At 45.9% G+C, this 71,332-nt stretch overlaps 2 protein-coding genes across 4 annotated transcripts in view; both read right to left on the reverse strand.

Annotated features, from left to right (window-relative positions):
• Positions 1 to 932: 932 nt before the first annotated feature.
• RYK (receptor like tyrosine kinase) lies at positions 933 to 51,664 on the reverse strand. The gene is made up of 15 exons (XM_042820521.1): positions 51,385 to 51,664; positions 36,717 to 36,838; positions 34,812 to 34,911; positions 33,727 to 33,861; positions 31,981 to 32,037; positions 31,025 to 31,169; positions 27,875 to 27,975; positions 25,182 to 25,316; positions 21,924 to 22,010; positions 11,675 to 11,744; positions 10,335 to 10,467; positions 8,528 to 8,637; positions 6,182 to 6,341; positions 2,815 to 2,951; positions 933 to 2,021 (listed from the first exon to the last, which is right to left on the reverse strand). Exons 1-15 carry the CDS (start codon positions 51,662 to 51,664, stop codon positions 1,910 to 1,912), a joined length of 1,884 nt encoding a protein of 627 aa, XP_042676455.1. The 3' UTR covers positions 933 to 1,909.
• A 12,989-nt stretch (positions 51,665 to 64,653) lies between these two features.
• Positions 64,654 to 71,332, reverse strand: part of AMOTL2 (angiomotin like 2) — a 6,726-nt gene continuing 47 nt past the window's right edge. The window contains exons 1-9 of one of the 3 annotated variants that reach the window (XM_042821165.1): positions 70,677 to 71,332; positions 69,299 to 69,527; positions 68,276 to 68,420; positions 67,915 to 68,007; positions 66,903 to 67,198; positions 66,513 to 66,808; positions 66,185 to 66,357; positions 65,877 to 66,029; positions 64,654 to 65,709 (exon numbers count right to left, since the gene is read on the reverse strand). The exon at positions 70,677 to 71,332 is cut by the window's right edge and continues 47 nt beyond it. In XM_042821165.1, the coding sequence (XP_042677099.1) occupies positions 65,651 to 65,709; positions 65,877 to 66,029; positions 66,185 to 66,357; positions 66,513 to 66,808; positions 66,903 to 67,198; positions 67,915 to 68,007; positions 68,276 to 68,420; positions 69,299 to 69,527; positions 70,677 to 71,332 (2,100 nt within the window). In that variant the 3' untranslated portion in view covers positions 64,654 to 65,650. Of the gene's footprint in view, positions 65,710 to 65,876; positions 66,030 to 66,184; positions 66,358 to 66,512; positions 66,809 to 66,902; positions 67,199 to 67,914; positions 68,008 to 68,275; positions 68,421 to 69,298; positions 69,531 to 70,676 lie in introns of all 3 variants that reach the window. The other 2 variants (XM_042821166.1, XM_042821164.1) reach the window with 2 other exon arrangements.

The raw sequence follows: 71,332 nt of genomic DNA on the forward strand, positions 1-71,332 counted from the left end.
TCAGAAAGGAGAAAGACCACAGAAGTCCACAAAAACAAACCCTTACTGCTACCCTCAAAGGCAATGATTCCAAAGCCAACCAAACAAAAGCAGTTACAGTTCACTCCAGTAAACACAGCCACTCACAACATGCCCAAACTTGAGGTATATTGGAGCCAGCAGGATAATTTCCTTCCAGGATAAAGCAAGACTTGGATCAGTAGTCACAGACAAGTAGCACCAGATAGGAAAGCTCCTGCATTTTGAAGGACACCCCGTTTTACTTCAACAAGGCAAAGCCTGTCAGAATGAGAACAGTGTGCTGTACTAATTAGAAAGGATTAATTGCCTTCAACTAGGTTCAGCTTTCAGAAACCCTGGAAAGAAGAAAAGCTGCACACATGCACGACTCAACCAAATCCAGCTGCTTGTACTTGCAGGCTAGAGTCTCCTAAAATGCCACAGTCACTATGGAGCCTGTCAGGGCAGCACTCCCAAAACAGGCAGTTCCACAAACACACCAGGGTATGGGTGCTTTACTCAGAAGATGGCACAAAAGGCAATTTTTCACATTTCGTATTGCACTAAGGTGCAACTTGTCTCCTGGCACAGCCTACAATAGATGTGGAGAATGGTGGAGAACTGAAGGTTATCCCATATGTAATTTTGTGTTATGGAATTTGAAAGTCATTGACGCTCAGTCAGTGCATCACTACACATTTTCCTGGAGCATCTTGTTTAGTCCTCTTTATATTCAATCAAAATAACCTGGGATAGAATGGATATTTGAGTTAATGAAGGCAGCAGGATGATATATAAAGTCTCAGGAAGTGGTTCTGCAGAGAGACAGGCAACCCACCTTGCCTTCATACCAACTTCACCCCAGCACCAACCACCAACCTGCAAGCTTAACACACAGGGCAATGCGAGGGACCAAGCTTTCACATTAGATGTAATAGAAAAACATTCTTTACTCTGCAAGTGTCTTTACAAATATATATTTATATATTTAAGCCCGTTTCAGGCCATAAAAGCCCATAAAAAACAACCAGTACCTTTTCAACAAGAGAAACTGTGATCCAGAAGTCTGAGGTGAAAGACTCCCAACACAAGGGCTGCTTTGGCACTTCTCTGAAGGCCTCTATTTAGCACATAAAACCATCTTAAAAATGACATCAGCCTTTTATCTGCAAGGGAGGGGCACCATTTTTAACCCCTATCCCCTCCCATTTACTACTCTCCGAATGAGGTAAACTGGAATCACTTTTACATCATCACTTACTGCTTTAAAAAGGGAATATTGCATCCTGAAGACCAGCTTTTGCAAAACACATTCATGAATGGGTTTAAAACAAAAAACAAAAAGAAGATGCCGCTTGTGGATCCAACCACAGTGTGCTGTTGTCTCAAAATAGAAGTAGTTGATACTAAAAAGCTATTCCAGATACATACAAAGTACAAACACTAGAGCTGGTCAGAAAGATTCAGTTTCAATGTTTTTTAGAAGCAGGGAATTTTTTTCTGTAGTGTTTCTTTTTTGTTTTTTTTGCATTAATTCCCCCACCCTCACTTCTCTACCAGTTCCATATACCCTTCCAAAAAATCACGTGTCTGTTGTAAGAGTGCAAAGTTCATCCAAACCTTGTGTTCAAGTTCACTATCACTACACTTTAAAAATCCTGCTGGCAAATAAAAAGGTCTCAATTTAACTTAGCAAAAGTGATATCTAGAAAATATTCAACATCAAGAGGTCTTATAAAAAAACTTCAGACTACTAAAGCATTCTAAGGCACGGTGTTTTGGAAGAAGTGCTTTCTCCCTTTAGTGTTGCTTTATACACATCACGTGTGCGAGTCCGAGTGATGCATGGAGCTGCAAATGTATGCCATGCCTTCTTCCCAATTGGTGAACTGAATCTTTTCCTGCAGTTTCAGACATAGGCTCCCAATGCTGCATGAAATTCAGTTAGACATTGCACCAGCTGCTGAAACTTGGGTCTTTCTTCAGGATCTAGGGCCCAACAGCAGGCCATCACAGCAAATCTGAAAGACAAAGACAAATGGAAGACATGAGAGCGCACTCCTGACAAACAATCCCAAGCCTGAAAACAAGAAATGATGTTTGGCACTAGAAAGCAAAAAAGAATTCTGCCTCTTCTGATAGGTTATGCTGACTCACTCCTGCAGAAGACCGACACCCTGAATGGCCAATAAATGTACCATGACTGGAGGTGTAGGTTTGATTTAGGATACGTCAGAGGCAATTCAGGAGGAACCAATACATAATTCACTGGAAATTGCTAAAGCATTTCTGTGACGGGTTTGCAGGAAGGGCATTTGGAAGAAAATGAGAGGCAAGAGGTGATGCCTGTGTTGCCTTCTTCCATTCCATTAAGATCACAATTAAACATTGCAAGTGCTGCTGTTTGAGCTCCACTACACAGAGCATTTCTATCTTCAGCCTTGCCAAGAGAACTGAAACTTCCTCTGCCTATAAAACCAGTGGCTTCTTACTGCAGCCCCCCAAAAAACTAAGCAGAAAGCCTCTAGCCTCTTGACCTCCCTCCTCTCATCTTGCTGATTAACACCATCTCATCAGCGTGTCAGAATAAGGAAGAGAGCTGGGTGGGAATTAAGGGAAACTCAACAACAAAAAATTTTAGTTTGCATTCCTCAAGGCAGGTCATTGTAAAGCTACACAAATACACAACTATCAGCATACAGGCAGATAAACAGGCAAGGAGGAGGAAGTCCTGGTCGCTTCATTGATAGGGTTGGCTTAAAATGCTGGTTCCAACAGAGACATTTTACCCTGTCTCCAAAGACGTGCACTTACAGTTCATCAGGACAGTTGATTGGCTGAGCTATTCTATAGCCATCCTTTAAATATGCAGCCATCTCAAAGGGGTCGATATCGACGTAGGGAGTCTGTCCCAAAGTCATCAGTTCCCACAGTGTTACTCCAAAGGCCCACTGAAAAGGGAGCACGCAGAACACTTAACAAACCTAAGGAACATTATCAGTAGATTTTGAGCATAGGCTCAGAAGTACAGCTCCTGGGAAAACAAGGAGCTTAAATAAAGCTTGCTTTATCTAAGCAAGCCTGGCACCTGGATCAGCATTCAACACAGCATTCAGCCTCTCCTACTAAGAGGAGCTTATGAGATAACTAAATATGACAAATAAAAATAATTGAACAATCAAACATAAGCATAGTACAAATAAAACTGTTTACAACTTGGTATCAAGAGACCAAAGAAAAACAGAATATTCTGATAGTGCACACTGAAGATTCGTAGCTGAGGTTACAAGTGCCAAGAGCATAACGACTGCTTTTGAAAGAGGCAGAACTGCCTTTTCTTCCAGCCTTAACATCTTCTTTGCTTTAATGAAAAGAAGGCTTTGGTCAGAGGATTTCTAAATTGAAGGATGATGCCAGTGGTCACTGATGAGAAGCCCTGAGCTAGACAATGGCAAGCACACAGATCTGGCCTGGCTCTGAACTATTAGCAGTGGAGGAAGGCATGGGAGGATGCCTTTATTTGCAGTTAAGAAGGCTGAAAAGCAGAATGCTGCAACTACAATAAAAAGCAATTCAAGCAAAACTATTTTGAGAATATAGCTACTTCTAAATGTATAAAGGAAGCACATGTGAATGACAAAAAAAATGGAGTCTCACGCTCACTACAGAGAGGAAATTAAAGTTCAACAGGAATTATATTTTGATTTCATATGCTTTGGCTGACAAGTACAACTGCTGGCAGAGGAAGAATGCATCAGAAAAGTTTCAAGCCAGGAAAGCTATTTTAAAGAAACGCTTCCAAAAAAGCAAGCCCAGAACACACACTAACTGCATCTTAACAGACAACACCTAAAACTGTTTGCAACAGATTTCATCACCAATAAAGCTGCATGAAGTTGATATTTAGGACTGTTCCAAGTGAGAGGACAACAGCATGCTGGTTTGGAATTTACCTGGATACTTCTCAGAGTACCTGGGACACATTTTCTACACTCAAAAAAAAAAAAAATCTAACTTCACATGCTGTAAAATTCACTAGTCATGCATGTAAAGTACAGAACCACATATTAGAAGCCAATTGTATTACGCAGAGATAAAGGCAAATGGGAGTTTCGTGTTAAAATACTGCAGAATACAAGCTGAATTGCACTAATTTTTTCTGAAACAGTTATGAGACTGAGATGCCTTCTTCCTAGCAAAATTGTACTGGCAGTGCTATATAAGCTTCTTTCCAAGCCCATTTTTCACGAACAGCAAATGCTTTCACATTCCAGATTTCAAGAAGTGAGTAAGAAGAAATCAATGTTTCTACTGATCTCATTTGGTATTATAAAAACATGCACTTATGGGCAATTTCCATTTCCTGATTTGTTTGGTGTAACAGAACTCCACACGAGTACAATGAGTACACAAGTATTTCTGGAGCACAGCCGACTCCTTTTTCTTTCAGTTTTTTTTTTTGTTTATAAGGCTTGAGGACAGAGAGAATGGCAAAGAGGAGGAACACAACAGAGCTTTTCACAAGTTTTCTAACATAGCCACTTCTAAGTAGATGACAATGTCTGGATGCAGCCTCTCTAAGGAAAGCATCCTTATCAAAGGAAACATCCCCTTAGAAGCAGTTCAGATAATTACTACTCAAATCAAAGGCTGATAATCTTCAAGGACAGCAGAACTGTCTGTTCTGTTGTGCAGAATGCTGAGCAAGTACAGTAGAAGGCCCCCATGGATGCAGTGGCAAAGTTCAGGCACTAAGGAAGAAAAGAGAAGGTGGATGTAAGACAAAGCTGCCTGAGAAATACAGTGACAATGCCTGGGTATGCAGCAATGGAGTCTGGAAAACCAAAGCTCAAAGTGCATCAACACAAGGCCACTGATCCAGATAGTCTCAATGTTGCTCAAAGACCACAGGAGCTGGGGAAGGCAGCTGATCACTGGACAAAAGGCATCTTCTTCAGGAGGTAAGGCACAGGGAACTACAGGCCAAGCTGTCAAACATCTGCACCTGTGACGGGCAGAGAGCACAACATGCAGGACACCACTGCACATGAAGCTTGAAAGTGACTGGGAACAGTCAGCGTGGATTTACCAAGGGTAAACTGCAAGGTTAAGCTGACTGCTACTCAGCTAAGAGCACAGTGAACAGAGGGAGTCAGATGCAGGCTCACCTTCAGCAAGGCCTCTGAAACCATCTTCCATAGCATCTTAAAGATTAATTAAGGAGATGTTCTCATAAATGCAACTGGACTTCTGGACACATTTTGCTGTGATTAGCAGTACTAGTCTAACTAGCAGCTGGTTATAAGCATCACTGCTCAGGAATCAATTTGGTTTCATCTCCATTAACAAGTTGTACCCTCAGGATGTTTGTAGATGATATCAAACTGGGCAGAGTCGCTGGGAGGCTGGAGGTCAAACCTTCTGCAAAGGAACCTCAAGGAACTGGAGAAATTGACCGAATCACAAAGTTCAAGAAAAGCAAATGCAAAATCCAACTTCTGAGATGGAAAAACACACGCACCAGGACAGGCTGAGGCTGACTACATGGAAAGTAGCTTTGTAGAAGAGGACCAGGTGGTCTAAGTAGATAAGTTGAATGTATCAGCAGTGTGTTCCTGAAGCAAAAAGACAACTGCATTCTACATTTCTATCGTGAGAGTAGCCAGTGGCTCAAGGGAAGTTATTTTCCCCATCTTTTCCCTGCCTGCCAAGTTCTTTGTTCACCTTGGCGCTTCCCAGTACAAGAGAAAACGCTGACAATTTCATTTGGTGATCAGAATTTCAAAGCCAATCTCTCCCAGAGTTGAAAGCTTTCAAGAAACAGCTCCCATCAATCTTTTGTGAACCACAGCAGACATCAACCAATACAGGTTTCTCATTGAATTTAATTCTCTCTTCTGTTGATACTTCCAAATAGGACAGGGTGCAACAGACAATGGTGCCATGCAAGAAGCATCTGCTCGGCCTTTAAATGATCTATCCTGCACAGGAAATGGAGGAAACAGGAGCAGAGCTGCTGTTCTGGATAAATCACTGCTATCTTTTCTCATCCTCCAACTGCTGAAAAAAGTTTTACAGGGAAAAACTGTCAAAATAAATGCACACACTTAATTTACACATTTTTTTTTTTTTTTTTCTCCCCCCCAAGAAAAAAAGAACAAAACCAACTAACCAAACTTACCACATCACTAGCACTGGAAAATTCATTGTTAACCAGGCTTTCCAGAGCCATCCATCGAACAGGTCTGTTCTCATTATCTCCCAGGCAATGGTAGTCCATAGGAAATAAATCTCGAGATAGCGCGTTGTCCGTGATCTTCACCTGAAGTGCATCATCAATGCTAATTTAAAAGAACAGAAGTATTTAAGCAAACTTGGCACTACAGTTTCACAGCCCACACTTATGCTCTACCTTAATTCCACCGAGGAATACTGATTGCACTCGTAACATTTCAGGGTTAGCACTGCTCTAGACTCAGACACACTTACTTTGTGGTTATCAAATACTACTTAAGGAAGTGTTTATTCTGTGCCAGCATGTAAGCACTACAAGTCTTAGATTAAATAAAAGCAAACATTTACAAATGCAGAAAAGTACAGCTAAAGCAAACAAACAGCTCCCTTAATTATTATTGCTCCCTTGGAGATCCACAATAGAATTAAGTTATTTTAGCTATGATACCTCTGTACCAATGAAGAACTAAAGACTCAGGCTAAACAAGATCTAGCAGTATCTTGTTAAAGCAACCACAATCATCTGCGGCCTAAAGTCTTGCCCCTAATCAAGTGATTATTTGCTCTAATAAAATATTTATTCCCACAAACACTGCCTCAGCAAAAGATATGACTGTTGTCAGAAGCTGAACACTGACTAAGACTTGTTTGTAATCAACAAGAGATGCCTTAATTAGCACGGAGGAGCCTTTAGCAGATTCTTAATGGCATAAAGTTGCCTACTACCTTTCTGCCCCTCAGGGAGTGTGAATTAAGCTTTTAAAAAAAGAAGTCAAAGCTCAATGTTCTCAAACACTTGACTTCAGAATATAGGCAAGACATTCATTCTGACATCTTGTGACAACAACATGAATATTGCAGGTTTTTTATTTTTAACCTAGCGTTTGCTGTCCTTCCATTTTGGTCTAATATTATTTTCATAAGAAAAAAAATAAAAATAAATGCTCATTTTGTGTCTTTGCTGCTTCAGTGTCCCAGGTACCTTCTTATTTATCCCATATTTACACATTTTCAGGTCTGTTCGTTGGCCTCAAGATTTACAGACCAGGAAATTTCCGTATGTAATCACTCCTAAGTGTGCAGATGAAGTTCAGAGAGATTCCTAGAAGATCTGCCTATAAACAAGTACAGAGGATACCTTTCCAGTGACTCCCGAGCTCTGACTTGTGTAATCTGCACGGCCATTCTAATTGGGCCCAAGACACTTGAGAAGGAAAGTATTTCACCCCTTCACAAACCTGCCAAGAGCACTGCAGTCTTGGCTCCCTTCCCGATATTAGCACAGACACACAGATCTGATACACTTCATACCAACTCCTCCCAGCTTTTCCCCACATGGAGATACTCTCAGGAATAAACCTTGGAAAGAAAGGAGTGGCAGATGACCAAAGCCCTTCATGGAATCCTGGCTACTGGCAATCTCATTTTTTTTTTCTACGTAAGAAGCCAAAGCTAGTTCAAATGTTCTTGTACTGAACAAGAGGTCAGTAGCTCAGCTCCTGCCTGCATTTGCCATGGAGAAGGAGTGCCAGATGTACTGTGAGTTGAGTTATATTGACATCACTCAGGATCATGCATATGGCAACTAAAACAAAGCTGAACTTTGCCCTACAAGGGCAGGTAGTAAAGTTGTCAGAATGCTCAACCTTGCACAGGAAGGACACAAGTAAAATAATTTGCTGCACTGAAATGAGAGGCTGTCACAGAGCAGCTTCCCTGGAGCACTACTTGTGATGATTGCCTTCTGGGCTATCACTTCTTTAATACATTCACCAGAGAGAAAAAGTAGTAAGAACAGATGAAAAGAACCTTTAAGAAACTCTATCAAACTGAGCATCCTCACATACTACAAGAGCCACAAAGGATTTTGCTAAGTGGCATCAGTTCAGAAGCACAAGGGATGGCTACAGGGGTAGAAGCTTCTGCTTTCTCTGTCCAACAACATCTGGTGCAAAATCTGTCTATTAGCAAACTGCCAAAGAAGCTCCAGGTTACTATCAAAGCTTAAAGGAAGTCATTTAGGCTAGGTGAGCATTTGCAAAAAGTAAGGAAAATCAAAATCTAACACAAATCTTCCAGAATAGGATGTTCTGCACTCTTAAAAACCAAGCATTCTGTTCTACCCTATACCAAGAAGAAAGTTACACCAACAGAACTACTTGCACAAAACAGGGGGGAAAAAAAAGTGGTATGTTTTGAAGCAGAGATCAGGTTGGTTAAAGGAAATCCATCTTAGCCCTAGTTATTGACATAACACTGTTTGCACAATGACTCTGTCTTGTTTGGTACTTACACACAGTTTCTAGCAGCCAGGTCTTTGTGAATGACCTCCCGTCTGGCCAAGTAACTCATTCCACAGGCAATCTGGATAGCCATATGTACAAGATCCTGCTGGGAAATTGCCTGCAGGAGCACAGAACAACAATCAATACACAACAGGCTAACTTTTAATTTGTAGTCTAAGGGCCCTTCCCTCTCCTTAACCTTTAGCAGCCGATGGTTTTCTAGAGCTGATTACACACTACCATCTGCTGAACAGACACTACCATCTGCTGAAAACTTATGAAGATTCTTTAACTTTTTAGCTTTTTTTTCCCCCCAGTTGACATGTCAGGGGCAAGCATTCCCAATTTGCAATTTACCTCACTGCTGCATAGCTTTTCCTTGGATTAGCAATGAATACAGGCAGAAAATGTCACTTGTACCTGCTCACCACACTTTCCCTTCCTTTTGTTTGGAAACCAGTGTCACAGTTACATAAAACTCTTAAATTACATCTATATCTTGGTTTCTCTCTTTCATTTCTACAGTATTTCTGAAGCTTCAGTGTGTAGGTAGATACAGCAGTTGCAAGGGGTTAAAATAAAGCAAATACTAAGCTAAAGTAAGAAGCCAGTACATTACTGTTAACAGCTTCTTAATAAGAACTAGAAGAATACATTATTTCGGAGAACTCAAAAGTTTGTTTTTGTTACTTCCACAGATGCTCATTTTCAAATAAGTACAACACCTAACATTCCAGTTTTTGGTACAGTAGGAAGCAAGGCGATACCACTGAGAGGCAACTCCTATTTGATGTAATGCAGATTACAAATGCCATTTCTGAATTCTTGGAAAGGGACATTGCTGTGCTGAATAGAGATTTATAACCCAGATTAAGTAGCAAAGCAGGTAAGTCAGTGTTGGAAGATCCTAGCAGCTTATCACAATTTATTGATCTTGTCTGAGAGTTTCCAATTTGGCACATAACAGGGGCAAATGCTGCCCTCAGCAAATCAGAATTCATTTTGGATTTAATTCGAAGAGGCAAACCAAAGTGAAGTTGAAGAGAAGGAAAGATAAGGCAACCCCAGCAGGAGGGATAGTCTTAAAATACAGACAAATTCATGGCTGAACATTTGTCCAACTTTCTCTTATTCGTCAACACCAACTCCATTTTGGCTGTAAGGACGCTTTTAAAACTTTATGCTCATCTAAGAATTTTTTTCCTTTTCGCTGCTTGTGAAACACACACAGTAAGTTCTATGGAAAACATAGTAAGGAGTTATAAATGCTGAAGAGCACCAACAGCAGGAAAACAAACCAATCCTCACAAACTATTATCAAGGTAAATAAGTACAATTGTTTTACTGTAAAGCAAACCCACAGCGGCACGTCCCACATTTAACAGAACTGCTTTATGCTTATTATGAAACAATGAACGACCATGCATTTAGGCATCAGCTATTCTGCAAAAAACATTTCATTTAATCTGATACTTTTTTATGTACACAACTTTCTCCTGTGTATTGCAACTTGAACCCACTATCATTTATCATTTCCTCTACTTTGTTAGATGTGTTGATATACCAGCTGCTACCCTGACCAAGACTTTAACTCAGCTGTACAGTCTCTCAATAGCTATGATAAAGGCAGCCAAGAACGTTTTCCTTGTATGAATCAAAATTACTACATGCTAAGGACCTGCTTGTCAGTTCTTTCATTGTCACAGGACAGGATGAATACTGCAGCTACTCCTTTTAAGGTACATATACAGACAACAAACCAGGATTTCTGAGTAAAAGCTGAATGGGCAGGAAGTGGCAGATTTCAGAGCTTACCTGAGGATTGTTGGCCTCTACCAGCTTGCACTGTCGCAAGAATAGTTTAAGGTTCCCCCAGTTCATGTATGGCAGCAGCACCATTGGCTTCTCTCCTTCTTCTATACAGACATGAGTGATAGGCAGCAGATTCCTGGAATACAGGGACAGAAATCTCTTGTTTTACCAAGCTGTAACTTGACCTAAATCTTCTCAACACCTAAATATACTAACTGAAAGTAATTCAACATCAAGTAAAACCATTAGCTTTGTGTTACAGATGGCAGAGCACAAAGCCTCCAAGTAACTGAAGACACTGGGGAGGATTTAAAAGGACAAAAAGCAGAAGATGTTATTGTGGGGGCAGTGGCAGGAGATTTAGGGGTGTACCATCAATGCAGAAATAATTTAGGAGTTCTATCAGGGCTGTTTCTCTTCTCCTTCCAGATTGCATAACCTTCCTCCTGCATTGTTTATAAACACCTTTCTGAGGTGTTCAACATAAGAAAAAACACAGAAACTTGAAACAAACTTTATATGGTTTAAAATTTCCATGAAACATTTTTAAGACACTATATTTTCTAGTGAAAACATAGTAGGAAGTTCCCAGTGAGGTTTGTTGTTGTTTGGAACTTGGAAAATTCACATTTTCATAACTCTGACAGTCAGGCATTACATCCATGAACTCTATACACATTTAACTCCATCTTCAGTAAGAGGTGTTAACAGCTTTTCTTCTGCATGATGTTTATCAAGGTGGGACATTTGCAGAGTTGTAAAAGGATAACACTCAATTTTGAATGGTGGGAGAGGAGTTATTTCACCTTGTTTTCATTTTAAAATACGTTTCCTCAAAACACTGCTATTCCTTTTGATACAATTCTGTCTTTTAGGCAAGGTCTTAACTATAATAATTCTCAGAAAGGCAGCTTCGTAATCCAGTGTGGCATTAACAGTTCCCTTTTAACTACTTTTCCACTTCCTTCACATGATCAGTGAAAAGGACAAACTATTACTAGCCATGGGACCTGATGGTGAGTGTTGGTTTCTTCTTTCCTGCATCCTTGCTGGCAATGAAGCTTTTCAAGAACAATTTCAGCCTACTGCATCATGTATAAAATGCAAGAAATACAAGACAGACTGGTAAATTAGCAAAATCAACCTGTGTATATCCTTACTCTCCTCATTATCACAGAAACATCACATTTAACAACCAGCCTGTGCAAAAAGAGCAGCGTAAGCCACTTTGCTTCTGCAGTAACTGAAAATGAAAGGAATGTCACTGCTCAGTCTGGCACACCAAAACCAAGACACAAGTATTGTCAGCTCACACAGGTGCTTCCAAACACAGCCTAGCTTACCTGTGATGAAGTCCTCTGAGTTTGCAACTTTCTGTCAGCATCATTGTCACCTGCACCTCTGAGGCTTGATCTAATGAAAAAAAAAAAAAAAAAAAAAAAAAAGAACCACAGATATAATTTTGGAAACAAACCAATCTATTATCTGAAATTCAGTCCAGATTTATAAGTCAGCTAAGGTCATTTGTGCACAAACAGATTTTGTTTACTTTTTTTTTAGTGCAGTTTAAAAACCCACACAAGCCAGCCAAGTTCTAGGGCATATTTCTGCTTAAACAAATGGGGTGAAGCTGAAAAGGAAAAAAAACACTCCAGGTGCTGACAGAATGTACTCTTGCTGCTTCCTGACAGCTTTTGGGCATGCATGAACCGCATGCATTGGCAGGATAGATGAAATCCTGCACCCAGGGCCTGTACTGCTGAAAGGGGGGAACCCACCAGGTGCTTCACAAAAGCACACAAGACACTGATTTGCTACTGAATCACAATATGGGCTTCTGCAGTTTACTTTCACATCGATGGAGACCATTCATTTCTAGAGTCACTCTCTCAATGCTCTCTACTTGAAACACTTGACTCTTGGAACCCTAGAAACGTTTGCAGTTCTCTTCTTGACCTTTCCAAAGGAAAAAAAAAAATCACTGCTGCCAGTTGGAACCAAAGCATCTCTGATAACTCCAACAACCAGAACATCAACTAGACAGCAGCACTGTCTGCACTCCCTTTCCCCACAAACATTCTAGGGTCTATTTCTCTTTTTTTGCTGGCAAGGAGCAACAGGGAAGCATAAAGTAATGCAATTGAGGGCTCTTGCAAACCCACCTCCCCTATATCTGGGCGCATCCTCAGTCCTTCCTTCATGTTTCAACTAGCATTTGTGTGCCTAGGCAGCAAGCTAGCACAGGAAAGCCAAAGCTTTCGCCCAGTGAAAGCCAATCAGCTCTCTCTGCCACATTAGGATGAATTTACATATCTCAGATGAGTCAAACCAACATCCTACTGCCCTGAGAAAGAGAGTAGAGAGGACGAGAGGACTCATCTACTCTTTATGGTCTTGCTTTCTTCCTCATAGCAGCTATAATGCCTCGCTGGACCCTTTCCTAATTGAACTGTAACCCTGCACAGAACAACATGACTCTTGTCCGAATGACAATGAGTGGTGCAAGCAGGCAGCGTAAATGAGCACAAGGCAGGGAAAGAAAGCACAAGGTCTAAAGGGAGTGTGTGGCCTCCCTGTCAAGAGGATGGCAACCTACTAGATGGGCTCTAACTGTAATTAGAAAACCCAACAACTTCCTAGATCTGCTGGAAGTGCAGGCAGCTTTGGGCACAACAAGCCCTTTTGATGAACCTAAGAAGTGTTGGTTCACCAGAAGAGAAATCACGTAACATGTGAGTTGCAAAATATCAACAGGATTGAGATACGTTGCCTAAGCCAGGGAGAGAAAAGGTATCTTGAGACGAACTACTACAGAGGCTCTTCCACTGTGTTAGGTTGGGAGGAAATAAAAAGAAGGCATGCCTTCCTAGAAGCATCCAGATGCTCAAAAAGGAGGAGATTGGGAAACTGACATTACAAGTTCAGATACAGATCTTGGGCAGAACCACTGAACTCTAGCTATGCTTTGAAACCCCTAAGAAGCATCAGCCTCCAAGGACCAAGACCACAAATTTCTGAAACATAAGGCTATAAGTGTCATTACATCAACAACAATTATGGCTTTGATGTAGTACGAGATGCACAAAAATAGTGATTTCCTTCTATTCGATCATAAATATGTATGAGGGGTAGGGAATTAATAGGTTCTTGTGAGAAAGGAAGCCTCACACGAGCATTCCTTCAATATCTCTCAGCTGAAACCCATCAACTGCATGACAAAGAGAAGCTCCTACCTACTGTGCAGCAACAGAGCTCAACTGAAATCAGGGTTTTATATGTGACAAATTTCACATGAAGGAGACAGACTTCTGAGGGTTGTAAACAATTGAAAAGAAGCAAGAAATGAACATGAAAATGAATTTATATAGCCTTGAATGGCTGAACCATCCAGGCATGATAAAGGGCAGAAACTAAAAAATAAAGGCACAAAAGCACATTATAAGAACCTGGAGGAACTGCCAACAGACTACTTGCATAAAGCTTCCATTTTAAATGCATGAACCACTCACTCAAAAAGAGCATAGCCTCTTCATCCACGTATAGTGAAGGGCTGAAAGAGATTAATAGGTGCGAGGTTAGGTTGATGAACATGCTTGTTATGCTCTGTGCTGGCTTAACTGGTTTGCTTTTAATTGCAAGATCCACCATGTAATAATTTGAAGAGCTAAATTGGAGATTACTTAAAACTGGCTTGGAAAAAAATCTACAGAACAAGTTAATCTGGTTTGGACAACACACCTCTTCACAGTAATGCTGTTACAGGCAATGCTGTCCTGCTGATGCCTTTCCCTTTCCATCACCAGGGTGTTTTTCAGCAGGTCATTGCTAGGCTTCATTGGTATTTTTCAGCTCAGAGGAACTACGCTGGAGCTGCTGAGCACCCAAAGGATGACTGACTCCAGTTCAAGTACATATGGAAATCTAAATCTTATCTCATGGAACAGTCCCAGAATCAGCATTGTGTTTTCTTATCAATACTATTTCCTTGTTTTCTGTATGGAAAAAAACTTCCACAACACCAACCAAACCAACACACAAAGAACAAACAATAGCAGTAGAACACTAATCCTTCTCTAACTTAGATCTATGCCAATATAGGAGAACCACACAGTATTATTATTGTGGCTTCATTAGCTATAATTCAAAACAGAACATAAATCATCACTTTGAACATTTCTTTAAGTGGTTCCAGTCAAAAGGGGTCAAAAATAGAAAAAAAAATTGAAGTAATGCTATTCCAACAGTCCCTATAGAAATGAAAATCAGTTTTACAGCCATTTTCTTTGGTTACACAACACAAAGTGCATTTAAACTCATTTATTAGATTACATCCCTTCTGAACATCCAGCAGACAGGCCTTCAAATGACGAAGGTGAACATGCTAATAAAACATTCAGCTGTGGAGGAACTGATTGTCCGGGGAGTTTGACCATCCCACACCAAAAAGCCACACAAACAATTCAGACAACCCACATAACTTCTGGCTCTGATATGGGAAACACGCAGTGCCAGGGCAGCACCAGTGACAGCCCTGACCAAGCAATTCCAGCTAGGTGAGGTGCAAGAAGGACTTGCTAAGGCAAATTCCACAGGTCTCCTTTTCTTGCCTAGGCCAGACTCTACTGAAAGCATCTCTCAAATATATAAGCATTACATGTAAGCATGCACATTTTAGTATTTTACTGTTTGTGTAGCCACACAAAACAAGACCTGTGGAATGATCTCACAGAAAGCACGAGAATGCCCTCAGGCTTTTGCAGCTTGTTTTCTTTCCACATGGGATCTGCAAAGGTTACTTGATCTAAACATAGTCACACACAGAATCAAACAGGAGAAGAGCTGGAGAAAAGAAAGGGAAACTTCCCACTGGTCCAGAAACCTCCTAAATTAGAGCAGTAACCCAAAGCTGCAACAAGAGGCCATGGTTTCCCACGTACTAAATTCACCATCAGCAAACAGCACTGGGTTTAAGCTGTACAGTGTAAAACAACAAGGCTTGTTGCACAGCTTCTTCAAAGCCTTAAAAAAGCTAAACTACCCTTTGAGATATTGCTGCTACTTGGGATTAGGAATACCTCAGTACTCAGCAATTCATGCAGCTGCAGCCTGATGAACGTAAGCTGAGCTTTAGTCAGGTTGCTCCTGCTCAACCCTGACAAATCATCTATTTTCCTCCAAGCTGTTACGCACCAATAGCTGAGTAATTGAAGAACTGTGAGATAACATGAATTAGGGCAAAGATTTAAGAGCCAGGGGCGATTCAGAACTTCAATTAGAACCAAAAGAGCTCAATTTTTGGAAGGTGCTTAATAACAAGACCGCAAACTTCAAAACAGATGTAGGAAGATGCTTTTACCCACACTGTTACAAGGCAATGACTCTGACAGTCCACCTTGGGGCACAGAGCAAGAACAGACTTGGATTTCTGGAAGCTTTGATACGGCTGCAAGTTTATCTCATTGCATTATGTTATTTGTAGATACCAGGCACAATGGGGCTCTTAGCACAACCAGTGTTATCTATGAGGCTGATCTCTGGCAAGTGTTAGTTGGATCTGCTGAGGCCCTTCCTGGTTCAAAGCCAGAGAGCAGCTATTGGATTTTGACCTGTTTACAGAAGTTCATCTACAAAACTGTGTTTCAATTCCTCATTAACCAGCACTCTTCAGTCACGTGAATCATCAAGATGCTCACAGAACACCTGACATGTTCAAGAGTTCTGAGATGACACTGAATTGCACTAACTTGCTCATTATGAGAGCAGGAGCTCTATCAATTGCTGAGCATCGTACCCTACATTCACTGGGTGGTAGTACATCAGGAAAGAGTCGTTCCACACCTCAAATTACCTACCAGAGATGAAAAAACAGCAATTACTTGAGTACTTCAATGGTTATCTGATCAGCTGGATGACTTAAAGAACAACATTATAGGTCAGATCTTCCAGAATCACAAATTAGCAAACACTGTATTATGACTTCAGGCTTTAAATCGTAGCTTGGTCATTAAAATAGATTACTTTAAAGAGCAAGAAAGTAAAGCAGAATTGTAAAGGCAACACAGCCAAGGGTTTCAAAATTCAAACAAGTTATTCCAGAGCATTTCTACAGCCTGCTATGGGCAGTTTCTGTCAGCACTGCTACAACAAGTAGCTGCACAAATCACTGCAGCCAGGAAATCTAGGCTTCTGATGAACACAGCAACATCATAACAGATGTTTTAAGCCACATAAAAGAGCAGAGAAGCACCATTTAGGGATGATAGTTTTTTCCTATGTAACAAGAGAGGGACCTAGACTTGCAGCAACAAACAGCAAGAAATCAGCAGCTCTTTGCTCAGTGATCTACTCAACTTCAAATAAATGTGAAACAGAACAGGAGAAGGAAGATTTAATGTTTCAGTGTCAATCAGCTGCTAAGGGCAGCTGGTAACAAAACTGAAATATGAGTAGTGATTTTAATTCAGTGTAAAGGAGAGCAAAGCTTATTAAACATACATCTCATCCAACTATACCTTTCATTTTCCCACTTTGCACAATCTAAATAAAGTTCTCAGGAAGTTTTTCAGTCTCCTAAATGTAATGAAGAAGTCCCAAAGACCCAGTTCACAAGTAGGCCAAAACAGACAACAAGTGAATAAGAGCAGAAGGAGATCTATAAGCTATGGACAGTTCAGTCAGAATGACTTGAACATACAGCTTAACATCTAGTGGGTTTCCTCATGCCTACAACACAACACAAGATTGCATTTACATTGTTTTAACTCATATAGAGAAGTCCTGTGCAGTGTAAATGCTCTGCAGCCAGCTGTGGCCCTGAGATGTGCCAGGTGACTTCACTAAGCTCCCCCAAAGCTTCCACCATGATCTGTGCTCAGCACATGGGGTGTTCTTCAAGCAGCCACTCTGAGTTGGACTGACAAGATACAAAAATAAAAGCCAACCAACGGTGTAACGTTGTAATTAGTCAATACTGCTGAAAAAGAGTCCTTTAGCAACCTATGAGGACGTGAACAAAACTAAAAGCTTTGTTACAGTTAGTAAAAAGAGGAGTCCTAAGAGTTAATCTTCACCTACACTGTGTCTTTGTTTCCAGGGCTTTTCATGGGTGGATTGTTTTCAAAAATCCCTTTCTTGTACAGAAGAAAAATGTTAAGTGGTTAGAAAATGAAATAGAAGTAGTCAGGTTATCTCAAACAGCAAGATTGGTTGTTTTTATTAAAAATGTACCTTGGCCAGAATATGAGTCAGGTTCTGTATAGCTCAAATTCACCTCGTGTATTCCTGGAATAATACAATTCCATTTGTTCTCCAAAGATTTTTCTCCTTTGCAGGAAAAGCATCATTAAACAATGTATTCCTTAAGTCAAAATACGTAACAGTGTTCCTTCTTTTCTGAGGTACAAAGCTCTAAAGATTCCCAAAAAAGTCTATTTCACACCACTGTAAAGGCAGGAGAGACCTGACAATTACAGGCAAGAAACGTAATTCCAGCTCTGATAAACAGCCCACCCAAGGCACTTCCTAAAGTTTAGAGTGGTTGGAAAACATCCATCAGAAAAGAAACTGAAGCATTACTACATCAAACAATTATACTGCAGGGCAAGAAACACAGTGAGAAGTCAGGTGGCAGTGATGTCTCTCACGTTCCTCACAAAGAGCCTATTCAAGTCATGTTGATCCATGGGTTCTGACACCCCCAAAATAGTACATACATCATTGTTCTTACTGATAATGACGTACATCCTTAATCTTCATGAAAGTGAATTATAGAAGAACAAAAAAAAGGGAAGCAAATTATCCAAAAATAAGTCTGAATGTGCAAAAAGCTGAAGCTTCCATAATGACGACTAGGAAATTAACACAGTGAAACTTAGAACTGTAACTAGAAAACTGCACAACCTAAGTGAAGGATCTAGAGAAGGTATAAAAAAAGACATCTTTTTCCCTGGGCATGCAGCCTTCATACCCCTAAAGTTATTAAAGCTTCCAGAAAGTCACTTCTAGTTTTGCCAACCGATACCTCTTTTTTTTTGTTGTGCCTTTTCAGCTTTTTTCTTGTTGGCACAGAGCACTCTGCATAAGGAAAGATTCATGCATCCAGACATGCTCTCAAATGATAGATGATATACCATCAGAAAAAAAGACAAATTATTGTATTTCATGAACATGCAGGTAGAAGGTTTGTCGCTATCTGGGGCATGTTACAACTCTTCTTTGGAACACACTACAGTTAGATGAGAGGAAAAACATTTTCTAAGGGAGCTGGAGTGAACTTGTAGCACTGGAGATTAACTTGACCTTCGCACTGTAAACTTACAAGAGATACAACAGAAAAAAGCGTTTCCAAATTGCAGTGCTACCACCTCACAAGCCACATATACAATAAAAAGTCACTGAATTGGTCAAAAAGCACTTTGGTGACTTCATTAATTGCTCAGCTAGAAGTCCCAGGACACTGAAGAGTTCCGTCTCACCAATAAGTTCTGTGATGTCTCTCTAAAGGAAGCAGAAGCAATAGTTCTAACACCAACTTAATGATTTCCTTAGAACAGTAGAGGTCTTCTAGAAGCCAACACATGAGCTGCCCACGGCTCAAAGAGGCCTTCCAAGCACCAGCACACTTTTTGCAGGACATTTTAGGACATATCCAGAGGATAATCACTTATCCACTAGTTTCTCACTTTGCACTGTGCAAAGTTGCTGTGTTTAACATGGCTTCCATTGGAAACACCTGGTCTCAAAGCAACTTGTGCCAGTACACTGGTGTCCATATGGGGCTGACAGGATACATCCAGTGACACAGTTGACAACTACAACAACTACGAATGCATCTAGCCAAAGCTTGAATAAAGTAGAGGTTTTCCTGTAAATTAGACAGTCTCATTGTTTCCAACACTTCTGTACAGACATTCGATGTATCAGGAAGGCAATTTTTAAGCCTTTTCTTGCTGGCAGCATCAATATAAGAATGAGAAGGCAAAATTCCATTAGTCTTAGAAGGAAGTTGTTTCTCATGGTGAATACTGTAAGAATATCATAGACAGCAGTCTAGCCCCATTAATGAAATCTTTCCTACTTTATTACTGGAAGCTTGTTCTCAGAGAAAACAAATGAGAGAAGCTCTAGTTTGGAAAGAAACATATTGATTCCATTTGACCTATCCAGATACTATTCTTCCAAAGGGCTTCTTCTATTAACAATTCTAGATTTAAAGCTGCAGCAACCCTAGCTATCCCAGCTACCCTAACAACAAGGTATCAGTGCCACGTCTTAAGCTCTGATCCTGATAAGAAAGAAGTCTTTTCTCTCAGGAAGGTTACTGGATTATTTACTCTTTCTTCCCCACAACACCTGTTGAAAGAGTTTCAGTTCCCATTTTTCAGAAAGTCTGAATGCCTTCACTTTTTTTTGTTTTGTAATTGAGAGTATCATTGCACCAACATCAGAGCACACTGTGCAGAAAAAAAAATTAGGACACGGCATTTGCTTTTCTGGGGTAACTTAGCTACAAAGACTTTTTTCCCTTGTTTCTTTTCCATGACCCTCAGGCTCCTTTTTTTTTCCTCCAGCAACAGAGATACTTAAGTCAGCATTATAGTTCTTACACTCATTTTCTCTTCTGCAGTTCGACCCTACTCTGTGTTTGTACCAAACAGGACAGTGTGTGTGGTCACAGCACAAAATAGATCAAGGAAAATTCAGGTTAAGAGCATTTTCGCACTCTTTTTTTCCAAGCAGATCAAATTCCTAACTTAGTACATGACCCAGCTGCACACACAGCCATCACAGCCAAGGTACAAAGAGGAAACTGCTTAATATTGGCTCTACAAATACACTGCAGTAAGGAGAAGAGGGGATGTTTATTAGCTATTCTCCTAGCAACGCCCAAGCCCGTATTATTTCACAGACAAACATCAACAGAATCTATTATCTATGCAGACAATGAGTTTACACTTTTTAAAGCTAAGAAATTCTCTAGTAACAACAATTATGCAAATACCATTGCTCTGTTAAGACTATTGTGCAGTACGGAGCTGCAGCTAGCAAACCTTTCACTGCAAAGCAAAACATTAGGAGAAAGGACATGGACTGTATCAAAGACAGACTGTATCTAAGCAATATCAAGGGAGAAATGTTTCTTTAAGAGCAGACTGGAAGGCTCATGCTGCTCAGAAAAGCAGTGCTGGGAAGCAGCTCAACTTAGACATGTTTCTGCAGATGCTGTCTTATTTCCATGCTATCAAGTAAGCATACAGTCAAAGTGTCCACGTTCACAACAATTTTAGATGTTACAGGAGTGTCTGTTGACTGTGCATCAGTGAAGAGAACCAAACAACACAGCAAAGGGGATCACAAGTTAAGGTAACAGTGGTGGATGAAGCAGCAGCTTTGAGAGCTTTGTGGAACACAGAGGAGCAGCAAGCTCACCTAACATGGGATAAAACTTTCACCAGCTACTTGAAATCGAGAAAATGAAACCCCAAACTGTCTGGCAGGGAAGGAAAGAGAAGAACCAAAATTAGGAAAACTTGCCAAGATACTGGAAAGAAGCAGAACTGTCCTTAATTGAGGATGCTTGATTACTTCTTGCTACTAAAAAAAACCCAAAAACCTCCCTACAAGACACTAGCATTCTACAAAGTGAACATTATTTTTTGCTGTGTCAGAAACAAAGCCAAAGACAACTTCAGTATTCAGAGTTCCAGATACCACCACCCTGCCAAGCAGAAAGTTCCACGATCCTCCCAAAGGGTGACAAACCCACTTTTACAGAAGCTCTCTTTGGATTCAACAGGGAAGAGAAATGCTACAGCATGGAAGCGTACCATCACAGAAGCACTCAAAAAAGAAATAAAAAGCAGCACCTTGTTATTATGAGAGTAGCTGGCACCCTGAAAAAAAATAAAAAGGCCTGATATATCTTGGAGCAGCAGGTACAATACCTGGCACTGGCCTATCTTCACTGGCAAAGCACACCACCCTGGCTAGGCCTACATCAAGAATTACACACAGTTAAAGAATGCAACAACATCCATCTCAGACTGCCATAAGACATGCTCAAAATAGGGATGCTTTTTAGCTACTTTTATTCCAAAACAGGTTGATCTTAAATTCCTCCCCTTTAAACAAGTGTTAATATTCTTCCAAGCAGCTTCCAAGCTGAACTCATATGTATATAAATGATATATACTTACATGTGTATATACACATATATACACTATTGGCTGAGAAAAACCAAAAGCTATGGTCATAACTTAAAGTAAGTGACAGAAACCAGTGAGCTGTGCCTTTTCAGTATTTCAGACAGGGGGAAGGCTGTATGTGTTCCATGCCAAGAGGAAAAAGAAAATGAGATTTTTTGAAGTGTCTGACAATGCAGTAACTGCAGGCACTTGTGAACAAGTACCTTCTTCTTCCATACAACATTACTGTTTGCTGGCTGACAGCAGCACCCAAATTGTTTGCAATTTTTAAGTTTTACTATGTTCTATGAGGCTTTTGCTTAACTGTTTTTAAAGATAGATTTGATACACTCAGCATGCAAAACAGGCCAAACAACTGGACAAAACGAAGTCCTTCAGGTAAGCATACCTTTAACAGTTTTCACAAAAACTTGTTTTTCTTTACTGGGATCTTTTTCCTCTATTAGTATTCCATGGAAAATGCGCCCAAATGTGCCTATGAAGAGAACATAAAATTAGTAAGCACTGTATGTTTAAAACACACTGATAATGGTGACAGAATTAAACACCCATTGAAAACCCACTGCCTGCCACAGCAGAAAGTTAGGAGTAATGGAGAGTAAAGCTTAAGCCCTGAATGTCCCAGTGAATCAAGAGTACCGACAACAAATAACCACCTCTCCATCAGCAGGAGTTGGATTCAGAGCTCTACACAGCAAAGACTGAAAGCTTTAGTTAACTTCAGAGAAAAACATAAAAAAGACAAGCAAAAATGAAACAATGACAGCAACAGAATCTGGTTAACTAATTTAAGTATTGACATTGATAGCTGGTTTATTTGTGGCAGTTCACAGCCTGTGCCAAAACTTCTAGCTCCATCTGTTCTGCATACAGTCAAGTCAGGAATTCCCCAGGCAAAACATTGCTCAATTATACTTTTTTTCTTTTTAATGTACACAGAGAAGTAAAGCATTCAACAAAGCAGTACCTACATAGTACAGTTTGTGAATACAGTATTACATTATAAAAATGTGATAGGCTTTCTTCAAAGATTTATTTTGGTTTCACTTTTTCTGGCTTTTTTTCCCCCCAGTCTTCAAAATTTTTCCACTTGTGTATTTTAACAAGGTTATTCCAAGAAAAAGAACCATACTGAACAGCTGTACATTACATATCCCAGCATAAAGTTCAACTCTTACCTGATTCCTCAGTACTCAACAGGATGATTGCCATTTGTTTTTTCCTTATCATCTACCATGAGACTGCATATAAACTTTGTGAGATGTTATGATCCCACTTGGCAGGCATCAGATGGCTCTGAACATTACAGCTACAGGCAAGAGACACTATAAAGAAGCACAGCCTTCAACACCTTTATCAATGACCTGCATAATGGGACTGAATGCACTCTCAGCAAGTTTGCTGATGACACCAAGCAGAGTGGTGCAGTTGATACAACCAAAGGATGGGATGCCATCCAAAGGGATCTGGACAGGCTTGAAAATTTGGCCCGCAAGAACTTAATGAGGTTGAACAAGGCCAAGCACAAGGTGCTGCAATTGGTTTGGGGCAACCCCAGGTACAGGAAAGAAGCAATATAGCACCCATTTTTTAAGAAGGGTAGAAAGGATGACTCAGGGAACTACAGACCCATTAGTCTCACCTCAGTGTCAGAGAAGATCATGAAGCAGACCCTCCTGGAAGCTATGCTAAGACATACGGAAGAGGAGATGAAATGGAACAAGCAGCATGGCTTCACCAAGGATAGGTCCTACCTGACCAACCTTGTTGCTTTTCATGATTGCATAACTGTATCTGTGGACACGTGAAGATCCACTGACATCATCCATCTGGGCTTCTATAAGGCCTTTAACACAGTCCCCATAACAGCCTTCCCTCTGAACTGGAAAGATATGGATTGATGGGTGCACTGTTTGATGTATGAGAGACTGGTTACAAGATCACACCCAGAGAGTGGTGGTCAATGTTTGGATGGAGATCAGGGACAAGAGGTGCCCCTCAGGGGTCAACACTAGGAGTGGTGCTCTTTAACATCTTCATCAGTGACATCAACAGTGGGATCAAGTGCACTCTCAGCAGTATGTGGATGGTGCCAAGCAGAGTGATGTGGTCAGTGTGCCTGAGGGATGAGATGCCATTCAGAGAGACCTAGGCAGGCTGAGCTGCTGGCCCAGGTGAACCTCATTAGTTTCAGCAAATCCAAGCGCAAGATCTGCATCTGCATTGTAGCAATTTCTGCTAGTAGTACAGGTTGGGAGATGTAAGGATGGAGCACAGTCCTTCTGAAAAGCACTTGAGGTTAAAAGAGGGGAGTTTAGATTGGACATAAGAAAGAATTTACTACTATTATTATTTTTATAATAAGGGTGATGAGGCATTGGAGCAGGTTGCTTAGGGAGGTTGTGGATGTCCCATCATTTAAGAATTTGAGGTCAGGCTGAATGGGGCTCTGAGCTACCTGGTATAGCTGTAGGTGCCCCTGTTCACTGAAGGAAAGTTGAGCTAGATGACCTCTAAAGAAAGGATGCAGACCATTGGAGCAGGTCCAAAGGAAAGCCACGAGGATGATCAGAGGGCTGGATGCACCACACCTATGAAGAAAGGTTGAGAAAGCTGGGGGCATTCAGCTTGGAGAAGAGAAGGCTCTGGGAAGATCTCATTGCAGCCACATCTCTGAATAAGTTCAAGGCCAGGTTGGTGGGAGCCCTGGGCAACACAAGCTGGTGGGCAGCACCTCTGCCCATGGCGGGGGGTTGGAACTGGGTGGGTTGTTGAGCTCCTTCCAAACAGATCCATTCTACAGTTCTATGATCCAAAACACATCCTCCACACGTAAGTACATTTTTGCACAACCATTGGACTTGAGAACAAAGCTATCAGCTTGAAGATTAAAGCCATACATCAAATCAGAACGTTTGGCAACCTCACGTTGTTTTCCAGATGGGGATGTAAAGCACTTTGCAGTTTTGCCTCTACAAGACGACTATCCTCAATGTGTAGCTTAGGAAAATTTGGTTTCTTATCAAGCTATGGGGATGCAGACTAAAGTTGCAGTACTAACCATTAGTGACAAAAATCTAAATATTTAAGTCCATTTTCTAAATTCAATATCAAGTAAAAACAATTATTGTTGTAAATGAACACTTCTGAAATGAAAATTAAGCTACAAAAGAAACTGTAGTCTAATTTTTTCCATAGCAGAAATGTTAATTTTGCATTTGACAAGATTTCCCTATTAAATGGAGACTGACTGAATTTAGATGACAGAGAAGCTTTTTCCCCCCTTAAGTTCTCCTGCAATAACTTTGCAGTTGAGTTACTTCACCACTTACAGCCTCAGCTGATTACCTCACTCCCTAGCCATCTCACCCTTTCATTTATTTTTCTTTTTAAATGACCAGATTATTAACACAGACAATTATTTACTCTGCATAATTAGTCGCTCCCATGTTCTAATGCATTTTAGAAGTCGCTTCCCCACACCCCAAATGCAAACATCATCCATCATTCTTTACCTCCACAAGAGTTATAAAGATCAGCAACATCACCAGTGATTAATTTCAGAAAAATCTTGCAAAGAAAATCACATATACATATATACAAACACCACATTGTAACCAACAAGCGTCCCGAGGGCTGTAAATACCTTCCTGGAGCACATCTTTTAGAGTTATCCTCTCCCTGGAGATGGCTATATCCTTCACTTTAGCTTTTGCTTCCATTAGAGTGACACTTTTAAGATCATTCTTCTCTATCCGTAACGTAGGATAACCTGAGGAGCCAGCAGAGCCAAACAAACCAATATAAATACCCTTATTATAAGACCACAAGCACATTGCTTCACCTCAGCACCACCTACAGGTACAAAGACATGCAAGCAGTACTTAGGAAGATTACGTATAGTATTAAATAACAAAGAAATGCACGAGAGAAGCCAAACGTAGCAATCACACAAATCTATATGATGTACAACTGAGACTCATTATTAACACCAAGTCAATAAAGCTCCTTCTTGCATACTGAAGCAGATTAACGTAACACTGCACTTCCCTCTCAGCAGGGAAATAAAGACTGAGGTTAGAAACTGCTGAAGACTTGCTGGAGTCAAGAAAACGCCTTACCCGGTACTGCATCAGGAGCACAACCAGAATCAGCAGTGCCCTCTTCTGGGCATGAGACACATCTAGCTAGATACACCAACATACTCAAAAAGGCCTGAGTGTTTTTGTAGCAAGACCTTGAATTACTAGAGAAAGTTTGAGAGTCACTTATATGATAAATTTTAAGTGTCACTGAGAACAAGGTTAATACAGCAGTGATAGGCCTAATAGCATTCTTCCTGTTTATTTTTTGCATCCAATTTTTTTCTCCTTACGCTCAGTTTCGCTGTTCCCCACGTTACTGCTGGTATCCAACCCTCATCCCCAAAAAAGGCATTCTGAAACAACACATATTGAACACAGCAAGACAGTGAGTGCCACTGAGGTACAGCTGCTTCCACGCTCATCTCGGTGAAGAGCTCAATTATCACTAAGGATGCAGTCACCTTCATGGCAAGTCTTTTGCAAGAGGCTCTTTAACAGGTTTCCAGGGATCACACTAATAGATGACATTGCTTAGAGAGCCAACCTAAAATCCCGAGGTTGACAGCACACCAACACCACGCTGTGCTTTGGGATGAGAAGTGGTGCACAAAAAGGCTAGCGGGTGAAAAGAGGGGCAGGCGGAACAGTAATTAGGAAAACCAGCTTAAGAATTATTTGCATGCTGTGGTCTCTTCCAAACTCTGTGGAAAATAAGTTTTTAATAGATGCATTTGCCTCAATGCTTCTACCATATAACGTTTCCAGGCAGCTTTTTCCAAAACAGATGAACTCAGATGACAAAAATCTCTTCTGTTTAGGGAGATAGTAGTTCAATTTAGAAGAAAGCCAAGACTTTACCAAAGCTGCAGGAGTTCAACTCTTGTTAAACATTTGCTCCCACACCTGGGGAGGAAACTGGGAAAAACACTAGCACTGAATAGTAGTTAAAATACTCATACAGTACTCTACCATTGATTGGGATGGTTAATATCAATACTAAGTGCAGCCAGAAGGAAACAGAAGAGACTTTGGGCTCTTACTGCTTGCTAAAAAAAAAAAAACAAAAAAAAAAATAAAAAGAAAAAAAGCCATTAATCATTATTTAGCTGGCTCTAAAGAATAAATATTGCACTGTACAAAGGATAGATGTCGATATTCCTACTTACTGGATTGCTGAAAGAAAGTCTCTTCAGGTTATTTATACAAAAAACTTTTGTGCGTTACAGAATGAAGAATCATTGGCAGCAGATAACAAAAGAAGACACTTTCTTGAAAAGCTTGGTAATTCCTACTCTATTTAGAAAATTTAGAAAAACAATTAATTGAGATTAACAGAGTGTTCATTCCCCTGCCAGGCTCCCCCTATTTTTCCCTCACTTTATAACATACACCCTTACCTCACTTCAGATCTTTCAGAGCGGATTTTAGCAGTACTTTGAACCAACTCTGTCTGGTCTAAGTCCTGCTTTCTTTCAGTGTCCAGTCACGTAGATCCATACCCCACCTGAAGCACCAAAACTAGGCTGCACACCAATCCAGAGATCCCAGCCAACCAACAAACAAACCACAACAGAAGAAAATCAGCGTTTGGCTGGCTCTGCTCCCTGATTTGGTTAGCAGTCTAGCTGCCTAAGTGCCAGCACAAGGGAAAAGGCAAATCACAGTCAGTCCAGCCTTCAATGAGACTGAATTGCCAGGGAACCACACATCTTCAAACCCTGATTGCAGGAAAGGTCCCTTCAGTAGCGTTATGCTGTACGAGACATCTTTCCACTAAGGCTGATGAATAGTAATTGCAGAAGTAAACACTCTCTGTAGATAACAAATACCTTCAGGAATCACAGAACTGACATAGAATGTAGCTGGTATCAGTTCCCAGATTGATCTATTACAGAGCATAGAAAGCACTGTCACTTCACACTTTTTATTTCACTGCCTCCCATCTCCTTAAAAAAAAAGAAATAAAATCAAGACAAGCTATTTAAAAGAAAGCATGAACATGTCACCCTTGTTACACCATCACACTCATAAGATGACTCCAGCATCCCAGACTATATGTAGATTTCAATCTTGACTGTGAATGCCAAAGGTGGATAAAACCATACATCACGCAAACTCTGAAGAGAAACTGACAGCCAGGAGATTATTCCTGCTTTTCTGCCTTCCTTAATACAGAATCAGTGCAACCCATACTAACATTCCACTGCATCCAAGGCAGTCTGTGGCAGAGGCCTGTGATTGGATTAACACTTACTGGTTACTGGCGTTGCATTGTTGGGTGTGTCAGCTCTCAAGTACTGCGTGGTCTGCGTGGAAGGCTGGGATAAACCTTGGGAGCTGCTGCTGTCACTGATGCTGTTTTATAAAAACAAAATTGGACATGAACGTAACTGTGTGCTACTGCATTAAATTCAAAATTAACGTACCGAAGTTGAACACAGAAAATTTTCCAGATTGAACTTTGAAAATACTGCCTTTTGAAATCTCACACACACTGAACTGTATTATGAGTAACTAAAAGAAACCTTAGCACTTCTGTCCCTCCACAGCTAATGACTTCTTCCTTATTTTCATGTAGACTATTTTTTGGTTTGCTTTCCCCACCTTTGAAAAATGGAGGTACACAAACTGACAAAACATTTATTGCAAAAGACATTCTCCCATGCCAGAAACAACAAAACCATTACATTCCAGAGAAGACTCATATGTCTTTACTTCTTGGTGCCAGCATCTCACTGAAGGCAATGCTAACTTACAAGAGTTTGCAAGGAGAGTAGAGCCAGAAAGGCACAGATCATTCACACGGCAGCAGATAGGCACTAGTGATACCTAACAGGCTGCAAGGAAAAGTTCAGCATAGTGGTGCTTCCTACCTCCTGCATGAGAACAAACATCAAGACACTGTCCTGCAGTTCAGCCTGCACCCATTTATCTGCCTCAGATCTCTTTTGCAGATCAAAACATCAAGCCTGCTTTGCCATTTTTCACTGATTGTCCTTCCTTCCTCTTCCCACAAGCCCTTCAGTGAATTTTCTTGGCAACAGAAGGGCCATACCCACACACAGTGTTCAATTTAAGATGTGTTAAGATGCTTCCTGTCTTATCCACAGCACAAAATACTGTCAAAGAAGTTACTGCAGCTGTAATGGCCTCTCTTGCAGAATAGTAACATTTGCATTTGGGACTGCTACTGAGCACTGAGCTAGCAGTGCTGGCTATTCCTGTAGGATTTTCTGGACATATTTGCTGATGCCCTCAAGGATGTTTGTGAAGCAGGACTTCCTTTTTCTTTCTTCTAAGATAAAATGGGTAAGAAGTGGCTTTTCTTTTTTAAATCATAACCACAGATGTACCTACTAATGTATTTTTGTCCCCATTTCCTAACAGAAGCTAATACTCAATAGAAAATATCAGGCTTACTGTGAACAACAGAGACTTGTACTGACGTGGATTTTTTTTCCCCTTATGCTACTCCAACACCTGCTGTTTTCCAGCTACAGAGTTCCAGCTTTTTTTTTTTCCCCTGCACAAAGTCAAAAGCCAAAGCTCACAGTCTAACTACTCCACTTCAGAGTTTTTGAAACAATATTCTCTGCTGCTAGCAAAAAAACGAGTGATACTAAGTCGCCATTTGAACTGTGTCTTCAAAGCTCCCCATTGTGATTCACTCTTCAGTAAGTCCCCCAGGAAGCAGTGCTCTGACACAGCCACCACAGTCAACACTGATACAGCTTTTTCTCCTATCACTTTTCCTTCCCTGAAAACTCCTTTTGTAACCTGATCATCTACCAGCCAGACAGATCTCTGGCTGGCTTCTTGCTGCTGACAAGTCTGAAAAAAGAGCTGTTTTGAGCCTGTGGCAAGTTTAAGAAACATCTTTTTTTGGTCGGCTTTATTGTATTTTTAGGTTCAACTTGTATTTATTATCTTTGTCTTCTCACTTGCATGCAATCTCAGCTTTTTAAGGACTAATCCTTGCTTTTAACTACGCCCATTATTCTGCTGTTAAGCCATGCCAACTTTCTCTGGCACTTTTTAAAGTGCCTTTGATAGAAGGTATGTAAGCATTTGCTCTGAACTTTTAATACAATGTTCTCAAATAGTCCAATGCAGCCCATAAACTCAGCTGCCCATTTTTAACTTTTATTTAACAACCTCATTTTTATTAGCTCTGCCTTTTGAAATTAAGGGCAATAGCAGCAGGATTTGTTTTAATCTGTTGCTCCTGTGAGGTTACTAACCCTCACAATGAATCATCTTTGATTCAGATCCCCTTTGCAGAAATATTCTGAGCTTCTTATTCAAAACCAAATCAAAAGTTGTTTCTTCTCCCATGCATTCCTGGGCCCTTTGCTCCATCAGGCAGTCACTGATCATATATATGACTAGTGTGTAACACTGAGGTTGAATTAAAACACTGAAGCAGTTTCTCAGCTAAGCATTTGCAGGCTCTTATTCACACTGCAAAAATCAGTGGAAGAAAAGGCAATTTGATCACGCTGCTAGACTGAGGCACAGCCTCTCAAAACCTCTTAGAGGAACATATTTAAATATACTAGATTCAGTGCTTTTCTTTTGTGAAGCAAACAAAGCTGTGTGTCTTCCAATATTCTCTATTATTTAAAAATCTTCAGTAGACAATTTAGGAACAAGTAAATTGAGGAAAGCTGGCAGGTCATTTGGTCAGATGATCTAGGACTGAGAAAAACTCTTCTGGTACCAATTCTATTTAGTACAGCTACTCCTCCAAAATCCAGGTGATCTGGGAAGACAGAAGTAGCAAAGGCTGAATGAAAAGCATCTGCCCAAGGCAGAGGACAGCCGCCCTGAGAGGCTGCATGCAAGAACCAAAACCATTCAAAAACCCTTTTGAAGATGGAAACTACCTACACACCCAACTGCTTTTCCAAAGTATTCAGTTTCAAATTTCCCAGGTCTTGCACAGTTGCATCTGATGCAGCTTGTTCAAATAGCCTCCAAGAGAGCTTCAGTATAATTCTTGGTGTTTATTCCCCACTCAGAAAAATCCCACTCAAAACATTGAAAAAGAGATGTGTGTGTCAACTGCATTGCCCCTGAGTTTGCATTACAAGGTTTTCTCCCCCGTGTGCCAATTTGGTTTAATTGAATTGAAAAATACATCTGGGAAAGAGAGATTTTCAGCTTTGTAACCAAACACTTGTAATTCCCAAACTATATCAAAGTTGAACCACAACCCTCCACATCATCACCTGCAACTGCTGCCTTACTGCAGTACAGCACTTAGCACAACTACATACTAGCTGCTGCTGCAGCTTAGCAGAAACTGCATGTCACTACAGCAAGCTTATATCTGAGGCCAGGAATCCCAAAAGCCTGCATGAATACATCCCCCCAAAAGCCCCTGAAAACTCTGAATACATACCTGTCATCCAATTCTATCCTTTTCATACTGTGGAGATGCAAGACAGCTAGTATTATTGCCACCAGGAATATAACAGCACAGCACACACCTACGCTGATGTAAAACACACGGGTAGAAGTGGTGGGAGCTGCATTTACAGGATCATCTGAAATACAAAGGTGAAAAGCTTCTGAATCGGTCTCAAAAACACACACACAAAAAAAAGCAACCACAGATATTCTGTTAGTTCCCAAAAAGCTGACACAGCAGGATGACAGAACTGCTTTGAGACTCATCCCAAGCATCCCCACCACCAGGGTCCAGCAGGTGAAGGGGCTGGCACAGAGACAGACAAGGGTGTCCCCTCAACTATGGGGCACTGAGGTTCCCTCCCTGCTGAGCAGGGACACGAGCCCAAGGGATGGAAGCAGGAGAAAGCACATTTTATCAGTAGGGCTCCTGAGTAATTCTAGCCACTTCCAGTTTACAATCATGTTTTGTGCATAACAACGACCCTGGAAGAGACCATGAGTAGAGAAAGGGAACCTGAGCAACTATCCACTGCTTTCCAAAGCATTTTGGCAGATGTGTCTGTGTTTCTGCTGCCACAGAATGAGCACAGTCAGTCGATTCCATGCAGAAGGGGCACGAGAGTGAAGGAAACTAATTATCAGAAACGAATAGAAGTCAAAACTGCAAACCACACAGGTCCTGAAGTCAAGAGATTGATTAGAGTAATGTGCAGTAAAACAGATCCCCAAAGATATGATTTACAAAGAAGCTGCTGTGAGAATTTTCTTCCTCTTCACTAAAGCATATTCCCAGATAAACCCATCACCAGAAATCCCACTAAAATACTGGGTTTAGTAGAAGCAACTTGGGGGTTGTTTTCATAGGGAAAGCTATGAAAACAAAGAATATCCCCAGTTTTTATTTTGTTTACACTAGGAGCAGGAGATACAATCAAGATTACTTACAGATAGCCTTGCTGCTGTTTTTGTCAGATGTTGGAGATTTTACCTCTGGTTCAAGCTCTAAACAGATGAGAAAAGCCATTAAGCTTAATAAACATGTATTACTGCAGTCCTTCAAAGGAAATCAATTGCATCATTTCAGGAAAAACAAATCTGCTTTTCCAAACAGACAAGCTGACTTAATGACTACAGTTACCTCCAGATTTCCATTTTAAAATGCCTAACCACTGCACAGTAGTAATTAAAAAAAAATAAATCACACTGCTTCAAGACACACGGGTCAGGTATTTCACCACTAACATGTGTCCACTGAGGTTATGTTTGAACCCACTGGATCTACTTACCCTTCTGCTTGTCCAAGAAAGTGCAAAGCAGCAGAGTAGAAAAGACAGGAACAGAATGACTGTATGTATGTACACTAAACAAAAACCCTACAGAATCAGCTCCTACAGGATACAAGACAACTATCCTACAGGATAACAATTATTTTATTGATTGAATGTTCAGTGAATATTACTCAGATTTTAACACAACTTATCTATGAAGAAATTAAGGGGGGCAGCCCTGGGCACCTTGCCTTCTCAGCTGATGCTGCAATCATGAGTGTTTTAAAACTGAAGAATGGCAAAGGAAACGTCTATTTATTTATTGAAAAAAAGAACAAAAGCCACATGGACACCCTTGGCTACTTGTATGAAAACGGTTCTTTGGGAAGGGGATGAGTCTTCATTAAGCTTATTATTGGTCACTCTAATAATGGCAAGTGCAAATCAAGGGAAAGCAGGCTGCAGAGATCGCTTCAGATGAACTCACTGAGGTTCCACATAGACCTGAGGCAAAGTAATGGATTTCTGTGAGTGCAAAGACCCAGACCCACATCTTCATTCCTGCTCCCAGCTGCAAACAGCCACCTCCTCCCCAGCACAGCCCCTGCCGACTCCTTAGGGAGCTGCTGCAGTTTGATCAACTTCACAAAAAAAGGAAGCCAGAAAAAGAAAGATCTGAGAATTTTGCTTCTTTTTTGAACCTTCCAAGCACTTATTAGGAATGCCTTGAGCAAAACCACTAGCAAGTTCCCACATAGTGCTACCTTACACACTAAATTAAATTAGAAATCCCCAGATGCTCTACACCACTCAACACACAACTGTCAAAAAAAGCTATTGACATGATTAGGAACCCACAGAAACGTGATCTTTGTTAGAATTACTTCTGAGTAATTGAGGAAGTGGCTCTATTTCACACACCCTGATAACAACGTAGTGCTTATGGAAATCCCCTCAGCTCATTCAGCAGCTCAGAAAGGCAGGAATGTATAAAGAGACAAGACTTCCTCCACTTAGAACACCTGAAAAAGCACCTAGGAAATCACAAAGTGAAGAATTCCTATCCTTAAAATAGGATCAGAAAGGCCTCCACTTACTCTATAAAGAAAGATCTGAATTAAGGATAATTTTCTCACAACATGAATGCCAAGGAGCATGAGTGTGACGTGCTAAAAAGCCACATCTTCACACACATTTTGCATATGTGCATCTTTGGACATTTGGTGGACTCAATGCAGCACAATACTTGAGCAATTCATTCCTTCATCACCAATTCTTCCAACAGTCCACTTTTTTTGTCTGGAAGCTGAATTATTACCATTCCCTCTGTAATCCACTCTTGTGGATTGCTACTTGTGTCCTTAATCCTTCCGATTCCCTTTATCTATCTAAAAACTGCTTAGTACTTGAAACAGTGCCTTACTTTTGTAGCACATTTTCCTTCGTTTGAAATTTAAAACTGTGATGTTTTTGGATGAGTTTATTGTCAAGTTGAGCTGCATTAATATTGTGACCTCGGAGTCGAGTCTGCCAGTGCAGGAGAGTTCGACACGAAACACTGCAAACAGACAACAAACAGACAGCACAGTCACATTTGAGCACATCTCAGACATCATGTGACAATCACAAAAGCCTAAAGGGTGTATTTTTCAATACATTTAATTGTGTCATATTACAGTTCACAGTTTTCACTGTGACCACTAGCCATCCACTAACTCCAGAGCTGAAGCCCTCTCACAACAGAAAACTCATCACCCAAGACCAGAAAATTCCATTTTCCTCATTGCTTTTTCAGACAGTACGAAAGTTAGCTTCTTCCACAATAGTTAAGTTTGAATATTTCAGTCTGTGCAAGTCTGACTGCAATCCGAGCTTGAACTAATCTGACAGTATTTATTTTCTAGCTTACATACCAGAATTATTGATGCCAGCAGAGCAGACACAACAAGTCTGATTCCCTGGTGTCTGCCTCCACAAAGAAGTGGTACAAGCCAACATCAAAATAAATACTTTATTCCCACAGAGCACAAGGCAGTGAGGAACTGTCACTGAGTCAGCAAGGCACCGTGATCATCTGCACACCTCCTGAAACACTTTCTATTAAAAACTCTGCACAGAAGACCTACTACGTACTCAGTTTTCTCAGTTTTAAACCTACCATAAAAGCTTTCACATGTTAATAGCTCCCTACATCTTGACATTAGGTAACTGTAGGCTAGCAAAATTCAAAGGCATGGACTTTAAAGTTCATGCAACTGCTAATTACTATTGTTGAAAGGGAATAGGAAGCCTGTGTGTGTCATGTTTCCTTTCGAAGCAGATCTCTATCCTCCCCTAAACAAAGGAAAAGACATTTCTCTCACACCAGCAGTCACAGTGCCTAATACTCTTTCAGCAATGTTGTAACTGTTGCAGAAGACTTGTAAGCATATAATGTTTAACAGAAAAGGGTTAGAAAGCTCATGCTATCAGTACCAGCTCTACAGGAGGTGTGGGGTTAACGTTTACCTGAGAGGGTGCGAGGAACTTCTCCTTGTAAGGAAATGTTAGCCTGGGGCATAGCCATAGCCATGGGATTATCTACCTGAAATCCCAGTTTATACTCAACCTGTAACAACAGTTGGGAGATTGGAGACACGTAAGAAATCTTCAAAGCAGTAAGAAGAAATGCTATATACTGTTTGATACTTTTTCCTCAAAATCAGAATAAATAAAATCCCATATCTTATTTCTGGGGCGGGGAGGGGGAGGAAGGGAATCCCAACAACCTCAAGCACCAGGGCATTCTGGGGACACCCAGCTGGGAAGCAGCCTGGAATTAAAGGGCCTAAGAGTCTTGGTAGAGTCCAAGATGCACACTGCTGATTGATGTTCTAGCAAGGTTGATGGTATTCTTGGCTGCATTTGGCAAAGTATAACAGTAGGTCAAAAAAAAAAAGGTGATCTTTTCACACTGCCCAGCACTGGTGAGACTGCACCTGGAGTACCACAGCTTGTACTGGGAGGCTCAGAACAAGAGAGACCTGGGCATATTGGAAAAAGTCCAACGCAGAGCCAGTAAGGTGCTAAAGGACCTGGAGTATCTCTCCTGTGAGCAGAGACTGAGGAACTGAGGTTCCTCAGCCTAAAGAAGAGGAGGCTCAGGGGGATCTCATCTATGTCCATAAATACCTGCAGGTAGGGTACAATGAGAACAGAGCTAGGCTCTCCTCAGCAGTGCCCAGTGACAGCACAAAAGGCACAGAGCACAAACTGCAACACCAGGAAACACCTCTGTGCTACATGGTGATATAGCACTGGCACAGGTTGTTCAGAGAGGTTGGGAGGGGTCTCCTCCTCAATGTTCAAAAGCTTCTGAACGTGGTCCTGGGCACCCTGCTCCGGGTGGCCCTGACTGAGCAGAGGAGGAACCAAAGGACTTTCAGAGGTCCCTTCAACATCAATTAGAATGCGATCCTGTAAAAAAAATCCTATTCCAAATTCACAGGCAGTGACAAGGAGGCTCAGGGCAGGGAGAGCAATGCTTGTAGCTCCCAGCTGAACTTGTAACGACGAGGAAACTCCCCCACAGGTCCTGTTCAAACAGCAACTGACTGCCTGTGAAAATGGAACGTGGTATGAAGCAGAAGGACATGATATGCAATAGCTTTCGTGGGTCAAAATTCGTATCCTGTAAGAAGCTACCTCAGCAAGAAGAACACTGGCAGATGGAATCGTTAGAAATTGCATTAGTGAAGCTATTAAACATTACTGTTTTTATTTCAGTCGTTCCTGTTTAAGAACAGAAGAATAATCATTGCTCAGGTTTAAAAAAAAAAAAGGTCTGGCAGAGACTAAACAGATCATTTCACCTACAAAAATAAATTAAGTAACTGGAAAGCCTTCACAAGGTAAAAGCATACGCAATCTTTATGACAGCTGTTGCTGAATGCTCCAACTACAGTAATTAACTGAAATAAAAAGCCCCTTCCATTTAATTGAGGCTCAATAATGACATACTAGATGCTAATTTTATAGATTCTCCTCATCTCCAGGAGTATGCTTTTAGGAAACTCTAAAATACAACTGTTCTACATTTGATTTCCAAAGGCTGAGGCCTCGGTTCATGGCTGCTGCTTCTGTGCATTCAGTTCATCATCAGAAGAGATGACACAGGCAGTAGCTTTATTTGTTCTTACAAAAGAAATTGAGTGCTTCAGAAGAAGCTTTTAACCTTTTTGAAACAAAGGACAGTTCCAATATGTAACAATTTATTTTCTGCAATCAAATAAACAAAAAAGTAGCTAAAACAATACATAATATCTTTTGCACCTATCATGTATCATTTTCCACAAAAAAAAAAAAAACCAATTATAACAGCAGCTGATCACTAAGCAACACAGACCATGCACTGCAGTAGCTTTGCCTGCTTACCTTGGATTTAGCATGCCAACTGAAGTGAAGATTGTTGGTTTCGCTGGGAATTAGGAGATTGAAGGACAATGCATAATGATTGACAACATCATTCCTCACGTAAGATAACTCCGCATCCAGTCCTGTAATAAGAACAGGAGGAGAACAAGTAAGGCAGGAGAGAACCAGCAGTAACACGCCAGAACAGAACAACTCTCAGCACCACCAGCTCCACTTCTTATTTGAATCTTAAAGCAAATACTTCCTCGAGTCCAAAAATTCAATTGCAGGCTTGGAAATCAGTGCTCACACATCAGCACTGTGCTCCAAGCTCCTGGGAAAGCAACAGTCTTACACCCTAATAAACAGGTAGAAGTTGGAATGTGATGGAAGGAAACAAGACACTTCATGGGGTTCATTACTTCCAAAAGAGGCACTACAGACTCTTACAAACAAACCTGCCTATCACTGGGAATCATGCATCCAACTTCCTCTTATTTACAGCCATGTACCCTCAAAGTAAACTGCTATGGATTATCAGCTCTTTAATGGCAGTCAGTTCCTCTGGAATAGCTCATTTCTCAATTGCTCTTCAAATCACTCAGGCCAAGAAACACATATGCACTATGAAATCAATTTCAATGTAATTAGAACACAAAGCACATAATGAGAGAAATTGCATTTGTACACAAAAGTGATAGGAGCAGAGGGAATGGCTTCAAGCTACGGCAGGGGAGATTCAGGCTGGACATGAGGAAGTATTACTTTTCAGAAAGGGTGGTCAGGCACTGCAATGGATGCCCAGGGAGGTGGTGGAGTTACCAACCCTGGGGGTGTTCAAGGAAAGGCTGGATGTTGTGTTGAGGGACATGGTTTAGTGGGAGCTATTGGGAACAGGTGAACGGTTGGACTGGGTGATCTTTTAGGTCTTTTCCAACCTTGGTGATTCTATGATTCTATAACACTAATATTTAGTATTTACAATTTGCTTTCTGAACTTCTCAATACACCTACGGAACTGAAAGACCCACAGAACTATTTAAAGAAGAGTAACAAGGTACTTTAAGATGCACACTCTGATATTACCATTACTTAAGCTGTCATTACTGTTTGCTGCACAGGGATGCAGTGAATACAAGACAGGTCTCAAAAGCTTGCCCTGGGGTATTATCAGCAATTTGTAGTAAAGCAGTCACTACATATTAGCCCCATTTCCCTGCCACTGTAAAATTACTTTAGGCTCTGTATACTCAGGATAAAACTGTACTGTATTTGTAATCAATGCCATTTTGTCTCATTTCATACACTGCTTTCACTAAACACTAACCAGCACAGGATACACGATACAGCAGGAGAGTGCTGGGCAAACCAGACACAGGTGCAGGCTTCAGCCATGAGCCACCCAGCACGGAGTTCAACTGAAATACCACTGGTGCAACTGAGAACATCAGTAACAGAGCTGTTTTTACTATGGCTGGACAGTCAAGAAAACTGAAAAAGCCTTCACAGACATGCTGCATTTGAAAAGAAAACTAGCCCAAGAGAGTTTGGCTCTGTGCAATGACTAGGTGCATGTCAGTGCAAAGTGCTGAGCGCTCTCTTATTCCAACACTTGGTTTAATCCACCTTGCTTTCACAAGACATAGAGCTGCAGCCAAGATATTCTTCTTCCTTTTATTCCCTGCTGGCTCATTAATGTCCTGAAACATCAGCAACCCAAGAGTATACAATCACAGATATGGGGTGGGGGGGAAGGGCTGAGAACCCCAAAGACTGGATGTACAAAACGCACCAACAGAACAGGGCAAGCCAGGGACATGTGCACTGAAACAAGATCCTGAACAGGAAAAGATGCATGTGGTTCCCTAAGTGCTGACTAGTCAGACTGAGCTGGTATTAAAAATACATCTAAATCAAGGTTACACTTCTCCAACGTGTCCATTTTTCCACTGAAGAACGAATGGGAAGAAATCAGAGCAGGGGGAAAACACACACACACACACACACACACACACACTGAACCAACATAAAAACTCTGACAACCTCTCAAAAGGCAGCTTTCAAAACAACTTGCCCTGCTAATTATTATGTGTGCAATTACTACTCTATGCTAATTATTACCGTGCACTAAATCTGCATCAGATGTGGACACATGGAAGGGTGTATGCAGAAGAGCTCGCAGGTACCAGGCACTTGCCAGTGGATCTGAACAAGATGGGAAAATGTACAGGCATCAACAAAACGAAGCCTGTCAGAAGCTCAGTGTGCACAAGTGATTGGAATAAGTTACAGGGCAGAAGGACGGGCAGAGGAAACAGTGAAAGTGGAACAGTGAAACTGCTCTGGAAATAAAACCACGTTCTCCTGTTTGATGAAGGGTCTCATCAATGACCAGAGGTTCAAGCTTCCAACACTGTGAGATTTTCAAGGGGACAGTTCTGGATTTAATATAACTTTTATAGAGAAACCATTCAGAGAAGATGAGCAGTGCACAGCAATAAAATTGCCATTAGGACAAAAGGCTGAAGGTATTTATGCTTGGCAGCTTCATGTGCAGCAGTATTTGAAGGCGTACAGAAACAAATTACCCTAGAGAAGATCAATCAAATCATTAAGCTTTAATAGAAGCAGCATGCTACAATATTGAGCAATTTGATTTACACAGACCACCAGTATTTTAATGCCTGTACTTCCATTAAAAGCTAGATACTAACAAGGGATGTTAATTACATGATTCTGAACAGCATTATGTAAGGGCAGCATGAGAATGTCAGGTTTTATTGCTTCAAAAAATTATGCTTCAATTAAAATACTGGCACATAAAAATAATTTAAGAGATTTTCCAGCACAGCTCTTAACTCTTAAAAAAAGAAAACCAACACAAATCTTCTTGGCTCAGCACCTTGCCTTCATCAGGAGCTAAATGAAGATGCCTGGGAAAGAATTTAAGACCAAAGCAAACACGTTGTGGCATTTTACAGTAGATCCTCCTAGCTTCTGGTGTTTGCAGATCATGAACTTCCCCAGCTAAGATAACAGACAGCATCTTTCAACAGCTCTCACAGGACTTTTTGTCTATGAACACAGATGAATGTACTCCCAAACCCTGAAACCCACAGGTACAAATTTTGGAAACGTCAGTGCTTCAGTACTCTGTGGTGCTTTTTCCCCTCACTGTACCAGCAACTGAAACATTGTCTGGTAGCACACTGTTCTCATCACCCAACCAGCACCTCTCTCTTGGAACAGGCTGCCCAAGGAGGCTGTGGATGCCCCATCCCTGCAGGCATTCAAGGCCAGGCTGGATGTGGCTCTGGGCAGCCTGGGCTGCTGGTTGGTGACCTGCACACAGCAGGGGGTTGGAACTGGATGAGCATTGTGGTCCTTTGCAACCCAGGCCATTCTGTGGTTCTCTTTCCACAGATTTCCAATTAGGAGGACAATGATCAGCCTCAGAGGGTCAAACAGGTTGACCTGGGAACTGCTCCCCCATCAGGAGTTTTGTTCCTGTTAGCTACAAACCCTTTTCCACAGAAAGGAACTGCACTGGCCTCACTACTTACATTTCCAGACTGATTAACTCTGTCCAGAGCCAACATAAATTGATTCAGAGTCTGCAGGAAACACTCCAGGCTCCACTACCATGACAGTTGAAGTCTAATTAGAGAATGAAGGCAGTTCTGAACTATTTCACTTTTTCTTCAGACACTCATATTCACTTCTGCTTTGCAAAGTTACTTATTCAAACCTTCAGCAAGCCAAGTGGAGGGAGTAAAGCTGGCAAAAAGCTAATGCAGAATAAATAAATAAATGAATAAATGGAAAGTGGAGGAATACTTCTCAGTCTATTTAACCCCTTGAACTAGTGAAGATACTCAGGAGAATCCCAAGTGGAAGGCAAGCCTACAGCAGCACTTAGTGCTTATGCCAAAATGCTACTGTGACCTTACCCAGACAGCACAGGGTTTGGTTTTGACCCCCTAAGAGCATGCTTTAACAGAGGCAGCTTCAACTGACAGCATCAAATTCAGCAAGTCAAAATCAATACAGAGCCTAAGCCTGTACATACTAAAAAAAGGTTGCATCTCTTTCAAATGCAACAGCAGTCTAAGACAGAAGCAGCCTAGGGAACAGGCTGCTGAGGAACAGCAGAAACAAGATCAGTTTTCCAAGCATTTCAGAGTTCATGAATGTATAATGCTCCCTGCAATCACACTGACTGGTAACACTTGGGAAAAATAAGGGTTATTCTGCAAGGCGTCTGGTTCTTCCTAAGATGTTAAACACTTCCTCCAGCCGGCAATCTAACAAATACAAATACTGGTGGACAAATACACTCCTGGAACAAATCCAAATGGGTATGTAATATTTTATGTCCCATAGAGTGATAAACGGAGAAAACAGGCAGCTTCAGAAGGAGTAAACAGATGCATTACAAAGAAATGAAGAAACTGGGAAGTTCTTCAGTAATGATTTTCCAGTCCAAGTAGTAGAACATAAAGGAGAAGAATTTTAAAGAAATGGCAAAAACTGTTATGTTACAAACTGCAGAGCAAGTGCTTCTGTCGGTTTAAGCAGAATATTGGCAATCAATGAGCAATGGTAAAACATCAGCTGCAGCGTGCTTTGCCAAGCATCCTTAAATCAGCCCATCTGCAGAGCGCACAGCCCCAGCGGATCCAGTTTCTCATTACTCAGACTTGATGAACCCGCACCAGCTCCTATGAGCTGCAAAGCCAATGCTTTCCTTTCAAGGCAAAACAGATTCCCTTTTAGCCGGGCAACCCATACATCTCATTATTAACTTTCATATCTTCCACAAGCTCGAAAGAATAAATTAAAGTGGAGAATGAGCTAAAAGAGGCTTGCCAACAAGGCGTCCTTGCAGATAAGTTGTGCAGAGCCTTGCAAAACCCTCTCTGCTCGTACTGACTTCGTAAAGTCCCACCACATCAGGCTTCAGCTACAAAGGCTGATGGACAACTTGAACTTATGAACTTTGGACTCACTGCTCAGGCTTAATAGGCTAATTAATATTAGGCCCGGGTGGCATAAAGTTGGAGTTAATTACACATATGATGCATGATGTGAAGGGGGGTTGCACATGTGTTAGGTGGATTGGGATGCCTGTAACCTCCGGGGGCTTCAACCAGTGAGGAAAGGGAAGGGACAACGCAGTCAGGAGACAGCGCTAAACTGAGAGACGCTACAGGGAAATGCCCCGGCAGACTCCTTTTATTCGAATAAAGAAAGCTGAAGACTCTCCTCTGTCTCTTTTCCGAATCCAGCAAGCCTATTTGAGAAAAAATTTTCCCAACAAGCACAAACAAAAAGGTGAATTTAAGCAGCACCACAGAGAAAGTGTCATTCTTTGCGCTGTTTAACATAACAAAACATCTGAAGAAGCTCAGAAAGGAAGGGGAGAGGCCGATTTTCCTTCCCAACTGCAAAAGATGCTGGGCAGCCCTTGTGTTCTGACAAAATTGGATCATGTCAGTCTAGCAGCCTAACAAAACACTTCTTTTCAAGTGCCCTTGTGCAAAAGCAGTCTAGCTTCAAGTCCGCACTCCCTCTTTTTTTTTAAAGCACGACATACAAAAGAAGTTTGCCTCTTCCAGCATGGGAAAAAGCAGAGTTTATTCTTACAGAGCAAAGCTGTCCCACAACACGCCCTAGTAGAAGCATGCTTTTCTCAAAGACGACGACAGCTTTTAGGATAAAACCCCAAACAACAGACTTCAAATCGTCACAGGGCGATTCTGACAGATCCTGCCTCAAACACGAGGGCTTTCAAAGTGAGCACGCAAAGCAAGAGTTAGGTGAGACTGCAATGAGCTCAGCGCTCGTATTGCAACAAGTAGTATTTCATTAAGAGCAATCTGGGTAAGAGCAGCTGACATCATTGGCCCTCCCACCTGTCTGCCTCTGCTAGATTGCTGTCTGTGTACACAAGTGACTGAAATGAATGCCAGCTGCCTTACATGCTAGTCTGTAATTTTTACAGAGTATATAAACAGCTGAGAAATCACTGCAGTGTCATGTCAAACCTCCGCAGCCATCACAAAGCCAGCCGCCCCTGCTACTGACTCACAGCCACTGAAATAAATTAATTGAAAAGGGATACATGCTTAAACAGCTTACTAGTGCTGTATAAACACTGCGTTTGTTCTGAGCTTTATGGGTTTCAGAGGACAACGGCTCTGTTCTTGAGCATCACAAACTGGGTTACACCCCTGGCCAGAGCAGAGGCTGATGCTGTGGGACACACATGCCCACAACCGTCAGGCTCTGCCACCCCTTCATCACCATCCACTAGCCTGGGCTGTGCAACAAATCCCTTAAAAACAAAGGCTTCTCCCAGCAGTGAACAGTTTACCTCACTGAAGAAAGAATGTGTGCTTTCATCCTCTTTCCCCATTTCCTCCTTATGAAAAATGGGTCAGAAATCTGAAATATCAACATTACGACCAAAGCTTTGCCAGGGCCTTCCTTCCTTTGCAAGGGGTTCAACAAGTAGGTGCTCAAAGACTTGTGATACTTCAAGACATCGGGATAGGCACAAGAAAACACAGCTGAAGAACTGAAATCAGCTTTTGGATACAGAAGCCTCTTCAGCAGGGAAAGAATATGTTTTCCCAGAGCAGCTATTCCTAATTTGAATGTATTTAATTAGATCCATTCAGCAATCAGCACAAACAAGACTGAAAACACAACTGGGAGATTTAAAAAAAAAAAAAAAAAAAAAAAAAAAAAGAGAAAATCAAAGACAAACTCCACATAAGTAATTTCATTTAGAAAACACAAAATTACTTTAAATTTAACACTGAGGATCTGAAATAGTCGTTTCTTACATCCTATTTGTACATATCCAATACACCCAACATCAAAAGCAGGCTTTCCTTTACTAAAGCAAGCAATAGATGATCTCCTATTGCATTTGTATTTCTCCACAGTGTTACAGCCTGCCAGATATGGATGTCCATTGGGAATACAGGCCAAAATATTTGTTTTTAAGCATCTTGCAAGTCGTGAGTCTCTGGAAAAGATGAGCAGCAGAGAGAAGAAAAGAGTCAAATCTTACGTATTGTGGAAATGAGGTAGAAGTGGCCTTTAATATTCCTCACCCAGATGCTAAAGAAAGTCAAGAGACCCTGTGCAGTGGCAAGCTGGAAAGACAAATCACCAGGCAGAATCCATCAGTGCTCATGAATACACTTTCTACCTCTACTCAAGAGACTTTCCCTCCCTGACTGTCACAGTCCTTCTCCTAAGACACAGCACCCGGGGGTTGCTCCTGTTCCACTGGAGCTGTACACCTCCCTGCCAATAGCACGGTTAATCTGTAAGCTCACCCCACTCTGGCAGCCACAGAGCACGCAGACTTTGCCTATTCACACTGAGGGCTGCTACACCTATGCAGAGTTCACTTTTGTCCAGCAGGAGATGGAAGACAATATGCAAGGCTTTCAATCTGAGGAAATACTCAACATAACTTCAAGGCAATGTCTGCATTCTTGCAAACCAACCAAGATTCCATAGCAGGCAATCTTAGCAGGAAGCAGCTAGCAAACAGAAAGAGAAGCTCGCAGCTGAGAGCTCTCATTAAATCCTCACAACTCTTCACTGACTGCCACCCACGGTGCACCTCACTTCTGCCAGTTTCACCTCACTGATGCAATTCGCTTTAACGATGCTCAATTTGCAAGTTCAACATTGCTGGCATACGAGGTTTTTCTCACTGCAAGGCATCTGTGGAGCTCACAGGGCAGGCACCTGGCAGGAAGCAAATATCACTCCTTGAGGAGGCTGAGGTGAGAGCAAGCAGGACTTGATGATCTGCAAAGGTCCCTTCCAACCCCAACCATTCTATGACTCACGAGAAAGCTGGCAATTTTTAACTCTGCCCACGCCAAAAGGCATTAATTGCCAGTGTCATAATGAGCAGGCAAGGGCAAATGGAACGGCTGGGCATAGAGATGTGCAGACACAGGGATGGAGGTGACAGAAGTGAACAGAGCTCCCCTTAAGTTTGCATTAAGCTTTTAAACAATACACAGCTTCATTTTTAGCACGTGGTAGGAGCCTGATATATTTATCTAATAAAATAGCTTGTGAGCAATGGTAAATGTCCCACATATCATTTTGTGACATCAAGCTGCTCGTGTTTAAATTGCTCTTTTTGGATTAGAAGTAAAAATTCAGACTAGAGCACAACCAGAAAAGCCTCATCCACACGAATTGCTGTTGCATGACAGAGCACACCCTGAAACGACCACTTCAAATAAAATGTTCCCTAGTATTGCACATCTCTTTGGACTGAATTGCTGTAATACTCCCAGCCAAAGCATAATTACCTGGCCAGGGTATGCCAGAAGTCATTTGGACTCACACAGAGCGTATACCTGCAATATTTCAGCATCCTCTACCCACAGAAGTTGTGCCACTTGCAACTTCTATTTTCAGTTACAGCAATCAACCCGTGCACTGACCCAGTTACCTCTGCAGGAAAAGCAGGGTAGCAGCGTGAGCCACCTGCTGAGCAGTGGCCCTGCCAGCAGCTACAGGCACGATAACTTCAGGAACAACTACCCATTAACGCTGCTTTCATTCTATTAGCAGTTACTCTACCAGGCCATCAATTAACTTCATAAAGGCCAAATCAGATCTCAGAGGATTTTTTTGCTTATCAGTCTGCTCAGCCTCACCATCACTCCTGCTGGCATTATGTGTGCTGCGTGGCTGCAGCTTTCCAAGCCAGTTAACAGCAGCTCCAGCGCTTGCATTGCTGCCCTGATCTTTCCCAAGCAGCGCAGTGAAATCAATATACTGGTTAATTTAATTACAGCTATTCAACACCCAGTTAAGAGGCAGTGAAATTCTAAAGCATCGCATTAGTTTCATGCTGTTGCTTCTGCTCCCAGATCTCCAAAGCAGTCAGTGCAAACACGTGAGTTATCCGCTTGAAGGAAGGACAAAGGCAGAGATGGAAGAGAAATAATGCGTTTGAAGCCTCTACCACTGCACCCTTTGTACTGCCACAAGGCGTTTGCAGAGAGTGTCAGCATTCATTCTTACATGGGATCTGCTGGTACTGCAGCCATTCAGGAAAGCATGGAGAAAGAAAGAAAAAAAACAACCACAATTCATGAGGCACATCTGATTAAAAGCACTTCAGCCTCTGCAGCTGGGACCTGAAGATCAACTTCAGCAGTGCACGCTCAGTCACTAAAGGAAAAGTCTCTAACTAAAGGCAACTGCAGGAATGGTGGCAACTCCCATGATGTTTCACTAGGATGTTCAGGTAGGAATCAGTCATCAAGAAATCCTCTCCTGCTAGAGCTCTGAATAGATGAAATTCAACCACTAATTCAGTTCCTCCAGCATCAAAACAACTCCACCAGCAGAAAGGGGAAGAAAAATAAATAAAATAGCAACTCTCACTCACCACTTTCCTAAGTATCCGATCTTTTGCAGCACCTACTTACGAGTGGGCACAGCACAGCCACCTCTGCAGCTCTCAGTCACAGCACAATGCCGTCCAGGGATTTTTTTCCCCCCATCTGTGAAAATGATCCTTACCTCCTGTATTCGCCCCCCTCCCAGCTGGTGTTTAACAGCAGCTTCAGTCCTTGCCTTGCTCCCAGCACTGTCAGCCCTTTTAGCTGGCTTTTCTCATGCACGCGGGGAGCTCTCTACCTTCACTTCCTCCTCCTTGTTCCCAATTCTGCCAAGGAACCAGAGGGAGAACACCTGCTCAAAGAGGCCCAACGATCTCTGATGATAAAATAAGATGCTGCCAAACAGAACGTGTGCATAAAACCACATCAGTGAGAAACTCAGCTCCGGGATTTCGTTCTCCTGGGAGGCCAGCCTTCAGTCTCAGAGGTCAGACTGCTTCCAAGTGCCTGACGTGAAAGTTACAGGAACCACACACGTTTATCACTAGGCAGACCTTGGCCTCGCAGGAGCCAAAATGGCTGCTTCCTCCCAGGGCTGTGCACAGGTAGCAGCGTGAGGAAGCCAAGCCCCAGCTGCCAGTAGCATCCCTCCACATGGGGCAGCCATCAAAAGCAAATGCCTCCTCTATTGGGAAGGATCTGGACCGAGCCCCCAGCATTTTTACATTCCATCACGCAAGCTGGCATGATACAATCGACCTCAGACATCCACTCTCCACCTCAGCACCGCTGCACAGATCAACTGCAAGAACTCCAGGATTTCCTGGACCTCCTTCATCACAGCAGTCCCACGGAAAAGAAAGGATTTCAAAGCAATCCTCACCCAGGGCAGGGGCTGCCTCTACAGGCTACTGGAAGCTGCTGGAAACAGATTCTTCTGCTGGTTTGTAAACATTACAAATAGGGGTTTATATGACTGCACACATCTCTGAAGCTCTCCATACACAATTTGAATTGTGTAAATTAAAAGCGAGGTAACAGAACGGAAAAAAGGCAGAGGAACTCCAAAATGCAGCTTGTTCTCATAAACCTCAAAACAATATTGACATGAACTGTGATGCTCAGTAAATCAGATGGACAAGCAACCAGGCACACTGAAAGGCTCCAAACGGAAAACAGATTGCTCAACTTCACGATGCAAGCAACTTGTCACAACCTGCTGCAGCCTGCGAGAGACCAGATGGAGCTGCACGCATCCTCACAAAGTCCTGCCTGCCTCAATCCCTCTGTTTCACCTACAGCACTAAAAAATCATCCCAGAAGCATCAGTCACAGACTGTCATTAGATTGAGGGGCTTTACATCCAGTATATCGTAGCACCCCGCCTTCCAGGTCCCTTTCATGACAACTAACCAGGCAATGGACAGAGACAAGAGGTTCTACAGTCGCTACAAATGCAGTGCAAACACCACGAAGCACTTTGGCAATGAATTCTGCAAAACAGTAACATTAAGCAAGCTGTCTGCATCAAAAATGAAGCTACCTGAGGGAATTCAGCAAAGAGAAGATGCTGAAGGGCCTGCAGCAAGGAGGCCTGTAAGGAGAGGAAGAGAGAACTGGGGCTGCTCAGCCTGGAGTCATCAGGGTCATCAGACCCTGCAACAAGGACACAGCCAGGCTCTGCTCAGCAGTGCCCAACACAGAACAAGGCAGTAGGCACAAACCCAAATGCAGGAGGTTCCCTCTGGACTTCAGGAAGCACTTCTGGATTGTGCAGGTGGCACAGGAGTCTTCTCCTTGGAGCAGAAGCTTTTGGACATGATGTTGGGCACCAGCTCTGTCTGAGCAATGGGCAGGATGAGGAAATATTTGGAGGTCCCTTCCAATCTCAGTCACTGAGTTCGTGGAAAAACAAAGCTAAATGGCTGGAACACAGCAGCATGACTAAGAAATGAGCAAACAACCCTCTGCTACAACAGCTCTTGCATCAGTTTTGCACTTCATTTAGCTAGACACCTCACTTTAGCAAACTGCATGCTGGCTTCAAATGACTCTTAGAGCACATAAAGCCAACACTAATTTAACTCTGTTATTAAGCAAGAGCAAATATAAAATTAAACAGAACACTACACTCAGTATGAATAACCAGAAGAAACTAGGCCAAAGAATATTAACTTTGCTCAATGCAAGTGTTGTAGGACTTGGGACTCCAAGATTCTCCTACATTCTCAAGTTAGCTTAACATGATGACATGGTATTTTCCCCCACAGGACTTCAATCTCATTCATGCTAAGAAGCTGTGTGATGAGGAATACTGCCCACAAGACCAATGCTGAAAAGAGTGCAGTCAGTAAAACAAAGATGATAATGACAATTCACAGGGACAGAAAGGAGCGTCCTCACAGCTGAAGCACCCCTGAGGTCATCTGCAAGCCTGAGCTGCAGAACTGCCAGGCCTCTCAGCCAAAACTCAAGTTCAGGAGAGATGCAGCCATTAAATGCTAAATAATGCTGTCTATGTACTTTGAAAGATCAGATAGATTTCATAATAAAGCTAGATTGCTATTATTAATGGATATTTTTGAGCCCATTCTCTACATCTTAGTTCGCTACTTGCAAAACAGGGATTCTGGTGCCTTTAGATCACAGGATCCTGCAAACTGCAGGTGGTGAAATGTTGCAGTAGATGAACACACTTGGTTTTCACAGGAAAATCTGAATGAAAGCCACACAATAAAACACAGACCCTCCACTGAATAACTCATCACTGACCTAACGCCATCTGTCCTCAGCGTTTAACATCACAGATAGAGACTGGAGAAAAGCGATGCAGCACACGGTGCTGTCACGCACATGGAGCTGTACGGCGGCTGGATGCAGATCTGTGACAAGCAGTGTCCCTCAGGGGTCAGAACTGGGAGCAGTGCTCTGTAACATCTTCATCAATGCCATCAACAGGCTCATGGCTTGGATGGCTGAGAACATTTTCCATGGGAAAGGCAAGAGATGCTTCTGACACAGAGACCATCTGTCTGCCATACAGCAAGCGCTGCTTTTGGGACCTGCGAATGCTGCAGCTCTTCAAAATAAAGATGCATCTCACACGAAAAGGCAAGCCAGTTTTCTCCAGTTCTCCTCTGTGTAAAGTTCTAAAGATTTCAAAACAGCTAATCCTAAGGCAGACATATGGTCAGAATCACGCAGATTGCCAGTGGAAATCATACGCATAAACACAGAGGGAAGTAGCAGGCAGTTTTCACTACAAACCATACTATCTGCCCTGCCTCTACTCCACAGCAAAGAGCAGCCACAAATAACGTGAAGCCAATATTTCTTCACCTCGCATGCAGAAGAGCTGCAGCCTAAACAAAAAACAAAACCACGTTTCAATGGGACATAGAACTCTACTTCTGTGCAGAGCTGAAGCACCGCAGTGCCTTCCTGAACTGCCCCAACCTGGCCACACACGGATACATCCCAGCAGACCTTACACCCAGACCCCAAGGGTGCTCCAGCCTTGCACAGAGGATGCACCGTATCACTGGGCACGGTCGTTTCAGCACACACACGGCTGCATGCTTACATTTGTTCCAAATCAACTTGTGAACTAAGGATGCATGGGAGCAATCTGAAGAAACTGGAAAACACACGATAGATGTGCTGTACTCGGGTTTATTAACACTTCAGAGAATTCTCCCTTTAACCACAGCAACACAGTAGCAGAGATCAAGTCTGTTTACAAACAAAAGGTAAAACAATGTCGTTTGTATGTTTATACTGCAGCTCCATTGAAGCTAACAGTTCACTTACACAAGCAGTGCAATTTTCCTGCCTACTGTGAATGATTGTCCTGGTGTCCACTGCTTTCCTAAAAAGAAGCTACAGAAACTTCAGAAGTCCACACATTGATGCAACTTTTTAACAACAAACTTAGTTTTATGTAAGCACGTTTCAGATGCTACAAAATTGAACCTTTAAAAAGAACAGTTGTGCAAAGAGCTGAATCACATGCATCTGTGTCCCTTCAGACTTTATTCTGAGAGAGGCATACAGACAGGCACCTACCAGCTGTGTCCAGCTTGTAGAACAGAATACACCTAAGATTAAATCTTTCTATGCCAACAACATGAGATAAACTGAACTTCAAGGAGTTATAAGCTGCCATTTCTTTCAGATGATTAGAAATCTGTTGTTTCATACCAGTTTGCAGTGCACCTAGGCCTCTGGGGTCACAGAAGAGATCCTTATGTGTCAGATACTTTAAGCAACATAAAACAGGTACAGACAACCTGAGGAGCAAGTGGCTTTAGCCACATAAGCAATGCATGCCCACAAGGAAGATTATGGGCTGCAATTTAGCTTAAAAAAACAACAAGAAGTCTTCCTTATGTTATACTTAACGATGAATAATTACACTGGTGGACCAGCGGAAGCCTGAGCAAGCCCAACTAACACACATTTCAGACTCTAGAAACGGATAGCTCAGATCTTAGAGTTTCAAGATTAATCACTTGTTTGGAGACTCAGCTAAACAGCAAGGCTGACTTCTTTATCCTCTGCCTGCAACAGAGCATCTGGCAGCAAGCACTCGTGATGTAAAAATGATGACAGCAGAAACAAAATGTTTACAACACTATTCACTCCGAGTCCCCAACTCCATCAGCGATGCTGGAGACGTTTTGCCTATTTGGTGCAATGGAAGCCTTACGCTGATAGGAGATTTTGCCTTTGAGCTTACAGAGCCATAGGCCACCTCCTGAAAAACCGACTGCTGGGGATACCAACGTCTTTGTTTAGGGTTGATGGATGGAGTCTCAAAACGACAGTCCCCATGAGCCAAAGCCCGCAGAAAACAAATCTTTGTTTAAACCTCTCCACGCACAGAACTGCTCCGAAAGCCTTCAGATGGGGGAACCTCACCAACGGCCTCCGAGAACCGGGGCAGAAGTGGAAATTAAGTTTCCTTTCACACACGCACCCGATTATCGCCAGGTCCCCTCCACGCCCTCAGAACGCCGCTCACCTCGCTCATTAAACCCCAGCCTCAGCTCATCCCTCCCACGGCCCTCCATCCCAGGCTGCTTTTCCTCCCTTAAACCCCCACGACTTGGGGCACGAGGCCACACGGACGCTCCTTTCGGCTCCCCGGCTTCGCTCCTCCACGCTCAGCCCCCGCTCTCACGGCTCCCCGCCGCCCAATCATCCCACCGCCCTCAGCCCCATCCTGACCCCAAACCCACACCTCCCTCCTCCCCCCCCCCGGCCCGCCCCCCGCCGGGCCTAGCGCTCACCGATCAGCCGCCGCACCTCCTCCTCGCTCAGGTACAAACTCAGACTGGGCCCGGGGCCGGCTGGAGGCCAGTCCGGAGGCCCGGAGCCGAACGCGGAGCCGGCCCGAGCGGCGGCGGGCAGCAGCAGCAGCAGGAGGAGCGGCGGCAGGAGGCGGAGGAGATGGCGGCGCGGGCCCCGCCGGCACGGCTCCGCAGCCGCCTCCCCCGGAGCCGAGAGGGGCCGGCCTCCCCTCCGCCGCCGCCCCCCGCCGCGCTCCGGGCCCCGGCGCCCCGGCACCATCTCCGCGGGGAGGGAGGCGGCCCCGCCGACCCCTCCTCACACGCCGCGGCCGCCACCCCCCGCCCCGCCGCTCATGGCTGCGCCTCCCGCCCCGCGCACGCGCGCCACGCCTCCCCGCGGCCGTCGGGAGCCCCGCCGCCGCCTCAGGGGCCGCCCCGGTCCCGCCCCTCAGCCCTCAGCCGTCGGCGGCGTCGAGACGAGCGCTAACCGACGGCTAAAGCGTCGTGCCGTGCCCCTGAACAGCGAGGCGTCCGCCCCGGGAGAAAGCTCATGGAATCACCGAGGTGGAAAAGCGCCGTCGGATCCCCAAGTCCGACCCCGCCGTGCCCGCTGCCCGCGTCCCTCGGTGCCGCATCCCCGCGGCTCTGAACGCCTCCAGGCCTGGTGATTCCCCACCTCCCTGCGCAGCTGTGCAGCACCTCGCTGCTCTGTCTGAGATTAAATTCTTCCAACCTGTTTCCTCTGGTCGCCCCCGAGCAGCTGGCTGGGCTTTGGTCGGAGGGTCTCAATCCATAGCTGTGAGACCGGGAAGGCAGAGGAAGTTTTGGAAAGCTGAAAATGAGATTGAAAATGACACGCGAGTCTCAGCTGGGCGACTGGACAACACCAGTGATTGCCGGAGAGCCCTTCGTGCCACAGCTTCCCTGCAGGCAACGTCCTCGGCCTCTAAACCCAGAATAGCCCCTCTAAACCCAGTGTTTATTTGCAGTTCAGCCGTGGTGCAGATGTCAGGCTCCAGGAATTTCCTCACGCACCTCGCTTAGGGACTCGTGGGCAGACAGGCGACTTGTGGGTCTGCAGCGACCACCCGCAAAACTCAGCTGTGTCTTTCAGCTTGGGATTCCCAAACGGGGTTATGGATATGGTCGCAAAACCAGTGCATTAAATGAGTGCGTGCTGGGCTCTTTTTGAGGCTGTTTCAGCAGCAATCCTTATTTGCTCTCTTAAAATAAGGCCCCTGTTGGCAGCAGCCATAACGACCCAGCTGTCACATCCAAACAGCTCATAGTGCACCGCCATCTCCTGCAGCTGCCTTTCCCCAGGTATGGGTTTCAGCAATGCACACCTGGAGATGCACCCAACCACCAAGCAAAATGCTGACAGCCTTCCCTGTGGAGGTAAGCAGGTAGTTTACATGGGACTCTGCTGCTATAAAACAGCCCCTGGTGGTGACTAGACCCATAAGTGACCTACATGTGTCCCCATCTACATGTTGAGGTAGAAAGCACGGTCTTCAAAAGGTCCCCTGAAGACCGCAAAGGGAAAAATATTCTACCTCAGCCTACAGCTGAAATCATGCGGGGTGGTGTCAGTGAGGGGCAGACACCTCTGTGCCCTCTTTCTCCCCGGAGCTCTGCAGGTTGTACCCTACTACCCAAACTTTATATCCGATAGGATAAGTGCTTCTGAGCTGCTGGCCTTCCTCGAGAGCGTGGGGGCAATGTCCATGCAGCCATCTGGCCACAAACAGCACGACTTTAACCCGAGCCTCGGCCACCCCTGCCTCAAAGGCGGGGATGTCACGTTCAGAAGAAATGTAATATCCAGCAGCAGGACCCCTGCTAGATTATTTTACTGCATGTCTTTTCAGTGAGTGTGCAGCTCGCTGCCTGCAAGTTACTGGCTGATTTTAACGAAAGGTCACCAAAACCACATAGACCAAATGCAAATAAACACATTCTTAGGATACATCTGCCAGCTTGCATACAGGCACTATTAGGGCTCAAGTTGCTGCTGGCATGACTTTTCTGCTATGCCCTTGAAGCTGATTGCTTACTGAGCCCTGCTGGTGTAATTAAAAAGCTGTCTGCTACACTTAGAAGAATACTTGGGGTTATTAGAAGTCAAATGAAGGTTTCGTGGATGTCAAGCAACGTATCATTTGAAAAAGGTGAAAAATGTAACTCACGAGCCAGCCCAAATGCTAAAGATCTTCTGTTGATTTGTTTTGGCTGCACAGACTATTTTTGGCAGGATCAAGTTCACGGTCTTTCAAAACCATTCTGGGTAAGATTATATATTGCAAGAGGATACGGCCTCTCCATGGAAAGCTGCTAGCAATAGCTGTGAATTCGCAGCACTCTTATGGAAAAGTTTTGCTTGGCCAGGCTGTGGGAGGCAGCACTGCTTGTGCTCGGAGCGTGATGCTATCAGCACTCACCCCATTGTGTTCCGAGAGGCGTGGAGGAGCTGGTATTCATTTTTGGAAGTCAAGTTATGGCACTGATGAAAGCTTGACAGATTTGGACATGGAAAGTGTATAAAATATAGCAGTGAATACGTGGGTGCTGGAAGAAGGGGAGGACTTCAGTAATGATTGCATCAAATCGTGATGGTCAATGACCATGCAGCAGTCCCTGTGGAACAGGACTGGTCCCTCCATGTTGATACAGACATCCTTGCCTCTTCCATCATTTCTCATAGAATCACAGAACAGCCTGGGTTGAAAAGGGCCACAGTGATCATCTGGTTTCACCTCCCCTGCTGTGTACAGGGTCACCAAGCACCAGACCAGGCTGCCCAGAGCCACATCCAGCCTGGCCTTGAATGCCTGCAGGGCATCCATTTTTGTCTTCAAATGGTTTCTCCTCTTCACATGAACCAGGTAACCAGAATGCTGTGATGGTGTCCAACAAAGCTGCACTTTGGTTGCTCAGCCCAAGGAGCAGTGACCCCACACGTGACCCAATCCAGATTTGCCCTTGAAATCTAACATTTTATTAAAATAAGATGACCCTTGTTGGGCCCAAGTTTGGGACAGGCTTGGAAGAAAGCATACAGCATAGCAAAACAGCCACACTATGGAGGTTGTGGTCTTCATCTCAGTCCTGAGCAAAGCCACACTTCTGCACTGAAACACCTTGGAGCTTCGGCTTTGTCCGTGGGCAGCCATTAGAAATGGGCAGACAGGATTTCAGAGTCGGAAGAGCTGGGGGAAGATGTCAGAGCTGAGTTTGCATAGGCATGACACGTCCTCAGTTAGTTAGCATTTATTTTCCCAAACAGCTTCAAAAGGGCTCTGCAATGGCAGCAGGAACCCCTTCCCATGGCCAAGGACACTGGTGGCCTTGTGGATAGGGGTAATAGGTGTTCCTTTGCCTGCTGCCCTTCTCTGAGGGGTGTGCTGCTTCTATCTTCCACGGAGCCAAGTGTCCCAGGGTTTCCAGTTCTCCTTTTCTGCCTGCCTTAATCACTATTTTTTTTTTTTTCCACCATTCAGGCTGTTGTATTTATAGAGAGAGGGGAATGTAGCTCACATGGCTGCTGAGTGAAACATCATATACAAGTTCCTGGAAATGTAGCATTTAATGGAAAAAAAAAAAACCATCCTGGGAATACCAAACTAAGAGCTACCATGGTGCTGAACAAGCAGAGGCTGGAGGAGAGCAGAGCATCTGAATATGATTTCAGATTGTGGTTGGAATGAGACGTGCCTGCCTTTGTTTGCCTTTTAAGGGGAGCATTGTGTGCTGTGATGCTGCTAAATGCAAAATGAACTGCTCACGTTTGGTGGCCGGCCATCTCACCTCTTCCATCACTGGGATGCTTGTGAGGTGCTGGCACGCGTGTCATCGGGTTGCCAACAGACAGCAGCTGTACTGCAAGGCTCCAGGGGTGTGCTGGTGCATTCTGCTCTGTGTGCAGCTCTTCACGCTCAGCTGGGAGTTGGCATCAGGAGCAAATGCAATGATGGTGACACACAAATGACAAGTGAGGACGTCCTGACGATGATGGGGAGTCTCACCATATCACCCTGCTGCTGCTGTCTTCCTGTTGTTGCCAAAGTTCAATGATGCTCGCATCGGTTACGGACTGAGCAGAGCAGCCTTGGATTTTTACCCCTTGTTTGGTCTTTTGGATGCTCACCAGCACCAATAAACCTTCAGAATGTATCTTCAGGGGCTGTCCTGTGTCTCTGTGGAAAAGATGGACCTTGCACTTGACTCCAAATGCCCCTGGGGTGATCATCAGGGAGCTCATTGCCCCCTGTGCCTTCCCCTTTTCCAGTGGGAAGTCAGCTGAGCAGCAGCTATAAAATCCTGCAGTCACATCTTTCAGGTCACTTCAGTAAGTCTTTCCCTCTGTTCTGGCAGCTTGAGCTGTTTTATGGCTTAGCAGGATTTGTCAGAGCCCACACACGAGATAGGAATGGAGGCAATTAGTCGTAGGAGTTATGTCAGCCCGTCCTTCTTTCATAAAAGGCAGCAATTGGAGCATTTACCGAGGAAGTGGAAAGTGCTGCTTTGACTTCCTTTCTGAAATAGCACTCAGAGCCCCATTTTTACAGGGACAAAGTTAACCAGGAGCACTGGCTGACTCAGCTGCTTTCACTGACTCCCAGTCCTGGATCCATCAAAGCAGGGCACGCAAGAGAGGTGACTCCCAGATTCCTCTCAGTGACCACTTGACTGGAGAAACCAAACCTCCCCAAGCACGGTGAGTGCTGCATAACACCATTATGAGCAACAGGAACCTTTCTGTAGCTTCTGGTGGCCTTTGGAGCAGACCAGAAGGTGCCACGGGGATGAAGGGGAGCAGTGGTGCCCATTCCCTTGGCTGGACTCAGTACTGTAATGTGGCCAAACATTATCTGCCTCTTTTCCCAGCGCTGGGCAATACAGCTGCACCATAAGCTCAGCTGGGTGTCTTTTACTGAAAGCACTGATTTTACCTCTTAAGAACAAATTCCTGTCAATGAGAAGCTTTCTAGGTAAAACTAGACCTGAATTGGTTTTAATTGTGCTTACACTGCATGTCCCATAAGCCAAGTATTTTAATAGCTTCGTTCTGAGTCCTTCTCTGAGGGCTTGGAACGTGCTCAACAGCAATAAACCATAAGACTTAGCAGGATGTTTCCCCTCGTTAAAATGCTTTGTGCTTTTGACAATCCCGTTCTTTGAATGGCGTGTTTTCAGAAATCCTCATCACGAAAATGAGGGAAGGGTCAGGAAAATGCTGGGGACAGACAGCCTTCTCCTCCCATACCACTGTTCTGGGTGTTCTTGGAGTCCCTGCTGCGCCATCCACTCCGCAGTGACTCCCACCACGGGCAGTGATGGATACCCATGTTTGATCGGCTCAACAGTAACTTAATGCTTTGAAGAAGTGAAAATGACTATAGCAAGCTCTGGGGATTTGCTGTTCCCTTTACATGTGCTCTCTTTCTGTGCTCCCAGCTCTGCCTGCTGTCCCAGATGTCCCAGAGCAGCATCCTTCACTCCTCCCTATGTTGCATTTTCCTTACATGGAACCAAGAAGCACAGAAGCCAGGTGATGGCAGCGTCCCACAGTGCTGTCCTTGCCCACAGGGATCCCCCCTGCAGAGCTGTACAACCTGGTGGCAGTGCGTGCCATCACCTCCTCTGGTTAAAGCTTCTTTACTGCCTCAGAGCTCCCCTGGTTCCCAGGCCAGGCGTTATCCAGGCCGCTGACCCAGCAGTGAGGCACCTCATGGCAGCGGGACAGCAGGGCGTTCCTGTGCCACCTGCCAGCACCCTCCTTGCTCCTGACCTAGGGGAAATGGATCGAAGTTGAAGGAGGGAAGATTTAGGTTGGATGTTAGGGGGAAGTTCTATACAAGGAGAGTGGTTAGGCCCTGGAACGGGCTGCCCAGGGAGGTTGTGGATGCCCCGTCCTTGGATGTGTTTAAGGCCAGGTTGGACAGGGTCCTGGGCAACCTGATCTGAATGTGTGTGTTTGGTGGCCCTGCTAGGCAGGGGGGTTGGAACTACATGATCCTTGAGGTCCCTTCCAACCCGGGTGATTCTGTGATTCTGTGTGATTCTGTGACCTGAGAGGCCTCAGCAGCTTCTTCCCTTGGCATTTCCCATCTCTTGAGCTCAGTCCTCGCTCTGGTCTCACTCGTGGGCTCTGTGTCCCATGGGTTGTGCCCCAATGTGTCCCAGTGTGGGTCAGGGTGGCAGCAGTGCTGTAAGTGTGCTGTCACCTTTCTCCCCAGCACCCCTGAATCCCAACCTGAGCTTGGTATTGCAAATACCAAACATTGCAAAGAACCAACGTGCAGTTGTGCTCAACAAACGTACAGCCGTGCCTTTTGCTTTCGGTAATACCGGCATCTCACAGCTCGCGTTACGCACAACGAAACCAGACAGCATCTCCCACTCCGGATTGCGTCAGGCAAAACCCCCCAGTGGAAACCCTCGGTGAGACATCGCTGAGACATCATCGCTCCTCAACATCCCCGCTCCGGAGCGCAGGATGTCGCGAAGCGGGCCGCTAGGTGGCACTGCCCGCCCGGCGTGGGACGGAGCGGCGCCGGGGACGCGGCGGGGACACGCGGGGGTGCGCCGAGGGTGTCCGGCATACAAACAGCCCTCCAGGGTTGAGAACCGCGGAGCAGAGTGTGGCTGCGTCCTCCTTGCACCTCCCTGCAGGGACTGATGGATGGGTGCGATCCCCCCGAGCCTCCACCAGAACTCGGTTCCCTGCTGAAGGAGGACTGCGCCCAGCGCTGAGCCCCGAGCCTCGCGCCCCGGGTGGGCTGGTGCTGGGAGCTCTGCCACTGCCTTCACAGCACCCCTACGGAGGCTGCTCCTGTGGCCACCTGGCTGCAGGAGGGAAGCATACAATCACAGAAGGTTGGAAAAGACCCCTCAGATCCCCAAGTCAAACCCCAGCCCACCCCACCGTGCCCACTGCCCGCGTCCCTCAGTGCCACATCCCCACAGCTCTGAGCGCCCCCAGGCACGGTGACCCGTCCTCCCTGTGCAGCTGTGCAGTGCCTCACTGCTCTTTCTGAGCACAAATTTTTCCTAATACCCAACCTGATCCTCTCCTGGAGCAACTTCACACCATTACCTCTCATCCCAGCGTTTGCTCCGGGACTCCCTGGGGACATCCCATGAAGGATTGACCCCTCCACCTTCTCTCTTCTCCCCAGGTCCCCCCCTGCTCCTCCCAGCTGCTCCCCCAGCCAGCTTCAGCTTTAACAGCACTCTGGAGCAGCACGCAGCACTGCGGGGCCCAGCTGCTGCCAGGAGCCATGGTTTAAATAACACACGATAAATATTAGAGTAGCCTGAGCTACAGAGAACTCCTCAGACACCAGTTTCTAAGGATGACCTCATGCATTTCTTGGCCTCGCTAGGTCTTCTCATCACTCTTCTGCATTTTTTTGCCCCGCTATTTTTCTTCCCTCCCAATAAAATGTTTTGGTTTTCTTCTTCTTTTTTTTTTTTTCCCTTTGCTTGCTTCTCTGAAATATGCAGCCATGGCAACCGGCTGCAAGAGCGAATTCCCCGCGTCCTCCCTCCTGTCCCTGGGGTCTGAATTCCTGCTGAACCCCCCCCTCAAAGGAGTCACACACGGGCTGAGCCCTGCCTGGCCCTGCCATGCACGCACAAACACCCAAGCAGACCCAGCAGGCACCCCCAGGCCTCCTCCCAGAGCAAACAGCACCGTTTGGTGCTGGCATTTTTGGGAGCAGCATCGGGGTGGAATGCGGCCCTTGGCGACGGGACAGGAGTTGACATTCCCAGCTCGGGCTGAAGAATGTGGACACGGTGTTCGCTCCAAGCTCCGGCCCTGGAGTTCATTCACCCACGTGAGGGGAACACCAGGACCTCGGTGGCAGGGAGCTTCCTTTCCCAATGCAGCAAATACAAGCACTGCAATCCCCCCCCCTCCCTCCATCACACCTAACAGAGGGCTGCAGCTGCTATTGACACACTTTATAATGTCACACACGGCTGGGATTGAAGCCTGGCATCCCGTTTGTTTGGAGCAGGGTCTCACCCTGAATAGTTTTGCATTCCTGCTGTTCTCTCCGGTTCGTGGGGCTGAAATCAGACACGGAGCAGTTACTCACCATTTACGAAGACTGGGTTGCAGATTTAAATAGCAAAGCTTCATCAATGGCGGTTGATATGACACGGGCAAGGCAGAAAGATCCCCACTGATTCATCACCCCGTTACATCAGTGCTACGACATCGGGGGAATGCTGCTCATCCCACAGCTTGGAAAGGCTGCTGGAGCCCCGAGACTGCAGGGAAAGCTGGGGAGTTTCAAAAGGATGCACGGAATTCTCTGTTTGAATCACAGAATCATTACGTTGCGAAAGACCTCCAAGGCCCAACCCCAGCCCACCCCACCACATCCCACAGTGCCACATCTCCACGGCTCTGGAACACCTCCAGGGATGGATGCTGACCCCCCCCGGCACAACTTAAGGCCATCAGCTCTCACCCCATCACTGTTAATCTCGGAGCAGAGGCCAACCCTCACCTCACCACTGCCTCCTCTCAGTGAGTTGCAGAGCAGGGAGGTTTCCCCTGAGCCTCTTCTTCTCCAGACCAACCCATCCCAGTTCCCTCAGCTGCTCCCCATCACACTTTGTGCCCCAGACCCCTCACAGCTCCACTGCCCTCTGGGCACACAGCAGAGCATCGACATCTTTCAATATCTCGAGACGCAATTTGATAAACTTCCCCCTGGGAAACTGGGGTTCAGAAGGAGGTGGGTAGGATGGCAGTGGGCATCACCACAAGGCTGTGTGCAGGGGGAAATGGTGACACCGTCCCTCCGCATTGCTCCGCGGCCCAGCCTCGCTCCTGGCAAACCTCTGGGTGTTGCACAAGGAGCGGGCAGCTGTGTGGGACCTGGAGCAGGCAGCAGGGCTGCTTGCCTTGACACGTTGCAGCGAGCCAGCACTTTCTAGTCAAACTCTTACAGCACAGCATTACCCAGGCTCAAAACATGGAAAGGCACCGTTGCTCCCTGCAGCTCCCTGCGAGGAGAGCGCAGTGAGTCCCCAGCGCTCGGTGCACGCAGCAGCCCTTCAGACACCAGAGCCTGCTCAGAGAAACCAAGGAGGTGGCCGTGGGGTTACTGCTGTCCCAAAATCATGCCTGCAAGGAAAAGAGGAGCCCGGAGAGCAGCCCGACCCTCCTGCTGATGAAGGAACCGAGCACATTTCAGGGAAGGGTCACGCTGGACGAGGATGCCTGGGGATGTAAAAGTGGCTGCAGCCCATGCTCCGGTCCTCCCCTAAAAATGCAGACGGGCGTCTCAGCCATGGGGCCGTCACCTGAAATAGCACCAGCACAGCAGCTCGGTGCCACTCTATTTGGAGACGGTGTGGCTGCTGAGCCCGGCCGCGGTCCCCTGCCCTGCTCTGAGCTGTGTGCGCTGGGAGAAACCCTCCCGGAGGAGGGAGCTGGGCCAGTTTTCCAGATTATTTCATTTTCTTAGAATTTCCTTCATCGGTTCCGTTTTATTATTATTGTTATTATTATTATTATTATCCTTATTCCACTTTCTTTCTTTCTTTTCTTTTTTTTTTTCTTGGACAGCTGGAAAAAAACAACATTTGGGTCACCACGGCAACGTGCTCTGAAACTTCTGGTGGCGTTGGGATGCGCCAGGAGCTGCCGGGCTCTGTGTGGGGCTCCGCAATGCTCCCCACTGCCTGCACCCCACGGCCCCCCTCGCGCACACCGCAGGATCCCAAGGGCAGCTCTGCGTTGCTTCACGCTGGACCCGATGCAAAACAAACAAACAAACAAAAATCGTCGCGTTTTCAGGGTGTAAAAATGTGGGTGGGAATATTTTCCAGTGCGCGTCACTTTCGGCCGAGGCCAAACGCTGCCTTCTGCCATTTGCTCTCGGTGTTTGTGTGCCTGAAAGCTGCCTTCTCGCTGCGCTGCCACAGCTCCGTTATGTTGCATCCCTCCCTGGTGCTGCCCAGCAGCCCTGGCCCCGCTCTGAGGGCAGGCCCTGCTCCCTGCCCACCCATTTTGGTGTAAAGTTGATGAAGAGCCAACAGAGCTCCTCCAAGCTGGGGAAACCCAGCCTGCTTGTGCCAAAAAAAACCTCCATAACCACGGCCCTTTGGCCGCTGACATCCTTTGGTGTGCCTCAGAAGGGTGGGGAGAGCGGGTCCTGCACCCCCAGGCTCTGAGGTGCCCCATCCTGGAGGTGCTCAAGGCCAGGTTGGATGGGGCTCTGAGCAGCCTGATGCAGTGGAGGTGCCCATGGATACCTGGCTGCAGCTGGGTGGTCTTTAAGGTCCCTTCCAACCCAAACCGTTCTGTCGTGCCACAATTCCAGCTGGCACTTGCCTATGGGCTCACCTGACCCGGCTCTTTGCTTGGTAACTTGAGTGTGCCAAAATCCAGCTGGGTTTCGGGATTTTGGAGCCCCTGCTGCACAGCTGGAGGTGCTGGGGGTGATGTGGGACTCCAGTGCTGGCTTGCCAAGAAATGGATTACAGCTTCATCACAGAATTGGAAAATTCAAGGGCAGCAGTCCACGCCATCATGGAGAGCTTCAAGGAGATTTCATTCACTCATGGCTGTGCCGTTCCAGGCATCGGTAGCTGAAACTTCCCACCCCTTCGCTCTGCCCGAATCCAATTGTTTCCCCTAAATTTGAGGAAAATATCTCTGTAAATTCCTGAAGCATGAGAACAGTGCAAAATACGTACTTTCTCTTGGATTAGCAAACAAAAATTCTTACACATTTGTGGTTTTGGAGAGTTTCAGCTCTGAAGTGGAAAGGAAAGTGACATTGTATGGGGGCAAGGCAGCAGTGCATGGGGACAAAGCGCTCCCCAGAGCAAAGGCCATGGGAAGTGCAGCCCCACTATGGGGCAGAAGGGCCTCACTGACTCCCAGCCTGAGCTCTGCAGCCCATGAAGGATGGCTGATAGAGCAGAGTCTTCCATGGCATCATACATCTGGCTTTGGGTTGCTTTGCGTTGTTTTCTATCCTGGAAGATGCAACCAGGCAGAAAAAGTGGAATTTCCCAATTTGTCCCAAGGTTTCCAGATAGGGCACATGGGTCTGCTGAGCTCCCCAAACCTCTCAACCCTTCCTGCTGCAGCAAAACCCACAAAGCCCTGCAGTGAGCTGTGTCACTTCTCTGCCTTTCAATTTCCACATGAGTCTTTCCAAAGGCATGTTGGAAAACGGAGAGCTTCAAAAAGCAACCCGACCTCCACAACTCAACATTCACCTAAAAGAGCATCCGTTGACCTCACAACCTTTCTCTCACCTCTCTCCATCACTCGGTGCTGAGCGTGAGGCCTGCAAGTGGGAGAGGTGCCCCAAGGCCATCCCATCCCATGGACTCCATCCCAACATCTGCCCTCAGCTCTGAGCACGAGTCACGGGATGGTTGGAACAGAGAAATGCCCTTGGCCATGCCTGGAAGATTGGGAGCTCTTCAGAGATGGAAAGCCCATGGACTGCCCAGGTTCATAGAGCCCTGGAGCAGAGCAGGGAGCTCTGCGTTGGTTTGTCATGGAGGTGGTGGGAAGGAAAGGGAAGGGAGACAGAGGGAAGAAGAGGGGAAAAAAAACAACCCAAAAAACCTTGACTCAGAAACCGCAGGGAATTTTTTGCCTTTTTAGAATACTGGGAAGAGAGAAAATAGCCACAGTTATTCAAAGCATCCCAGATAATAACAGCCTGTTTACTGTTTGCATGCAAAGATGGCAGGCAGGCAGCGCGGCGCGGGGAACAGGAATGAGGAATTCGCCCAGCGCGCTCCAGCCGAGGAGGAGGAGGAGGAGGAGGAGGAGGGCTGGGGCTGAGGAAGGAGCAGCCTGCAGTGGGGAGAGCCGGCACGGCGGGCAGAGCCTCATTCCTGCACCCAGAGCAAGCTGGGGCGTGAGGCTGCATGCTCTGCCCAACTGGTTTGCTGTGCCCCACAGTTCGCCCCTGCACGGGTCCTCCTCTATCAGACGAAGAGCGGGGGAAATCCCCCTTTCTGCCAAATCCTGGTGGAAGGTGGGGATTTGGGGGATTTTTAAAGTGGTGTTTTCCATCTCGAGGGGGATTGCGATAGGCTCCCCTTTCCCTTTCCAGACACAGCGCATGGCTGTGGAAATGGAGAGAACAGAGATGGGAGGATGAAGAGGCCCAGCCCCAGGGATGCTCTGAGGACCGAGATCCATTCTCAGCTGGGATGCGGGGATACAAAGGTACAGGGGTGCAGAGGCCCAGGGATTGAAGCCACAGGAGTGCAGGGATGAAAGACTGAGGACGTGGGGACCCAGGGACACAAAGACACAGAGACACGGGGATACTGGGACACAAGGATCAGGAGCACGAGGACGGGAGCAGCTCTGACTCCCTGTCATTATTTTAGTTGAGAAAGCAAATGGATCCTTGGTGACCTCGCAGCAGGGACGGGGACGTGCCCTCACCTGAGCAGGACCTGGTGTGGGATGAGGGACAGCGGGTGCAAGCGATGCTGCTGATGGCACAACTCTGAGGAGACAGCGTGGGTGCAGACCAGACCATGAAGACAGAACCATCGGTTTTGGAGCCTGTCTGCACACCGCCTCCTCCCCTCTCGGAGGGATTTGGGAAGCATTTCTCACTGGTGGATGCTGCTGCAGCAGCGTGAGTAGGATTTTGGTGGGTCTCAGCTCCTCCTGCCTTCCTGGGCACACGCACTGAGCTGCATCAGGCTGCTCCTCCAGCTCAGAAACAACCCTAGGAAACAAACAGCTCCCCCGTGCTGGTGCATCCTCAGGAGAGGCCAGGGCCTCCTGCCCCATCTTGCTCCATTTACAGGGTGGGCTTCACGATTTATCCTTCCCTTTCCTCATTTGTTTTGTTTTGGTTTTTCTTTGCAGCTCTTGAAAAGCCTCCTGCAAGCAGTCAGACCTGCATCCGGATTTGGGTAAATAAAGCAGCGGGTGTGAGCACTGCGGAATGCCAGGAATGCTGCAGCCCTTCCCAGGCAGCCACTGCACAGCTGTGGGGAGCAGGAGAGGGGAGGCAGCACAGGTACAGCCCTGGGAGGCTGCACGAGTCCCAGTGAAGGCTGCAGTGCGGAGAGCCGGCCCACAAGCAAAGCAGGATTGCAGCTCAAGCCTTCCCATTGCTTTGGGTGTCTCCAATCCACCCCTACAGCAATAGAGACCTGTCCCACAGCCACAGGAGCCCCTGCACGCTCAGCCCCGGGCACTGTGTGCTAAAAGGTGGAGCTCTGTGGGGTTTTTTTCAATTGGTTTTTTTATTAAAATATTGTTATACCAAGTGGAATGCTACAGCAATCTCAGTATAGGGCGGCATAACGAAACAGCCAGGTTTATGTTTAAATACTTCAGATAACTTAAAATGCACAAACAAGAACTCGTCGTCTTTGGCAGGAAAATAAAAAAAGTTCACAGCACAAAAAAAAAAAAAAAAAAATACTTAAAAAGAAATAACAATATTAATATAAAATATATTAACTTGTGGGGATTTTTTTCCTCTTTTTTTTTGTTTTGTTTTCTACTTTGTAAACAATGCATGAGAACAGAACGCATTTTTTACGTGTCTGAGAGAGAAAATAAAAAATGCAGTTGTCCAGCAAATGCACACATTTGAAGGAGAAAGAAAAAATAAAATAAAATAGAGATGTATGAAGGGCAGGGCTGGGAAGTGTCTGAGTTCTGAGGGCCGAGCAGTCAGTGTTGGCTACGGGCAGAAGCCAGCTGCCAGTAGAGGGGCACAGGGCCGCACGTCCCACCAGCCATGGGACACGTTGCTCCACTCTGAGCATCTCACCTCCTGCAGGTTTATCCTCAGACTTCTTTCTTTCTATTATTCATTTTTCCTTTTTCGTTTCATTGTTCCCCATTCTCTCCCTTTGTGAGGAAGCACGGGATGTGCCCAGGGCTCTCCCAGCAGCTCCTGACATGGGGATTGGAGATGGAAAGGAGCTGATGAAGGAGAGATGGGAAGAAAGCCCAGGAGAGGAGGAGAAGGAGCCTGAAGTGATAAATACGTTTGCTCCTGTCCTACAAAACAGGGGTGTATTTACAGGGAGTCGCATCTTCTGGGTGACCAGGGCCCAGGCACTCCAGTGCCCCTGCGGCCGTGCACAGGGCACACAGTGGGGACGGTGGCAGAGATGGGACGTGGAGGACCGTGCTGTCACCGCTCCTCTTTGGCCAGTTCCATCGTCATGAGGGTGAGTCTCCCTGGCCTGGGAGCTGGAAAGTTGAAGCCAAGAGGCCAGCCGAGCCTTAAATCAAGATCTCCACCATGTCAGACAGGTCTGGGGCTCTGGGGACGGTTGAGCTCTCTGCAGAGAAATGAAGTGAGAATGTGAGATCTGGAGAAGGGAGTACGATTGCCCTCCTGCAGCTGGACTGCTTCAGTGCCCAGATTTACAGTTGCAACACGAAGCCCAGCCCCGTTCCTTGTGTCCCCCACAACCCTTGGAGCATCCATGGGGACCTCAGGACTCACCTGTTGAGCTGGCTGGGCACTCTGCACCCTCACCCCGGCTCTGTGCCGTCCCATCTGTCTGTGTGCTGCCATCCTTGCTGCCATGCTTGGCATGGGAGGGCAGGGGTGCAGCTGCGGGCACCGATGCTGCCTCATCTGCAGCAGTTTTGCCTGCTGGAGGAACAGCATTAGGAATTTGTCAGCGTGGGAGAAATCCCACCCAAAACACTCCCAAATTCCCCAGTCACTGAGAGCCACCTCTAAAGTGGCAAGGGGAAATTTCAGGCTGCTCCCTGCTGGAGGCAAAGAGGGCTGGGATCCCCATTTACCTGTGCTGCCACGGGATGAGCCTTCTGCAGCAGAGGCAGCGAAGACAGATGGTACAGACTTGGCCGGCCGCAGGGAGCCTTGCAGGGCTTTGCTGGGGTCCCTCCGTGAGCGCTGCTGCAGGACTTTGATGACGGCATCTTTCTCCAGGATTTGGGCATGAAGGGCTTTTAACCTGGAGAGATGAAGAGGGAGAAGCTGAGATGGGAAGGAGGAACCTTGCGACGGAGCCAAAGCCTTGGGTAGAAACCTCACAGGGGTCACTTGGCCCATTGAGGATGCATGCAGCTCGCAGCGCCCAACAAGTAGCTCACTGGGAAGGTGGGGTACCTGTTCTCCATCTCCTGGTGCTTGTGGTTGGCCAGCAGGAGGTCCTCGTTGAAGCTGCTGTTGGGTGAGTGCCGTGGCGAGTGGCTGATGAGGGTGGTGTCCCGCTGGGCGGCAGCAGTGGCAGCAGCATCCATGGCAAACTGCCTCATGGTGCACTCCTCCAGGTACTTCTGCTCCCACTTGGTCATGTCAGCCTCCAGGGCCAAGATCTTCTCCTCCTTCTCCCTCAGCTGCTCCGACAGCCTGTGGGCGCTCAGCTCGGGCGTCCCTCCACCCCCTGCGGTTCCCACTTGCCTCTGCAACAGTCAAGAAAAGACCCAGAGAGGTGAGGAGACGCTGGGACGCAGATGGTGGGCACCTCCCACCTCACAGTGCCTGGGATGCCCTCACCTGCTGAGCCCGCAGCATCTTCAGCTCCTGCTCCAGGCGGGTGCGCAGCCGCAGCTCGAGCTGCTCCCGCTTCTCGCAGGCGGCCTGCAGCTGACCCAGGGCTGCCTGCAGCCTCTCCACCTTCTCCACGTACGCCCGCTTCTTCCGCAGCTCGGCCTCCGCCTTGGCTGCCCGTGCCTGGGCGCTGCCCAGCGCCTGTTCCAGCAGCTCTGCCCGCCGGCGCTGGTCCTCGTTGGCGCTGCGCAGCAGGGAGGCTTCCCGCTCCAGCTTCTCCTTCTCCTGCTGGTGCTCATAGCCTGCAAAAGAAAACCCGGCCTAAGTCTTGGAGACGTGATGCTGGAGGATGAGAAGGCCTACAGAGGCCTCCCAAAAGAGGCTGTGCCCACGGGTCTCCATTCGGCTGAGTGGTGTCAGCAGCCCTCACCCAGCACACCTCGTGTGCTGGGGTCAGGTAGCAACCCTACAGCACACATTTCAGAACACAGACTTGCCCTGATGGACCGAGACACCAGCATGGACACTTGCTGCATCAGAAAGCCTCCTTCTTGCAAATTCCAGCCAAAAATTTGGCCTGCGATGAGAAAATCTGCCCTAGGTTACACCAAGGAAGGTGACACAATTCCTCCCCCACAACACCAACACCAGCTCTCTGATGAAATAACACTGAGGAGAAATAGAAATATGGATTTTGCTGCATTTTTTCCCCCCCGATAAGAAATTCCAGCTTGCAGAGAAGAGAAGCACGGGAAGGGCTGGGCAAGCAGGGGGAGGGAGTGCGGACTTTGTGCTGGAAGAGCCGGCGCACGGCAGCAGGAATGTGGAGAATGCAGGTCACCCCGCCGGCCGGCCGGGATTAATGGCTCGCATCCAGCGCCCTGAGCAGCACAGCACTCCCAGGGGAAGGGCAAAAAGCCGCCCCCCCCCCCACCCCACCTCTTCCTCCAGCATAAAGGCTTCTGCTCTGAGTCCCTGCTGTGTCAAATCAGGCAAAGCCGAGCCCCTGGGGACTTACTCTGTGCCAGGAGCTTTGCCACCGTGCCCTGGTTGCTCTCTTGGTTCTCCTGAGTCTTGCTGGCCAGCTGCTTGTTGGCCGATTCCAAGCGTTCTGGTGTAAAAATAAATATTAAACAAAAAAAAAATTAGATTTAAAAGACTGTTTTGGACAGATGGAGCAGAATCCCAACCATCTACCCCCTCCCACCTGTGGAAACACTCAGACTAATAAAACTGCTAAAAAGAAGCATATTGGGGAAAGGCTGATGGACAGAGAGGGCCTCCAGGAAGAAGGGAGAAGAAAGGCCTGGAATTGGGAACTGGGGCACAGCAGCCACTGGGTCAACCCAATGGACCTGTGGACCGCAGCCGCTCTTCACCTTTCAGGTCTCGGTTGAAGTCCTGCAGCCGCCGCATCTCCCCATCCCTCTTGGTCCTCATGGCTTTCTCCAGTGCTTCCCGCTTGGAGGACGCCTTCATGAGGTTTTCGTAATCCTCTGAGATGCGCTGGATCTCCGTTTCCAGCTGGGGAGGAGGAAGTGACGGGCGGGGGTGAGATATTTGTGGAATGAGGAAAAGAAAGGCAGATGCTGGCGAAACATTGCCCAGCCTCAGGACCCGTCCTGCACTGCCGACAGGGCTCAGCAAACCCACAGAGGAGCCTCAGAGGGAGAAACCCCCACTGTAACACAGGTTTTGGGGCAAAACCCCCTTTTGTTTTGCTTTCAGCCTTGTGGGTGCAGAGGGAGTTCTCTTGCCTTAGCGTGGATTTGGCTGAGTGCGCTCTCCCCGGGGCTGGCCCAGCTTCTCCCCGTGCCTCCCAGTGTCCGTCTGTCCGGCAGGGAACAGCCCTGCCCTTGTGCAAAGCTGCACAAAGGGCTTTCTGTGGTGGCCGGGCACGCTCCTGGGCCGGGTGGAGACAGCCTGAGTGCTACTGGAAGCTCAAAATGGGCTCTTTTTCCCCTCGCTTCCACACTTGGCCAAGGAGCTGCGCTGCCACCGAAGCACAGCTGCTTGCTGTGGGGGGCAGCCGGTGGAGGGAGGGGGCAGAGATTAAACCACAAAAGGGGGTGAATTTTTACAGCAGCTGCTTGATCCTGCCCCAGGCGGCATGGAAGCAAATGCACGAGCTCTCCCAAAAACAAGGGACAAAGCCACACTGTGCAGATGAGGCCATTCCTGGGTGTACCTGCTCTCAGCCCAAATCTGCCGCCTGTGACACAGCAGGGCAGGAGGTCACAGAGCCATTCCCTCCTCCCCAGAGGATGGATGCCGGTGGGTGAGGCATTGCACAGGAGCAGAAGCGAGCCGAGCATCTGCACTCATTGCCCACATCCCAAATAAACAGTGGGGCTGGGGTCCTGCACCTCCAGCATGCTGACAGGGAGCAGAGGCCAGCTCACCTTCTGGATTCGGCTGGCTTTCTCCGTGCAGCTCTCCAGCTCCCGCCGCAGCCTCTCATTGTCCAGCAGCAGCCTCTCATTCTCCCGCAGCACCGCATCCACCTGGGCCAGCCGGCTGCCAGCTGAGGCCGCCTGTGCACTCACCAGGGCCTCCACACCAGCAGGGCTGAGCGAGCCCAGCGTGCTCGGTGGGGGCAGGAACGCTGCGGGGACGGGCGCTGGCATCAGCCTGCTGTGGGGGAAAGAGAGATGCTCAGCATCGACCACCTCAAGCTCCCATGTTCTCATCCTCCAAATGACCAGTGTGGATACGCAGAGCTCCTGCAGCACCCGGGGGTGCTCTATGGACAAAAGAGGTGCTGGGTGCCCCCTGGCCGTTCTCAAAAGGATAAGAGAGGCTCTGCCGGCACCCAACCTGCCCTGCACAGCTGGGAAGAGTTGGCTTTGGCACTCACCCATGAGCACACAGAATACGAAGGAAAGCCTATCTGATGGTGCTGTCTGCAGCTCGAGCACCTCCCCATCCAGGATTTAAGCACCTGAGAACATCAGGACTTGACTGCTAGGTCAGGGGGGCTCGGTCCCACCCTGCTGCTGGGTGATGCAGTCAGGAAAAACCTCAGCAAAGGATGAGTGTTGGAAGCCTGCAGCACTACTTCTCATTTTTTCTGGGCAAAGAGAGCGTTCCTGGCAGGGCTCCTGGCTCGAAGCCTTGCCACCACACTGTTAATACATCCTCATTCTATCACCCAGAGTTCCTCGACATCCCATGGCTGCCTCAGCCATCCTGAGCCATGCAGCCGCCCTGCTGGAGCCTGCATTCCTGTGGGGTGATCCAGGAGTGAGGAAGAACAAATGCATCTTCCTCACAGCTCCCCTTCCCCTCTTTGTTCCCTGGAAGGAGAGCATTTCCTGCCAGAGATGCTATCACTCCCTGCCTTGGTAAGTCAGCTCGGAGCTCCTGCCCATAGCGATTCCATGCCAGAACACCACACTTCCCTGAGCACCAGGAGATGCCCAGATCTCCACACCCACACATCTCAAAGCAGAGCCAGGCTTTGCTGGAGGTATCGATCGGCTGGAAGGAAGGAGCACTGCTCAACACTCCCATCCACACTGCTGGAAGGCACGGGGCCGGGGGCGCCATCAGCCGGGGACTGCCGGGCAGCTTTTTCCACTTCAAGCAGCACATTTTCTTTCCGCGCCAGCCCATGCCTATTCCGAATGTAGCCATTTCCTGACCTGCCTCCAGCTCCTGAATTAACCCCGGATCCCTCCCAGAGCACTGGAGTTTTGGCTGTCGGTTGGAAATTCTGAACCAGCTGGGGCAAACCGGGACCAACCCGCACCCGAGAAGCGGCGAGGGGCTGCGGGTTACCTGACTTCGGGGTGCTGGAAGCCGGCCCCGTCCCGGGAGCAGGGCCGAGACAGGTAAGCGACGGCCGTCTCCTGGCCGGGGAGGATGTAGGGGTACTCCGGTGGAGGCCCGCGCGGCTCCGTCCCCTCGGGGCGCTGCCCTCGCAGGGTGTATTGCCGGGAGAGCTGCGGGTAGCTGTGGGACGAGCTGATGGGGCCGTGCGCTTTGGCCCCGTTCCTTTCCAGCGACATCTGCATCAGCCGCTCGCTCAGCGACCGCACGTGGCCGTGCTTCAGGTCCTTGAGGGCGTCGTCGGGGCGCCGGGTGCCGCCGTGCTGCTGCCCGCCCCGCTGCCCCGCGTAGTACTGAGAGTGCGCCTTGGCCTCCTCGTAGCTGGGCAGCTCCTCGCCCTTGTGCTGGGGCTGGGCCGGCCGGTAACCGCCGTGCTCGGAATACAGGTGGTCGGCGTGGTGCTCCTGGCCCTGCGGCTCCTGCCGGGCAGACTGCGGCACCATCTGGCTCTCCTCCTGGGTCAGGCTCTCCAGCGACGAGCGGGGGCTGCCGGCAGTGCCGCCGCGCAGTGCCTGTTGCTGGATGGCCAGCAGCGTGCGGTTCTCCGTCAGGTTCCCGTAGCGCAGCTGCTCCTGGATCAGGCGGTGCAGGACCGTCCCGCTCGA

This window comes from Centrocercus urophasianus, unplaced genomic scaffold, assembly GCF_019232065.1.
Source record: "Centrocercus urophasianus isolate 14NV4802_14NV808 unplaced genomic scaffold, USGS_Curo_1.0 seq_19, whole genome shotgun sequence".
NCBI lineage: Eukaryota > Metazoa > Chordata > Aves > Galliformes > Phasianidae > Centrocercus > Centrocercus urophasianus.

Bases quoted from the DNA above. Each gene is read 5' to 3' on its own strand.
- RYK (XM_042820521.1), bottom strand. From the start codon at position 51,664: ATGGTGCCGGGGCGCCGGGGCCCGGAGCGCGGCGGGGGGCGGCGGCGG. The intron at 33,862-34,811 runs GTAAACGTTAAC...GTCTGTTTGCAG, and splicing joins AGTTCCTCGCACCCTCTCAG to TGTTTCGTGTCGAACTCTCC. The intron at 25,317-27,874 runs GTAAGTGTTAAT...TTGGCTCTGCTG, and splicing joins CAATGCAACGCCAGTAACCA to GCTCCTCAGGTTATCCTACG.